At 39.6% G+C, this 72,089-nt stretch overlaps 1 protein-coding gene, 3 long non-coding RNA genes and 1 pseudogene across 5 annotated transcripts; 1 reads left to right on the top strand and 4 right to left on the bottom strand.

The window, feature by feature from the left end:
• Positions 1-2,490: 2,490 nt before the first annotated feature.
• Positions 2,491-4,998, bottom strand: LOC104422200 (NADH dehydrogenase [ubiquinone] iron-sulfur protein 1, mitochondrial). Of its 2 annotated transcripts, XR_005546794.1 has the most exons (4): positions 4,636-4,998; positions 4,354-4,595; positions 3,519-3,764; positions 2,491-2,673 (listed from the first exon to the last, which is right to left on the bottom strand). XR_005546794.1 is itself a non-coding variant. In XM_039303113.1 (3 exons), the coding sequence occupies exons 1-3, from the start codon at positions 4,761-4,763 to the stop codon at positions 3,592-3,594; spliced, it is 543 nt and encodes a 180-aa protein (XP_039159047.1). In that variant the 5' UTR covers positions 4,764-4,998; the 3' UTR covers positions 3,097-3,591. The 2 variants fall into 2 exon arrangements, 1 of the variants encoding a protein (XP_039159047.1); XM_039303113.1 differs by lacking the exon at positions 2,491-2,673 and having other exon boundaries at positions 3,097-3,764.
• Positions 4,999-12,905: 7,907 nt separating this feature from the next.
• On the bottom strand, positions 12,906-14,120 carry LOC104422199. The gene is made up of 4 exons (XR_005546768.1): positions 14,068-14,120; positions 13,352-13,959; positions 13,175-13,273; positions 12,906-13,013 (listed from the first exon to the last, which is right to left on the bottom strand). It is a non-coding gene; the product is annotated as an uncharacterized LOC104422199 (long non-coding RNA).
• A 39,680-nt stretch (positions 14,121-53,800) lies between these two features.
• Positions 53,801-56,505, top strand: LOC104422198 (annotated as a pseudogene).
• Positions 56,506-56,606: 101 nt separating this feature from the next.
• Positions 56,607-69,415, bottom strand: LOC108955725. The gene is made up of 9 exons (XR_005547148.1): positions 68,572-69,415; positions 68,333-68,486; positions 68,176-68,246; positions 60,608-60,920; positions 58,314-58,488; positions 58,116-58,228; positions 57,468-58,007; positions 57,204-57,371; positions 56,607-56,909 (listed from the first exon to the last, which is right to left on the bottom strand). It is a non-coding gene; the product is annotated as an uncharacterized LOC108955725 (long non-coding RNA).
• A 1,173-nt stretch (positions 69,416-70,588) lies between these two features.
• LOC120289034 lies at positions 70,589-71,871 on the bottom strand. The gene is made up of 3 exons (XR_005546973.1): positions 71,804-71,871; positions 70,797-70,850; positions 70,589-70,726 (listed from the first exon to the last, which is right to left on the bottom strand). It is a non-coding gene; the product is annotated as an uncharacterized LOC120289034 (long non-coding RNA).
• Between the last annotated feature and the right edge of the window lie 218 nt (positions 71,872-72,089).

Below are 72,089 nucleotides of genomic sequence, written 5' to 3'. Positions count from 1 at the left end.
TTATCTGCCTTCAGCTTTCTCAATGAGGCGCTATCTGCATTCAGCTTTCTCAATGAGGCCCTAATCATAGAGGAGCCGATTGAGACGAAAATGGCGTAGGTCTCAGAGGAGATAGATGGGCAGGGACAGGTAGAACAAACATGAGCGGGAGGCAAATAATGAGCCATGGACAGTGATGTCGAAGATGGAGGAATAAATGATCGAGACGGGGAACAAGTCACAGGAGCAAGTGGCATAGCAACCACAAAACCCACCGGAGCAAGTGGCACAGCATGCACAGGCAGAACGAGCCAAGCGAGGCAAAGAATGAGCCACGGACAGTGGTGCCAAAGATCGAAACAAGGAACGAGCCACAAATGGCACAGCAGCCACAAAACGACCTACTGGCACTGGCGGCAAAATGGCCAACGCGCCGTTCGCTTCTCGATCGGATCTAGAAATTGGATACCCGAATTGACTGGATATGGCAACGTCCGGGCCTTGTCAATAGTTTGTTTGCCAGTGTTTTGCACTCATCATTGGACTAACCAGATTAGCCACCCTTCGCTGCGATCAAGTGTGGATGGTGGAGGGACTGCTGTTCTTCGTAGCAATAGATCACTTCATTAGCTTCATCACTTTGGCTTTCACCCTGAAGATAAGGTACGTGGAGTTTGACAATTTGAAACATATGTTGGACAAGCAGTTTAAGCTAGAGTTGCAAAAACTGGCTCCCCATCATGGTCGCTTATACTGCACCTGAGTCATTATAGCCGTTATTTATGTCTTGCTTTTCTCTGCTCTTATGATTATACTTTCAATCCTTTAGCCTTGTGACCACTTGAGGAGAGCCATGGCACCCAATCTAGGGCATAATTAATGCGGGACATGTCTCTCTCTGTTTTTTTTTTTTTTTTTTTGAACAAAATGTATTGCTGCTCTGGATGGTAATTAGTGAATATCAAAAGCAAATTTTATTTTCTTTCCACAAAACCGTCTGATTGATCTTCAAGATTTATCACCTTGTGAGAGCAGAGACTATGGTTAGTCCATTGAAAAGATTGTGCTTGTGAGAGCCTATGACTATTTGACTATGCCTACACAAGCGCAGTCTTTTCAATGGACTAACCATTGCCTCTTGAGATGCTCTCACAAGGAGATGAATCTTGAAGATCAATCAGACAATTTTGTGGAAAGAAAACATCTGCTTTTGAACTTCACTAATTACCATCTAGATTAGCAACACATTTTGTTTAAAAAAAAAAAACGGAAAGAGACACGTCCCACATTAATTATGCCCTAGATTAGGTGCCATGGCCCTCCTCAAATGGTCACAAGGCCAAAGAATTGAAAGTATAATCATAAGAGTAGAGAAAAGTAAGACATAAATAACGGCCATAATGACCCAAGTGCAGTATAAGCAACCATGATCGGGAGCCATTTTTGGCAACTCTAGTTTACACTGCTTGTCTAACATATATTTTAAATTGTTAAACTCCACATACCTTCTCTTCACACATACCTTCTCTTCAGGGTGAAAGCCAGAGTGATGAAGCTAATGAAGTGACCTATTATTATGAAGAACAGCCTCCACCATCCACACTTGATCGCAAGGTGGCTAATCTAGCCAGTCCGATGATGAGTCCAGAACACTTGCAAACAAACTATTGACATGGCCTAGACGCTGCCATATCCAGTCAATTCGGGTGTCCAGTTTCTAGATCCAATCGGAAAACGAACGGTGCGCTGGCCATTTTGTCGCCAATGCCAGTGGGTCGTTTTGTGGCTGTTGTGCCACTTGTGGCTCGTTCCTGTCTCAATCATTTGTTCCTCAATCTTTGGCACCTCCTATAGCTCATGCTCGTTCTTTTGTTTTGCCTATGCATGCTGTGCCACTTGCTTCGGTGAGTTTTGTGGTTGTTGTGCTACTTGCTCCTGTGGAGCGTTCCCCGTCTCGATCATTTGTTCCTCCATCTCCGGTACCACTGTCCATGGCTCATTCTCTATTTCTCGCTCGTGCTCGTTCTTTTGTTCTACCCATCCCTTTATCTCCTCTGACACCTGCGCCATTTTCATCTCGATCGGCTCCTCGATGAACTCCTCTATGATTAGCACCTCGTTGAGAAAGCTGAAGACAGAGAAAGGAGGAGGAGGCTCACTACAAAAACAAAAAGGTGCAATGGGAGTAGGAGGGGTGTGGGGGCTCATGCACTTGTAATGAGGGAACGAATTCGGGCAAAAAGGACAGCTGGCTAAGGACGGAGGATGGGGGACGCAGTTGGGGAGGTTTGGGCGTGGTGGGGGCTGTTTTGCAGTAATTAGGGGAATTCTGTTTTTTCACTGATTAATCCAGTCTGTCTTCCCTCGTTCTATTCCTTTACAGCTTTCTTTGCCAGTTTGATATGAAGGAATGAAACCGTCTAAACTTCAAAGCACGAACAATCTTCCAATCATCTCTTGCATCACCAACCGTTGGAACTGCAAGGAGAAGGATGCGTTCTCTTGCATCACCAACCGTTGGAACTGCAGGGAGAGTCTGCTGAATGCATCCTTCAGTATTTTCACATGTACCTTCCTTTTCGCTGAAGGCAGATGCTGGAAGAATGACATTGGCACAATATACACTTTGATCTCCATGATGCCCTTGATAGACTACAAATGCATCATCGGGAATGTCCTTCAAGTTGATGTCATCTGCACCCATCAGATACACAAATTTTGCGGACTTGATGCTGTCAGAAGATTGTGAAACAAGTCCAAGATCGAGGGCCGCAGCTTGAGCAGCATGTAGAAGCAACACATTGTAACCATTCCAGTCAGGCCTCACAACATTCCCATTCTTAGTAATGGTCTCAATGGCAGAAAAAATTGCATCCGAATCCTCTCTCTCAAAGAGCCCAGCAACCACAATAGGTCATATTTGCTAATGCGGAGACTAGAAGGGGTTAGTGGCTCTCTGATTAAGTGTGAAATTATGAAACCAGATTCAGAATTTCTGAACAGATTGATGACACCATATCTGGGAATGGAAGTAGGCCAGACAGGTCTGAAGTTTCCCACCTTGTCCAGGTAGTTTCTATGTCATCATAAAGATTATCTTTCATAGGAACATCAAAATAAAACTACTTCCTTTAATCAAAAGATTCCCATAGAGATGCATTAATAATCTAAATTCTACTTTGGCAAACAGTTCAGCTGCCAAAGATATGGCATCAAGTCATAACAACAACGGATCCCAATCATCGAGTTCGAAGCCTGCCCATCCCGATCCCCATTTAAAAGAGATGATACTAATTACTGATGCTGTGCTTACAACTTGGAATTGGAAATGAGTACATGAAAGACCTCTACAAATCCCTTTCGACTCCCAAAACATAACTTTTTCATCCAAACAACAAAATGATCACACTGTGCTGTACATAAATACCAATGAAGCATTCTCCAGTTCCCAAGTAATCAATTTTGAAATAAGTGGAAGAAAAACTAAACATGGTGTGGGCAAAATCAGTGATGCTAATTAAAAAGGTGAAAATGCTAACCTTGTACACTGGATACAGCGAGTCATGACAGTCTTTACTAGAGGGCCAAGATTCTTATGGACCACTGATCTCTTCAATTCAGTGAACCGTCCTTGATCAGACCAAAAGCCATAGATTGATCCTGAAGATCACACTCACCACCTTGGTCACAAATTGGACAATCTAAGGGATGGTTCATCAATAAGAACTCCATCACCCCTTCTCGTGCTTTCTTAGCAATTGGAGGGTCCGTCTTGATCTTCATCCCTGAAAATTAAATTCTATTTATAAGAATGTCGTCCGAAAGTAACCAACAGTCTTCAACAGATGCTCTAAAGATTGGAAATTCCAATCGACATATATGACAACTGCAGGAACTAACTGGTCATCGAAATTTGCAGAGACACAACTGGTGAATATATTGCACAAAATCAGAGTATTCTATCATCTAACCTAGTATAGAACACTGTCTAATATCAATCAAAAGTATAAGCACAGCTCTCGTCTAAACAAGTATAGAACACTGTTGACTGCACGTACTTCTTGATATTAGCCACTATAACTGATTCGGTTCACAAGTGACAAGCATAAAGCCAATTACGAATTTACAGAATGTTACACCAAATGAATAACAACAAAATCAGAATACGTAGTACAGATTATAACATCATTTACTTAACCCCATGAGCACATAGTTAGATAAATCAATTCGAACTGAAGTCTGCAAAACTTCAGCAAGTTGCATTTCCCTTTCCCAACCGGAAACAACAAAATCAAACTCAAAATAAACGCATTGAAAGTTAAAAACAACATCTGTGGAAAACAACTAATCCCCCCTCCCCCCAAATCAAATTACCAGGAAGCGCGGGCATAGCGCAGGAAGCGACCGGCTTCAGGGACTTCTCGACCTTGACCAAACACATCCTATACTTGTCGGCGATCGACAGCCGGCTGTGGTAACAGAACCTCGGGGTGTCGACCCCGGCGACCTCGCACGCCTGGAGGACCGTCATGCCCTGGGGGATCTTCAAAGGGTACCCGTCCACGAACACCTCGATCGCGTTCTCCGGGTTCGGCAAGTGGAACCGGGCGCCGGCGACGGGCTTCCGGGGCGGGATCGGGCTGAGCCTGGGCGGCGGAGGCCTCGGGGCTCTGCCCCTCGGGCGTGGACCCGATCGCCCAGGCGAACCCGTGCCTCGGCGGGTCCTGGAGGAGCCGCGACGCGGCGGGCCGGAGAGCCCTCGAAGCCAGCAACCCTAGCCCCATTTCCTCCTCGCCTCTCGCGGTCTTGCCGTCCTACACCCCCGTCGGACGGAACCGGTGCTCGTCGGTCGTCGGCGGCCGGCGAGCGATCGATCGACCTCTGGCAATGGCGAGGGAGGTGGATGAGCTCGAGGATGATGGGGGTCGTCCCCGTCGGAGCTTGAATCGAAGAAGAGATTCGCACAGAGAGACGGAGAGAGAGAGCTCAGTGATTAGGGGCCTGTTCGTCCGCGTCCCTTTTTTTTTTTTCCCGGAAAATAATTTCTATTCTTTTGTTCTTAAAAAAAAAAAAAAAAAAAAACGTTTGCCTTGCATGGTAACGTTCTTCTTCTTATTTATGAACAAAAATTTTATTTTTCGTTTTCGAGAACAAACAGAAACACGTTTATTTGCATTTTTATTCAAAATTTATTTTTTTATTCCCGGAACAAAATTGGAATGGAAATGAGAAATAAAAATAAGTTATTTATTTATTTTTTGTTTTAGAAACACTTTTGAATAACATTTTTCTCTCTCCTCTTTTTTCTTCTTTTTCTTTGGTCGGCAACGCTGTCGAGGGTCGGCGACCTCGCCAAAGCGTCGCCGGATTTGGGCGAGGCCAAGCTTGCCCACCACAGGCGAGGCCGCCGACCAAAAGAAGAAAAGAAAAGGAAAAAAGGAAAAATAAAATAAAAATATTAATATTAAAAGAAATTAAAAAAATATAAATTTATCAAACGGATTTTGATTCATTTTTTATTCCTTTAACAAGTTTACCAAAGATGTTTTTTTTTGTCAAAATTATTCCCCAAACAAAATAGTTTTTTCTATTTCTATTCCTTAAAACAATTTTGAACAGAAACGTTACCAAACGCCCTTACATTTTTTCCCAAAAACAAAAAATTTATGTTTTTATTTTCGAAAATAGAAATAAGAAACAAGAAAATTTTATTTCTTGTTCTCGAGTACAATTCAAGAAACAATTTTTCTTTTTTTTTTTTTTTTATTTCTATTTCTTTTATTTTATTTTTCTTTAGTCGATCGCCCCTTGACCATGATCGGCGACTAGTTGTTGAGAGCCGGTGAGGCTTGAGGTTCGGCCTCGCTGGGGTCGGCGAGCCTCGCCGTGGTTGGGTGAGGTTGCCACCCTTGTCACCTGGTCGCCGCCTATGGCGAGGCCAAGAAATGCCACCCAAAGGATGAAAAAATAAAAAATTTAAAATTTAAAATTTTAAAATTTTAAAAAACAAAAAAATTATATAAGTTTATCAAACATGTTTCCATTTTTTTCTATTCCAAGAACATAAACTATACAAGTTTACCAACACATGTTATTCTATTAAAAAATTATTCCCTGGAATAAAAATAATTTTTTCTATTTATGTTCCATATAATAATTTTTGAATAGAAACATTACCAAATGTACCATAAGTTTGTTGGATGCTCGCTTGGCGTCTCTTCTCCACACAACTACAACTCTCTAGGTCGGGCGGGCTTGTCAAGTCGGTCTGCGGTAGACCCGTTTCATTGTGTTGGGCCGGGCCTGTAATGAGCCTCATGGCTACCATGCGAATCTTCTTCAAATATTCAAATTTCTAGGGTTACCCTTGAATCCTTGGTTTTCGATTAAGAAGTGACCTCCTCGAACGAAGGGAGCCAGTGGTCCCACGAGAGCCTTCGAAATTTGTCGGTTTGAAATATAGGGACAGCAAGCTTCATGGATGGGTCCCCCAAATTATAATTCTAGTGCCTATGTGTCTTGCACTCTTACTGTTTGTATATTTGTTTTCCTTAAGAGAAAGAGAATATCTTTTTAATGTTTTACATCCCGATAATCTTGAGATCTAAACAAGGATAAAGATGAAGTATTTCAAGGACTTATTTAGGTCTAAATTGATATGCGAAGGAAAAGTAAAATATTCCATGGAAATTGAAGGTCAAAATGACAAAGGTTGCGCTTGAATTCATGATATGTTGTGGGGGCTTGTGTTTATATTCTATAGCCAAAGCCCTTTTTTAATAAGATGCGATGCAAAAGATGAAGTATATTTGTTCCTCTCTTGTTACGTATGTTTGAGAAGAACCATGCATGCTCTTTGATTCTAATTTGCCTTCACAATCCCCATTTCAAGAAGGAGAAGTGGGATGACCACCATCAAAAGCCAACCGATGGTGGCAAGGCATATGATCAACATTTTACAAAAATGTCTTCCTTATTGAAACAAAATGAAAATGGTGACGTGACTATCCACATCACTCATTTTGAGTGACATGCCACCGGAGTGCTGTGAGAGATCAAATTTATAAATTTGAGATAATCAATGGACAAAAAAAGAAAAAAAAATCAAATATTCAATTGCAAGATAAGAAAAAATTTAGGCTGGGGGCAAATGTCATTGGACCGTGAAACTAATTTAAAATTCAACAGATTTTTCATTAAAGTACGTGATATTAATTTTAAAAAAAAACTGTCAGAATTTTTGAATCTTTTTTCACCATCCGACAAATAAAATAATATTTCTCGCGATGATTGGGGGGGTGAAATTGAAAAACACTGGACGCTCTCGTTAAAAAAACCTAACGGCTAGTTTTTTTAGCGGGCAAACGCCCGACCCCTCAAACCGCAGTCAACCGCCATTTTAAGACTGACCAAAAAAAAAAAAAACCGTCATTTGAAGCTCCTTCAACAGACTTCAAGACTCCATTTTTCAATCTGTTAAGCTCTCTCTCTCTCTCTCTCTCTCTCTCTCTCGGGGCTTGGCGGAATTCCTTCTGGTTCGAAGAAAGCACGGCGACGAGTGTTCGCAAGAGGAAGAACCCACTTCGAGATGTCGCTCCCGTTCCTCCAGGCTTGCGGGAAGAGGAAGCGGCGCCCCAAGATCTTCAACTTCGGTGACTTCTGCGATCCCGGGTGCCCGATCAAGCCGGCTGGCCCGTACCCCCTCGTCTCCCTCCTTCTGCGATCACTGCCGATCTGCAGGTAACTTGACCGATTGCAGACTTGATTCCCTGTTGTCTGTTGCTAATTCGTGGGTTAGTTCTCTGGCAAGTACGAATTTTGATGGGTTAAGCGTGAATTACCGTTTGGAAATGTTTGTCATGTAAAACGGGGGCGCGGGGGGGGTGGTGTGTAGGGGTGTGGAGGTGCAGATTTTCGGTACTTCTTTTCTCATGGATGTGTTTGATTTTTCCGGCAAGGTCTTGATTGATTGGGATGTCCTAGGAACTTGATGGGTTTTAGGTTTGATATGGGAATTTGCTTCAAAAGAATCTTAGGATTACGAATTCCTAGTGTTTTTTTCTTCTTCTTTTTTCTCATGGATGTTTTTTAATTGCCTGATCAAGGATGGGGAAACCATTATATGTCGGGACGGAGGTATCACTTGATAATCCCGAAGGATGGTTGCTGGAGTAGCCCTCTGGAGGAGTGTGACCTCGACGAGCCGAACCATCTGCTTCATGGCCTTATTCATGTTAACGGGTTCGGGCACTTAATCTGCATCAATGGCATCGAAGGGGGCTCCAAGTTTCTCTGTGGAAGGGAAATTATGGATCTCTGGGACCGCATTTGCAACAATCTACTAGTCAGGTAAGTTGAAAATGTAATTAAACTGGGGAGCACGATGTTATCTGATACCTACTAGTAATCTAATATTCCTTGTTTTAAAATCATTTTGCAGGAAAGTGACAGTTGAGGATGTCTCCAGGAAGCGGTCTATGGATCTCCGTTTGCTATATGGGGTCGCTTATGGACACACGTGGTTCGGGAGATGGAGTTACAGATTCCTCAGAGGAAGCTTTGGAGTTAAAGAGCACCATTATCACCAAGCAATGGAATTTCTTGGCTCCCTGGAGCTTGTCAAAGTCCTTGAGGATTTCAGCGGCACCGAACATTTCAAAGAGATCAAGCATATCATCTGTCATTACAAAGGTATGAGCAAAACCGATTCAGTCACCATAAAGGACCTTCTCAAGTACATGATGACTGTCAAGTCGCATTCAACTCGCGAGAGCAACCCCGCCATAGTTGCTGGGCCTCTCACCTCCTTGAAGTGGAAACTGTTGACTAGAGCGTCTCTGCAGAACAAACATCTTTCGCAGATGGCCAATAAAGTTTAGAAAATTCACAAGTGCTGTAGCAGAAATGGATAGCAGATGGCCTGCAAGGAGGATGGAGCAGGCAGCAGAAGTGATTGTGAATGCACTGCTAGAAGCGAGAGGTGAAAAGTTGGGCTGCACTGGAATGACCTGCCAAGATGTGTGAGATGCAGCCAGGTTACATGTCGGGGACACAGGCTTGTTCGACAATGTGCTGAAGATCCTCAACAATGTGATTGTCGGGGATCATGTCAGGCAATTTTTTCTTCGACGGTCTAAACATAACAGAGTCAATTCATGATCAGCCAGAGTGGTCAAAAGAAATATAAACTATATATGAAGTACGTCATAGACAATGAACAAATGAAAAAACTCGAATCTCACTCACGCCGTTGAATAGTGCCACCATACCCAGTAGCCTGACAGAATCTCCGATACAAAGGTACAGTTGCATAACTACTTCCCACCATCGCAAGGACCAGAGCTGTGAGATATAGAAGCATTTTTTGAGAATTTTTTTCTGCAGAAGAAGCATGCGAGGCATAGTGGCGATGGGTATTGAATATAGAACTGGGTTTCCTACTGTATACAGAGCCATTTGGAAACTCATAAGACTTGTTAGGCGACCAGGTACTAAATCTGCACCTTCGCAATGGGCAATGTACTTCGCTAACTGAAGGTCGGCCATATCCAGAGAGAGATCGTGCATGACAGAAACCTAGCCCAGGAATCCCATGTTTGAACCTGTACAACAATCACAATTTGCATTCAATAAGGAACAGAATGATGACGACAACAATGACGACGACGGCGATGATGATGAGCAGGGTCTTGAAGTCAGTCCTCTTTTTTCTTTACTTATGAAAAGGGTGGGAAATTTGTAACCAGAAATTATGAAAAGTTCTGAAATGTTCATCGCGCAAATGGCTGAAGTACACTCTTTCAAAATTCTACGATAGCATACACTCACTTATAACCAAGAGGTGAATGCGGTATCTTAACGAGGTTCGCTCACAGAAGAAATCTTCTACTGAGCTTTGACAATGACACATTTAGGAGAGACTAGAGCAGAACAAAAGAGGGCAATAAGTGACATATGAGAAAAGGACCCAGAAAGGAAAGGAAAAGAAGGGAGATCGTCAAAACTTAAATTCCACTGAAGTACTGCATTATCAAAGGAGAAAAAAGCATGGTATCATAAAATAGATGACCATATCTCTGTTCCTTTAGTTTCATTGCTCAACAGGTTAGTTCGACACCCCCACAACGGGTGGATATGCATGCAGGCGTTGGGAAATGACATTCGATGACCTCAAATTGAAGGATTCTACGTGTTGAAATAGACAGCTTTAGCCCATCGCATATTTATTTATTTTAAGTGGATGCCGAACCAAATGTTCGAACGATAGTCTCGCCGAGATGCCACAACAGCACGTTTTTCACCTCAAGGATGCTTCCTGATCTCAAACGATAACTACAAATAAACAAAGAAGCGAAAACATCGAAAGAAGGCGTATGGACCATGACAAAATCCAGTCACAAAAAAATTCTACCGCACAAAAGCAAGAAGAAGACAGGGAAGTAAGGAATTCCAACAAATAAGCCAAAAAAAAAAAAAAATCGCTTTTTCACTCGAACAACGAAACTTGGAAAACCAAGATCCACTGGACGAACGTAACATTCGATTCTAGAATCCACCCAATTGAGCTTTTCATTAAAAACGATAGGAAAAAAAAACCCAAAAAATATCTACTCGAATTACCTTCATCTCAATTTTCTCGACCACGAAAAAGGAAACACCAAGCAAGTCAAGAAGCTCCACCTTCCCCCCAAAAAGCAATTCAGAGAGCGAGCTCCAATCATTCAAGGAAACGCTAAATCAGAAAAGCATGCGAAGAATCAATCTCGTTGGCGAGAGGCATTCCGAAAACTTGAGCGGAAAACGGCGAATTCGCCAAATCCCTCAAAAATTCAAAAGAATATACATATCAACATTAATGTTTTTGAAGCGTACGAAACAACCTTTGACAAAAAAAGGAAAGTAAACGAAACAACTAGAAAGTCCAATTTTGGAGTTTTGTTTGCGCTTGGATTAGAATTTACCTAACTGGTCTTCTAGGACATTAAAACGAACCAAACGTCGACTTAATTATTAAATCAAACGGTTCAGCCTTAAATTTTAAGGAGTATTTTGGGAAACTTTTTTATGACTACCTTCAGCTAGGCAGAGCAAACCGTTATCAAACCATGTGCTTCGACAGACAATTTAATGTGACTTTTTAAGTAAATGAAACACTAGAAACTCCAATTTCGAGCCCACATTTATCCTTGCATTAGAATTTATGTAGCCAGTTTCTTAGTACATTGGAGAAAATAGGGGTAGTAACTCAGTTATCAAATCTCGTGGTCCGGCTGTAGATGGAGAGGGTGAATTTGGAAAATTGATTATGACTATCCAATTCAAATAAAAGAAACTTAAATTTTAAGAAAAAATTATGATTGAAGTCGAATTGATTTAAATGGATTTTAAATGTTAACATCAACGTGACTTCTGAATATTTAAGGGGATCAAACATTAAGAAGAGAATCAATCTTGAGCACTCAAATATGTTGGAGGGCAAATTAAAGAAAAAGTTCAACCCAAGGTGGATTGACTCTTATGTGCCTTCCCATATCATGGTTTTAAATAAGGATGCGATTGCCTTTCAATTTCAAATTCCCAGCTTTATCAATTCCAAAGTTTCTTTGGCGGAAAAACCACAAAAATTTCAAATTTTATTTGGATATGATCTCTACTGACAGATGTCGGTACCATTTGATAAAAGCATGCGATTTCAATGATTACACTTCAAAATTCAATAGTAGCCGGGGGTCACTAATTAATTTTTTTTTCCAATTTTAATATGGATATAACAATAAAAAAGTAATTCGTTATGAGCACATTACATTATGAGCTTAATACTATGTTATGATGACAAGTGACTTTTGTCATTCCAATTCCAATTCTAAACTCAATGTCCACTGTATTCTTTACCATAATCTACTCCTTTGCTTGGGCAATGAAACAAGAGCAATTCAATCTCCGAAAACTGGCTCGAGAGTAGTTAATCTAGATTAGGAGAAGTTTATTGCAAAGTGATTGATTTTGTTTAATACTTGTTCTGACTGCAGTCGCAGCACCATCCACTTCAGTGTTCTAATCTGCCGTGGTTTTGAAAACGCCTGCTTAGCAATCATCCTTGATCTGAACGAGACCCCTGATGTAATACTGCAGAAAGACAGATTTGGATGATTAGATGGGAGGAGAAAGACTGGTGTTGACATTTATGATACATGATACAGACTTATTTTGACCATAACTAGTCATCTCTCTCTCTCTCGTTCTCGCCAAAAAACTTCTATGTTACACTGGCAAAACCATAAACTAAAAGCTCTCAAGAAACCCTGGGAAAGACTCGCAACACGGGCAGAGCAAAATGGCTTATTTGCGACACTATGTAGAACCCACTCGAGAGGAGAAACAAAAGGTTGGATGGTGGACAACTGGGGCTGTCCCACTAATGACTAGTGTAATGAACATCGATACCGCACGCAAACTGTCATCACTTGATGGGCTTCAAGTGGTGACAGTGCTAGTGGAAGCTGTAGAGCTGATGAGTGCAACACTTGCAGGTCCAGCATTTGCTACTCAACATCCGGAATGCCGGTTCTCTGGGGATGGTCAGGGGCCTGCTCAATCTGCTAGGACAAGAACCTGGCTAAGAATTTAGCCGCTGCTCTCCGAGCAATTGTTATTGTCTAGACCCGTTCAGCATGTTTTCAAGAGAGAGATCGATCCTGTTTATTCTTGCCAAAAGCTCGTGCTTTCCAAGACCGGTCGCATTCATTTGACAATGTGAATCGAAATTTGGGAAGACCTATAAGTCTTACCTCTGTGGGTAAAAGGACCTGTCGAACAAAAAGACATTAACTGGGCTCTAGGAATCATCTCTTTTCTCAGCAACAGTACCTCTTCCTCGTCGATCATCTGCTTTTTGATAGATTCATATTAGAAATGGAAGTGCATTTCATGAAAATCTAGAACTTGTCAGATACCATCTTAATTCTCTTCTACACCTTTTGCAACTTCTCTTCATATTTCTTCTGTTGCTCCATGAGATACAGCTTGGTTGCAACCTGCTTGTGGTGGCCCATTAGAAACTTTAAGAGAACGACTAACTCATATCGTAATCTACATACTATTGATCAAGAGTACTAATCAACTTCCACTTAATAAATGCACTGTGTGCATATACATGCACATGATGTCGTGATGGATATGCATGATGAAGACTCACCGAGTAATTAAACATCGCACGTTTGATAGCTCTCTGTTGTGTGTGGAGTTTGAAATCTACAGGCTTGGTATTTTCTTTTGCAGCAGGCCTTTGGGTAGCCTAAAGAGGCATGCAACCTTGTGATTGAGAGAGAGAGAGAGAGAGAGAGAGAGTTCAAATGCAGAAAAGGCACCTTACCTTCGATTTGTCCACGGAAAGTTGCTCTTTGACTTCCTCCTTTGCCTGTGGATTTAAAGTATATTTTGATTAGTTTGTTCTCTTCTTTCAGTAAGCTGAGTGACTGAAGGCAAGAAAAGACACTTACGAAATATAACAACTCTAGAAATGGCAAAACATCAATTTTTAAAAGTAGGTGGACGCTGGACAGGCTCTGAATATCATAGAAGTACATCGTGAGGCTGACTCAACAAACATAAAAGGTGAAATTAAGCATCAAGCACTCAATTTTTTCTGTTCATGTCTGCTCACAAACTACTCGCCATTTAAAGTTGATCTCCTATGTGGATGTATCTCAAACAGATTGAAGAAATACAACTTTACATAGGGTATGTCATCCTGATATCATAAACGTGGCAGTGTCTTCTGTGACTTCTGGCAAGCAGTAAATGATCAAGCAATGAAATTGCTGTCATCACATTACAACTTAGACCAGAAGACCATGTTCGGAGTGTTGTCATGTTTTATATGCAACTAGGCTTCCCTGCTGCACATGCTTGTCGCGTGGAGTCTTGCAATGGATACTGCTGGCGTCTGTCCTGAAAGACAAAACTTGCTCTTCTAGAAATCTAGTACATTTTCACAAAGAGGAAAACCAATCAGTCTCTCAGCACCGGCTACAGAGCATTAAATAATCAGGACAATAAAAAGGGACATAATAGCAAACAGCCAGCAACCTTTAGTGCAGATTTGGCATGTGGTTTCTCCATGTGCTTAGCTTGGTGGTGACTCTAACGTGTGCTATGAGATGCGAGTGAATCAGAGGGAAATATATAGAGAAGAAGCCGAGTGGAGGAAGTTTGGAGATTGGTAACTGTCCTGGGGTTGCTCATTCATGTCTGTTGCCATATCACCAGCATTCTTGAGGAATCTGCAATGCCTTTCTTTCCGCCAAACTGTCTGATTGAATCTGCCTCTCAACATATACTCTTCTTATCAATTGCTTCAGATCTCCACTTGTCTTTTCATTGTGCTTTTTAAAGTAAAGTTTTCATAGCTAGTTGCTGAATTAAAACACGGTTTCATCGGTTTTTGGTTTCCATTTGAACAACATACTAAATGCACGATGAATGCGGACCTCTTTTCTGATTAGCCTATTTGGGGATAGATCTTTTAGTTATGTTCTCAATGCGTCTGGAACTATTTTCAAGTTGAGCACACGGGGGTGAGGCATGAGACCAAGTTATGTAGTAAGTACTATCAAGATAATCAGTCCAGTTGTCTAGGAAGTACCCCGTAGCACTCATTAGCAAATTATTTATGTTACTTTTAATGACTTGGAACTCTACCGTGCATGGGTGAACTCCAGTTAGATGATACGACATTTCACTAACCTCACAGACCAGATAACATGCGAGCCGGAGCTGGGCCAGTGGTTCAGACATAAACATTTTATGTGATTCGAATATAAAGCTCACAGGACTGCATAACCTTTTGTATACTGGCCGTGGTGACCACTTTGCAGCTCTAGCTTTACACATCCTAATGTTTTATACAATCACACCAATCAATAGAGCGCGAACACAATCTGAGTCTAGTTATTGCGACCAAGTCACTGGTCCAAAGAAGCAAAAGTTTGAACCAGAGGTCGTTAACACATCTGATTTTCAAGTTTTCTTGATGAAGCCGTCATCCAACCATGAACGCGTAAGATGACTAAGCAAAGGCCTGGTTGGGACTGTCCTTTTGGCTTTATTATGTAATGGGATAAGGAAAGGCGTGTCTATTTTTAGTTAAAACGAATCGAAAAATTAACCAACTGATATAGCGCCATGCATGCTTCTTTCTGAAGTTTGGGGAGCTCCTAGTTTTCTTTAATGAAAGATGTGAAAAGCTTAGGTAGTTTTTTATATATGATGATAATGATCAAAGACAACTGGCGTCATTCACATTGGCATTGCCAATGTTTAGTTTTCAATCTTACGCTTCTTTATCAAATTGGGAAACTTTTGGTCCTGAGAGCACCGCCAAGGTTTTCTCATTGGTGAAAAATCTTTATGCTTGATGCTTTTCCAACAAGCAACGAGGACATAAAGATATGACACTCCTTAACTTCCTGTGCAACCAGCTTTGATTGACACTCTTGTTTTTCTTCATGATCGTCAAGATCCAATATCTCATGGAAGCATCTCAAGAACTTATGTTTAGTCCATCGAAAAGTAGTTGAATAGTCATGTGTTTTTGAACAACTTCACCACGAGTAAAAGAAGTAATAGAAATAATGACTTGAGATTAGCAAAGAGCGATGTGGAACAAAACTGCAATGTCAATTGAAAAGGATGCAGCTTAATTGAGATGGGACATTCCTCACTATGAAACTATGCAAAATTACTATGGATCATTGATCCCGGCACTTCATTTTTAAATGTTCTAACATGTGATCGTGTGGTTAGTTCTTTCACAATATACTCATTTATCAATAGTATCCTAGGACAATGCTGCTGTAGAGAATTTTGTGATATCAAGATCTTCAATACATTTTGTCCACTATTGTGTTATCCTCATTGACTTTTAGATTGGAGGATAGCATCATATGGTCAGAAAGTCAAGTCCCAACACTCAACTCTATTTCTACCACTTGCCAATGATCACAGTCTAATCACAACAGAACAAGACAGAGAAAACAGTGAAAATGCATTCCAAATGTGGAAGTTAACCTTATTATTGTAACTTTTTTGCTAAGAAGAAGCTAGCGACAACAAAGGTTCCACATTAACTACACAGTGAATTCACAGATTGCTGGTGGGTGTACAACATTCACGTTATACGATAGATTATGCCTGTCCAAGCTTAAAGCAGTCTACTTGGCATTCTCTAGATCAGCTAGCTGCCTTTTGTTGAAGTAATTGCCATCCAAAATTTCATCAAGTTTTGCTGTAAGTACAAGTCAATCAATCCTCAGATACCTTGAAAAATGTATATGACAAAACCAAGTTATTAATGCCATCCATTCTAGGATCAGTTTCAAACTCAGGGTCGATGTAAAAAAATACCTGCATATATGAGAGCACATCCAGTGTTAAAAAAATTGTATTATCTCTAACGTCCATCTAAGCAAAGTATCAGAAGAAGAGGAATATCATACTTACAATTAAAAAAAAAATGGCTAATGTTCACTGACATTCAAATTGGTGGATTGTATTATCATGTTATCGTAGTATCAATTATATGTCAAACCTAAATGCGAAACCACAATTTAAAATTCCAAACATGACATAAAATTAAATATATCACGTGACATAGTAAGTTTGAGAAATTGACTCTCATATTTAAACACTTAAGAACAATTTTAAATATACACAAATTGAAGGGTGTAAAAACATATTCTATGATGCAAACAATATATTAACATACCCAATAAATGTATGCATCTGGATTTATGTTTCAATTATTCAATAGATGAAAGTAGCTGATCCGCACATATATTTATCATCCATTTCTCAACAGCTTAACCTATTTGTGATGATACAATTAAACTTAATTCTAACATATTTAACTAGGTTTCATGTAAACAACATCTTTGTTACAGGGTTGTGCCATGGATTATCAACTCATACTTTTAATGATCACTTTTGAAACTATTAAAAAATGTCCAATTCAAATTGGTTATAATTATTTGAAAAAAAAAAGAAAAAAGAAATTGGATAGACTTATATAGTTCTTATCCTTATTGTCCTACACACATTAATCATGTTGAGTAAGGATGGATTTAATTCCGTTTATAGTAGTTTAGTCCATTCTTCAATAATGTAAAAGTACATGGCATCACGGCATGATCTATCCTTCTTGTGTTTTTATGTTGTTAGACTCCTTAATTAGATTATCGTGTTAGGTACTTTCTTATTAATTCTTCTTTTTTCATGTTTAGATAAATTAATTAGGATAAGGCTATGCTCACACCTAAATTTTGGCAATCCATTGAAATATTAATTGTATAGAAAATTATAGATCAATCTCATAATAATCAAACCCATATATTTGCATATCTATTGGATCGGCGGTGAGTGGACTCAATTGAAATATTTTGAGCCTAATTGTGGAATGAGCACTTGGATTAAAAAATTCGATCAAGCCCATTCATTATTGTGGCTGAAATCTTTGCAAGTGGGTTGCTACGCATGGAAGATTATGTTATTTGGTCGAATTTGGAAGGTTTTTTGGAATATAAACATGGAGGTTCATGGTCTGGGGCTATGTAAATCAATAGCAAAGTGTATACCGTGCGGATTATGATATTTGGAATGAGGAGAGAACTTTCAAAGCAAAAATGAAATTATCACAGGCTTGATAGGAAGGAAAAATCTTGTAAAAAAGCCTATATTATTTTCCCATACATTTGGTGCATAATTCACTGTCAATGATGGAAGAACAAAGAGACGGGAAAGTGAGAGAGCACTCCCAATATAATTTTGACTGCAAATAGGCGATTGGGCACATGTGCGAAAATCTCTTTCTCGATCTGACATCCACGATTTCTTGGGCACTAGTTTCCGGCTGTTTGAGGAAATAAGTGAAAATAGGCAAGATTTGGTCTACGGAAAGTAGTAAAAGAGAAAGGAAATTGCATCTTCGGCCGTGGAATCTATGACTGGAAGGAGGAAAGAGATAATGTTTCTTTCCTTGAGGGACCCAATGACTTACGTGTAAATGGGGGCTGATAGGGACAAGAAAGGGCTTCAAGAAGCGATCTGAAAGGAGAGAGAGATTTGCATTCGTAGAGAAAAAGCCAAAAGAGATGCAAATCTCTCTCTGTCTCTCTGGTAGCCTCGCACCCATCACTCCACTCCGCTGCGCATTCTCCAGCTGTGAAGAGTACTTGGGCTATGAATTCCTTTGCTCATCCTCACATCCTCCCGCTGCTTGCCCCGACGTTCCAGTTGCTGTCCAACGAGTTCCAGCAACTCCAAAGATCTACTGAGCCAGAACAATTTACTTTGATCTCCTTCGGGTTCTCTTCTTCTTGTTTTGCAGAATCTATTGTTGAATTCGGTGACTATACAAGCGTGTTCCTGCCGTGACCAATTGATTTTCATTGCCGGTCCTTGCCTCATTGGCCGTGAGCACCCCACGGTCGAGCCCCACGATCCGCTGGCCACTGTTGTCCGTGAGCTCCGGTCCATCTCTGAAACAAAATATTCAATATCCAAACAAGATCTTCTTTAAAGGATCATGGGCATAATTAAACCCCCAAAAAACAAAAGGAAAAATCTTTGCTCTGTCATGGCTAATCCTCCTGTGAGTTACGAAAATATTATCTTGCTTAGTATCAGTAAGATTAGATTTCCAAGGCTTGTGTCATTTTATATTGCTATCTAATCTATAGAAAACATCATAATCATTTGTAAAACTACTGTGACATTTATGTGTAAATATCCTCACTCGAGTCTTTTTTATAAATTTTCTCATATTTTACCTTAAAAGTTCAAATTTACAAAATATCTTGTTTCGCTCTTTGGGCTGTGATTCTTCATTTGGCCATTGTGAAGTGTACCATCGCTATACATTCATATAATTGTTAGTTTTTTTTAGCTCAATTGAATTTCACATTTCCTTTTTGGAAATTGTGCATGGCATTTTAATAATTAATCTTAGTACAAATCGCAAAACCTAAAATAAAGGTGAAGCATATGAAACACTAGGTCTTAGTTAACTTTCGTTCCTCATAGATGTTTAATATTGTGCTAATTGATAAGATTCTGTTTTCATTATTTATCTTAAAGAGGTTAGGTTTGGGCCATTTTTTGGCAAATAAATATTGCAAGTATTATGTTCCAGTTGCCAAAATGAGTCCATCTAATTTCTTTGATGGTAAATGACGGAACTACTCTACAACTCACCCTCCAAAAGCAAATCTTTCATAGGGAAATAGCTAGATCACTTACCAAAACCATATAGAACTGAGCTAATCCAACAATAGCCTTCGGTACACCTAATTCATAAATCATAATAACCATATAGAACTGATCCAACAATAACCAATATAACTAGATCACTAATTAACAGTACCTAAGCTGTTCTGTTCCACCTAAATCCAACAATAGCCTCCGGTCCCCACGCTTGTGCTCTCGCAACCATATAGAACCGAGCGAAATTATAATAAAGAAGAGAAATTCATTGGACTCATAGAGCAAAAGAATATAGTTTTGTCGAGGGATTTTCAAATAATTAGAGATAAGAGCTCATCCACTCTTTTTAGCATAACTTAGCAATTAATATACTTGCAAGATAGGAGGCTGCAATTCTTTTACTTTAAAAATCTTTTTCGTAGATGTTAAGGGTATGACTCCATATGATTGCCGAAAATCTTTAAGTCATGGCTTATTTAAATGTCATCTCAATATGCCCAAGAAATTTCATTATGCCATGCCATTTTCCATCTAAAATAAAAATGATTAGAATTGCATGGGTCACGTTACAACGGATATATTTTAAATGAGCACAAGATATCCATCGAGATGCTTAGCTTGTGGAGGTTCATGTACACCGAAAATTGCAGAAGCACAACATAATTCTAGGAATCTGAGATTGCTTCTCTTCCTCCTTATTGTTTCGATGATGGTGCTGTTGTTATTATTTTGTCATGACGATGATGATCATGATGAGATAACGTTTGCTAAGTAGGAGTGGCCGTGGTAAGTTGCAAATGCTGTGAAGAAGAGGTTGTTGACACCTAATTTGTTTTTTTTTTTAAATACATATTTAAAAAAAAAAAGGAAAAAACGCGAGAGGGGCCGGGTCGGGCCGAATCTGACCTTGGCCCAACCCTCCCCTCCTCTCTTCCTCTCCTTCTCGCGCAGCCCGGCTCAGCTTCCCTCTCTCTTCGGCCCGGCCCGCTCCCCCTGGCTTGTCTTCTTCCTCCAAGTTGGTCTTCACGCGCAGGACCTGAAAAAAGAAGCAAAGGAACATAGCAAAAGGACAGAGGCAGAAGGGATCGCGAGGGGCAGGCGGGCGGCGTGATCCGCGGGTCGGGAGCAGTCCGGCCGGCAAGCTGGCAGCGGCAGAGGCCATGCGCGCCGGCCGGTTGCTCCCAAAAGGGGGCGGAGAGAGACAGATAGAGACAGAGAGGGAGAGAGCTTGAGGGAGCCAGAGGGGGAGAAACGGAGAGTGACCGGGAAGAGGGAGACCTGGAATCCACCTCAGCCGAGCGTCGCTTAGCCACCCCCGACGCGAGGTTGCGCCTCCTAGCCGGAACCAACAAGCCGCAGCTTCCCTTGCCTCGAGTTCAAGTTTTTCCGATCGTCTTCCATGAAGCCTTATCTCGTTGATCGTGGGTAGTGGTTGACGAGTTTTAGCGATGGCGTTTCTCCAAGAGAGATCCTGGCGATGGTGTTGCTCTCGGCAAAGAAGAGAGCGACTGAAAGCGAGGAGTTCTCGGGTCGATTGGCGCGCCTGAGTCTTGTTCAACGATCCCGATCGTTATCCTCGTCGTCCCGACCTGGTCACCCCTGTACCCAAACCTCCGGTGAGTTTCATTTTTCTGGTACGAACCTCCCTTCTCCCGAGTATCTCGCCTCGGAAACATTGTGGGGGCGGTCGGCCATTGCTTGATTCATCTCGAGCTCGCCCTCCCGCCGCCGTCTCCGAGCCGGTAAGGACCCCCACGACCAAGCGCTCGCTCCTCAAGTCTTTTGGTGCCTCACCCTGGTTTGGCCAAGCCAGGAAACCAAGACTTGTTCCTTTTGTTAGTCCGTGTGCGTGTTGGGTTTTACAGAGTTACTGCAGACCATTTATTTGACAAAATGTTTGAACCAAGATCGCACATATTTTCCTCCGATTTTTGGTCGCTGAAATGTGTAGTGATAGTTTTGTTTAATGGTGATCTTTTACTAACCTCAACACATGTTTTTTTTTTTTTTTTTTTTTTCTGTGTTCCATGTGCTTTTCCCCTTTGTCGAGTCTTGTTCGGTGCCTTTGTGGCCTTTGTGTGGTAAATGTTGGCATGTTCATAAGTGAGAGTAGATGATGGTCGGGTGGTGATGGAGTCTCGGTTATGTTGGAGTTTGGAGGTGTTATCAGCCCTTTGATTGCCCGGAGTTCACATTCAATCTTCGGCTCCTTTTTTCTTCTGCAATAACAGGAGCAAGAAGACCGTGCGAGGCTGAGTAAAGTGGCCAATAGGAGATGGTTTTGGGCTTATTTTGGTCAAATTGAAAAGGGCGTTGCTTTTGGTTAGTGTGGGCTTTGTTTTAGAAGTGATACTTTGGTGCGGAATGTTAAATGAGTCATGCTGGACGATGGGTTTAATCTGGTCTATGGAGTTTTGAGCTCCAGCGAGTCTTGATCGGTTGAGTTAGATGAGTTTAATGGGTCTGGGTTTGCTTTGGCTCTAGCGGGTTTGCGTGCAGAGGGGATGCACGAAGAAGAAGACGACCAAAAGGGAAAAGAAAAGTAAGAGGAAACGAAAAGAAAAGAAAATAAAAAGAGGTAATGAAAAGAAATGAAAAAAGACAAAAGGGAAGAAAGGACGGCAGATGGGGACCTTAGGTGAAGAACGGCCCTATTTGGTTAAGCATTTGGAATGCTCATTTGGGCTCTAAAGTCCCTTGACCAAATGCAAATGTGTTTGGTTCGGTTTTTTATGCGAAGATGCACCGTCTCCAAGTGAGGCTTTAAAAGTGCTTTAACCCAATGCAGCTTGAAGTTTTGGAAAGTTGCATCTTCTAATACAACTTCCCAGATTGCTCATCTCTCTGGTGGAGAAGTTGATCGTACCGCGAATAAAAATAAATATAAAAATAAATATGTTTATATTTTTATATAAAAATATATTTTTATATTTTATGTTTATTTTTTATATAAAAATATAAACATATCTCTTTTTTTTTAGTTTATATTTTTATATAAAAATATGTTTATATAAAAACTATAAACATATTTTTTTATTCGGGCTATTTTATATATATTTTATATAGATATAAACATATCTATTTTTTATATATATTTTATGTTTATATTTTTATATTTTTATATAAAAATATGTTTATATAAACATATAAACATATTTTTTATTCAAGCTATTTTATATATATTTTATGTTTAATAAATAAATATATATTTATAAATATAAACATATTTTTTTCTCGATTGTCTTTATATAAACATACCTATTTCTATATATATTTTATGTTTATATGTTTATATTTTTTATATAAACTATAAACATATCTATTTATATATATATATATATATTATGTTTATATTTTTATATTCTTTATATAAAAATATGTTTATATAAAAAATATAAACATATTTTTATTCAAAGGTTCAACCATCGGATTCGGCGGTCCGGTGGCCGGACTTCAAAAAAAAAAAAATATAAACATATTTTTGCTTTTTTAATTTAATAAAAGTTAATTACAAATACAAATTTTACAAACGGTATTTTGACCAAAGTTGTTTCTCAATGCAAATTTTACCAAACGACATTTGCATTTCGGAAAACCCCATTCACCCAAAGGTATTTGCAAAAATGTATTTCTCAAAAGCCGAACCAAACAGGCCCTGAGTACTATGTCGATAATAAATAGTGAACAAAAAAAAAAAATCATGAAAGAACCTCTTGAGACATGTTGCATGTTTTGCTGCTATGTAGGCGGTAAATTATAGAAAAAAAATGCCCCAGTAATTGATAGAGAAAAGGATAGGACAGGATAGAGCCTGTAATCGAGTTACCTCTCTCCTGCTCCTTCCTCCTCCTTCACCTCTCTCACTTCCAGACTCGCTCACTAGCTGGCCCCTTCCTCCCTCCACCTTAAAACCTCACCTCTCTCCCTCCTCTGTAACTGCACCTCTCTCCCTCTCTTTTCTGTTCAGCTCTCTCCCTCCTCCATCGCCTCTCTCCGTCCTCGTTCAGTCATCCTCCTCTCCAGCTCCTTTCTCATGGCATCGTCCCAGATTGTGATTAAAAGCCTTGAGAATGATATTACCAAACTGAACAACGGGATGGATGACGAATGGCACAGGGGCGAGATGATGTTGGGAATCTTCATCTTCGCGGTGGGACTCATTCTCAGTCACGTCCGCCCCAAAGGGCTCCAATGTCACCACTTTTGGATGCCACTCGTACTCTTGGTTGTCGTTGCAACGTCGTTTGTTTTGATGTTCCTAAAGAGGATCAACCGAATCACCAGGCTGAAAGCAAAACTTGGGCACAAGAAGGAGTGGTTGTAGTATTTCAAGCAAGTGGAGTCATCGGCGTCGCTAGGACCGGTGCCGGCGCTGGAACAACACAGGCAGGAAGAGGAAGCGTTCGAGGCGGTGCTAGAGGCAAAGTGCATGATCTGCACTAGGAGGCCAGCGGGACGGTATTTTATTTTTTTGCTTTTCATAGGGGTGATAGGTTTAACATCCTTTGGTTTGGCCTGTGGCTTCAAGTATGTGAAGTAGGAAATATCGGGTGTTTCTTTATTTCCGTTTCGTTTCTGCTTAGCTGGTTTTGTGTTTCTATGAGGGTTTGTATTTCCATTTCGTTTCTGCTTGGCTGGTTTGTGTTTCTGTGAGAACTTTCTGTGTTTAACATCTATATGTAAGGTTTCTGTGTTTCTGTGTTTCTGTGAGAACTCTCTCTTGGGATCCTTGACCTGATGAAATATTAGTTTCTCCAAGGACCGGAATCTCTGTTTGTTTAGAATTCAGGTAGAACAGTGCAGCTTAGGAAACGTTTGGGTTTTGGCGAGTGTTCTAGCCGTTTCCCATTTGTGAAAGATTTGCTTTTTGTTTTGTGAGCTATATACAGTGGTTCTGTCATTTATCGTTAAAGAAATTACAACGCTTCCCATCAGCTTATATGTTGTTTTAGCCATTGCTTGTCCAAAACTTTGTGGTAAAAATGGCATATACCCCCACCGGCATAAAGTCTAGATGAACCTTTTCTGTGTTTCTATGAGAACTCTCTTTTGGGATTCCTTGCAGTTAACGAACCAGAAAGCTACCCTGTTGTGTTAAGCACTTGTTCTGATGAGCCTAGCCTTGTCAAAGCATATTACAATTGCAACTTACCCGCCGCCAGTCACACTTAGCAAAGGTTCCTTTGGACTTTATGCCGGTGGGGGTATATGCCATTTTTACCACAAAGTTCTGGACAAGCAATGGCTAAAACAGCATATAAGCTTATGGGAAGCGCTATAATTTCTTTAACGGTAAATGACAGAACCACTGTATATAGCTCACAAAGCAAATCTTTCACAAATGGGAAACAGCTAGAACACTCGCCAAAACCCAAACGTTTCCTAAGCTGCACTGTTCTACTTGAATTCTAAACAAACAGAGATTCCGGTCCCTGGAGAAACTAATATTTCATCAGGTCAAGGATCCCAAGAGAGAGTTATCACAGAAACACAGAAACCTTACATATATATGTTAAACACAGAAAGTTCTCATAGAAACACAAACCAGCCAAGCAGAAACGAAACGGAAATACAAACCCTCACAGAAACACAAAACCAGCTAAGCAGAAACGAAACATAAATAAAGAAACACCAGATGTCGCGACCTAAATTTTTCAGGAGCAATCCTAAAGTTTAGGTTAATGGATTACTAAGTCCTAAGACTTGGCTCGGACCCTCCCAAGTCCTACCAATCGCGACTTGAAATTAATCTATTTAAACATGCAATTCTATTCAATTTGGAGCCGCCACTAATCAATTAGGGTTGATTAGAAACCCAAATAAAGTATGGGAGAATACTTTATTTTTACGAACCAGAGATTCAATAGGTCCGGGGACATGGTTACGCTAGATTAGTCTAACGCCCTTTCGGTACCTTTTATTTTAATTTTAAAAAAAAAAAATATTTTGCAGGCAATGTTGATTAATTTAAACCTAAGTTACTAACATGCAAATGGTGGTCATGCGGGTGCGCAATCAATAAAATAACATTCAAATAAAAATGCTAATAAAAATGCATGTCCTAAACATGATTTCTAAATGACATGACACCTAATTTTTTCTTTTTTTCCTTTTAAAAAATTAATTATATGCAATCTTAATCTAAATTTAATATGCATGGATTTTACTTTAATGATATGTGAGATGCAATTCATATGGTATGACTTAAACTTATTACTATATGTATGCAATCTAATTTTTATAATCCTAAATATGCGTATGCTACATGATATGGGATGAATGACATGATATTTCTACATGCATGCTCTTTTTTATGATTTTTTTTTTTTTTTATGATGATTCATTTTTTAATGCATATATGCAACCTATGCTAAATAATGATGATATGAGATTAATTATGAATTAACCTATTAACTAACCAAGGAAATGACTTTTGTGTTTTCTTCTTCTTTTTTAATATGACTTAATAATTCTTATTTAAAAAATAATATAACGATGGAATACTAATCTTTGTTTTTTTATTAAAAAATTACACAACGAGAATATTAAAACATTAACCTACGACCCACTAACTAAGGTGCAACATATGGTATGGACATTATGAAATCTATATAACCTAAATAACAATTTTTTTTTTTGTTTTATTTTATATTTTTTTTACGTTTTGGTTTTATTAAAGGAAAATCATCCTAATTCTACATGAATCTAAAAAATGCAAAGCTTTGAATATAAAATGCATATGGACCTAAGTACTTAAATTCTAGATATGCATAATATGTGAGGAGCAAATAATGATGACGCACCAAAATATAATTCATCAATGTATATCAATGACATATTTTAACGCAAGTCAATAATGCAAAGCAAACCATAAATTTGTCATAAAAAGTTGAAATAATCAAAAATCTAACCCGCTGTCTCGCGGTTCAATATTTTTGATTATCATGGCTTAATATGGCAAATTTCCTAATCAGATAATAAATCAAAATAAATCAAGTTAGAATAAAAACAAAACATGAAATCAAATATCTAGAAAATCACCTAGTCCAACTCACGGTTGGCTTGAGGAATGGCGAGGAGCAACTGGTGGTTCGGTGATGGGTTGCCGTTCGAACAAGGGCTGTCCGTTGGAGCTCCGGCGAGGTTCGGCAAAGAACTGCACTGCGCAAAAAAACGAAGAGGCAGCAGATGGCTCTGTTCGGGCGCGCAACAAAGAAGCGAGAGGAGCAAAGAACGTCGGGTACGGGGACGTCGGGCTACTGGGACTGATTCAGGTTGAGGCAGAGCACCGGTGGAGAGCTCCCGAGGTACGGTGATGGTCCGGCAGAGGTGGCGTCTCACGGGTGTGTGGCAGCTCGGTTCCGACGTCGCGGGTCAGCAATGGAACTCGGAGCGGAGCGGCGGGCTTCGAGCTCCGGCCGCGCCCAGGCAGCGGCAGTCGCGATGGCCGGCGCGGGTTCGTGGTGCTCGCCGACGGCAAAGGGGAATCGTCGGGCACCGGGTCGAGCAAAGGTGACGCGGCGTCGGGCGAGCAGCGCGGAGGTCCAGGGCGCCGCAGAGGCGGGCGGAGTGGTGCGAGATCTGGTTCGAGCCGCTGCGGTCGGGAGCGGCACGGCTTCAGCAAGCGTCGGCGAGGGGCCGGGTAGATCACGAACAGAGAGGTCGTCGGGCGATGGTGGCTCGGGATAGGGAGCAATGGCGGAGCTATCACCGGCGGCGGACGGAAAGCGGGGAGGACGTCGGTGCCGCAGCCGGCGCGTCACGGGAGGAGACTTGCGGCAAAGTGGTCGTTGCGAAGCGTCGAGACGAGCTCGCTGGTGCAAGAGGTGCGGTCGTCGGGCGTCGAGCACCGGGTGGTCGCGGACGCAGCAAGAAGCGGAGGTGTGGGCCGGTTCGGAATCGGCAGTGTCGCGGGTTGCGGCGCGGTGGTGTCGCTGGGCGTCGGCACTTGGGTCGTCGTGAGTCGGCGCGACGATGGCTGGTGGAGACCGGCGATGCGAGCGCAGCGCGGTGAAGAGAAACTCACGATTGGGCAGCAAATGTGGGGAAGAAGATGAACAAAATGTCCCATCACTTCTTCCCCTCTCGCTTTGGCTTTTTCCTTTCCTTTTCACTTTTTCCTCTGCAGCTGCACACTCTCCTCTGCTTTCGTACTCTCTCTTTCTCCTCTTTTTTATTTTCTTCACTTTTCAATTTTTGACGAAAAATAACCTTCGCTCCCCCGAAAGGTGAAGAAGAACCCCTCTATTTATAAAGCGAAAATTCGAGTTTGTTTCGCCGGTAGAGATTTTTGCTCAACCTCTCGCGGTGGAGATTTTCGCTCAATTTCTCCAACAAAGAAATGGCTCCAAAATCCGATGAAATTATTTTGAATTCAAAATTTCTTTTCAAAATTTCCCTCTAATCTTTTATTTTCTAAAAATTAATCTAAATTAGGTGTCAACAGCTGCCCCTCTTTGAAGGGAAGCTCGTAGAGGTTTCCTTCAAAGATAAATGACACCTAAATTTAAACCATGCAAAATGAATATGCAAATGCTAATTGTAATGATCCTTTTTTTTTTTTTTTTTATAAAGAAATGGACTCAAATAAATGCAATGTCATGCAATAAAGAATGCCATGTAAATGCAATGATTTGGTCAAGAACATATATTTCAATGTGCCTATGCTTAATGAATGCAAAATGAATATGTGATGTATATGCAAATGTTAATGACCTCTTTTTCAAATAAATTTAATTCTTTTTGAAATGCAAGGTCATGCAATAATGAAATGATTTGGTCAAGAATGTAGATCTCAATGTGTCTATGCTCAATGAAATGCAAATGCAAAATGAATGCAAAATGAATATGAAATGCATATGCAAATGTTAATGACCTCTTTTTCAAATAAATTTAATTCTTTTTTAAATGCAAGGTCATGCAATGTAAATGCAATGATTTTATCGAGAGCATATATTTCTATGTCTCAATGCTTAATGAAATGCAAATGCAAAGAAGAACACGTACCTGTCATACTTATCTGGAGATTCAGAAAAGTATTATTAGGTGTGAAATGATTCCTATAAGACCTGACAAACATTTGGAAATCTCTTTAGATAATTGAAAGGCTCAAAGTCTTTAGAGATCTGGAACTCTCATCAGATCCCAAGCACCTAGAATAACCTACCTTCAAGAAGGATAGAGTAGTTCTAGGCAGTCGGTGTTACATGTTCAGGACCCGTACCATTCTACGGTCGCCTAAAATAGTAACATAACTTTACAAAGAAACTGTTTTCCCAGGACCCGTACCATTCTACGGTCGCCCAGTATGACAGTATTTGGTTGTGTCTAGGACTCGTACTATTCTACGGTCGCCTAAACGGGGATTTACCTTCCAGGACCCGTACCATTCTACGGTCGCCTAAACGGGATTCACTTTCTAGGACCCGTACCATTCTACGGTCGCCTAAAATAGGGAATAGGTGTTGTCGAGGACCCGTACCACTCTACGGTCGCCTTGACGGAGAATTGATTTTTCAGGACCCGTACCATTCTACGGTCGCCTGAATGGGGAAACTGCTTTTCCAGGGCCCATACCATTCTATGGTCGCCTGTTAGAGCAATAAATGTTGTTTTAGGACCCGTACCATTCTACGGTCGCCTAAATTAAACTGAATATGAAGAAAAATCTTTGGGGGATTTGGGACTCTCATCAAATCCTAAGCACCTGAAATTGCATCAAGTACTTAAAAATTCAAAACATCCGGAAATCACATCGACGCTCGAAAAGACAAATACTTGGAAGTCACATCAAGCATTTTAAAGGTTCAAATATCTCGATGTCACACTAGACATTTGAAAATATTTTACCAATGGGTACTTGAAATTCTCATCAAGCACCACGATGATTGAACAAACTCAGGGTTTCAAAGACAATTTTTTGGTCTTTGAGGAAAAATTCAATGATGGCTTTATCAAGCTTCTACTGGAAAAATTGTCACAGGGACAATTTTCAGTTATAGTGTGAATCTCTTGAACATGCTAAATGAGACGCTTTTGGTGTGAAAAGGCTTTTTCACTCGCTCTCATTTAGGAGGGGTTATTTGTCCCGACCATTGATGCGGGAATATATCACTCAATCTTATCATCATCTTGTCGACAAGAGTTTGAATTTTCTTGCAATCAGTACGACCTTACCAATCTGAGAGGTCTTTGACAAGGATTGTAATGTGGGCTTGGTCAATGGCTTAACAAAGGGATTCTTTGAGTCAAAGCAATTGAAAGAACAATTCTGTAATCATCTCCGGGTTTACAAGTCAAGAACCCTGCAAAATGAGAAAGAAATAATCTTGCTCGCACTTCTTCGAGCAATGCTTAAAACATATGAATTCCTATGTTAATTCAAGTGCCATAATCTGAAGAGACTTTATAAGGGACGTAACATAGGCTTGGCTCTTGGGTTTGAGAAACGAAAGGATCGTTAGGCTCAAAGATGTATGTAATGGGTAAGAGTTGGTGATCATCTTGACATTACCACTAGTTTTCTTCGCCACTGATTGTCTTCTTGACAAATTTCTTTATTGGCTCAAGAGTTTATCATTGATGCCAATGATTGTTTAACTGGAGATCTTTTCTCAAAATCATTTTCTTTGATGATAGGCATCGATCGGCACACTGCTCTTTTTCATGCCCCCCAATTCATCAGTCATTTCTCTCTTCTTTTCACGGGCATTGGCCTTGCTTTTACCAGCACACTGCTTTTTTTCTTGCCCCTTATTTTTTGCATTTATTTTCTCTGACTCACACAGTTTTCTTTCATCAGCATTTTAGACCATGCTATTCGAATGATTGTCTTTCATCTTGCCCCAAAGTGTAGGGGATGATCACCAACTGGTTTGACATGAAATGAATTCATAGGCTCAAGTGGGCTATGCAAAGGATATAAGTGTGTAGGATAAAGAAAGAACTGCTCTTCGTCATCCTAAGGCACTTAAATTATCACATGAATTCAATGTAATAGCACAACTTGAAGATTGATTCAAGTGAAAGCAAGAAAATTTCAACTCATTTTCCTTCTCCTTCAATGTCAACTTACCTCCATTTGCCCCAATGTGGGGTGGTTCTTGACAGGGGTAGTATGAAAGAAATTCTTCAAGTATTTGGGCTCAAAGAGGGGTTAAACAAGGGTTCATTGATAGAGAAATGAACTGCCCCTCGTCATTTTAGTTGTCGTACTTTTCGCAAGAAAACTCTTCACCTTGAAGTACAAGACGTTTTCATACTCACCTCACAATGTATAAACAAGGGACTGTGTATGGGATAAAGCTTGCCTTTCACACCTCATTTAGCATGTTCAAGTAATTCGACATCTTTCACTGAATTATCCATTTTGATAAATTTCAAGTGGAATTGACAAATTGCACAATATCATGTGGAAGCATTCTATAATGACAAAAAGGCCATGCTCTATCAAATCATAAAGTCAAAGCTGTTAAGTGTCTATGTCTTGCCCCTCTTTGCAAAGGAGCTCATAGAGATTCCTTAAATGTGCGCAAAGCTGCACCTGAAACATAAAGCAAATTATTAAATGAAACAAACGGGGTAAATTAGATGCATGCTGGAAGATGATTTTATTTTGAAATTTTTTTCAAGGGAACATGAAGAAGCCTAGCCTTCAGAATTAGCTCCTTGCTGTTTTCTTTTTGGTAGGATTTCATCACAGGGCTAGTTTGGTATACTTCAACATGCCCTTAAAACATGAAAATCTCAATGTATTTTATTGGATGAAAAGCAAATTACATTATTGAAATAAGGGAAATGCTAGAATTGAAAATGCAAATATGCAAATATGGAAAGCAATAAAGACTCCTGCGCAGAGGAGTGTGCAAATAATTAACATTTTCCTACTCTCGAGCTTTGTCGATGACAAACACTAAATTCTCTTTGAATAGTTTAGTCATTCCCTTGAGTGCATCATCAGAGCTCTCAATCTTTGGAGGTGCGGGATCATTTATGCCACCCCATCCATCTGGGATGATATCCCGTGGGTCGAAGTAGGAGCTGGGAGGAGCTGAATACTTTACATAATAATCGAATTTGCCACTTGGTTGCCCTGTGGTGTCCATCACTTCTTTATCTCTCAAATCGGCCACAGGAGTATGTTGTGGTAACACCACTTCAACTTGCGGAGCTTGTGGGGCAATGTTTGCTTGGAGAGAGTCGATTTGCTTAGAGAGCTGCTCAAGAACATTCAGGACTTGCTTCATCTCGATTCAAGAGCAACACGAGCTTGTTCAGAACACGTGTTTGTTCGGTGTTGCCAGCCATTGTTGTCCTAGAACGAGTAAGGATTGGTGATCTTGGATTAGCCGTGTTGTCACCTGTCAATGTAAAAATAATACAGTAAGTATCATAACAAATGAGATTGGTCCATGACAACGGTCAATCGCTTATTTTATTAAGTGAAATCAAATTCCAAAGACATCAACTTAAAATGCTAACATAACTCCCTAGGAAATTAAATTCCTAAAACATCAATCATAAAGCTCGAATTAAACTCTTAAATCTAGCGACTCTTTTCTATATACAATTGGGAGATCACAGTCTTTCGAAGCTTCTTGTTCTGTCGAACCAACTCAGAAATACGAGCTTCTTTCCTTTCCACCGTTTCTTCAAGATTTTCAATTTGTGCTTTACGAGTGGGCTTCATGGTCACTTCGGGTATCACGGGAAGTAGAGCTTGAGGGATCTCGTGATGATGGATATAATAATCCGAGGCATGAAAAATCTTCTCATTTCCTTTCAATCTTCTAGGCACCACTATCTTTTCCGGATGGCATTCCTTCCATGCATTTTCAAGATGCTCGATCTCGTCGAGGTATTTGTGATCCTTGTGCACGAAGTGGGCTTGAAACAGATCCACTCGGAGAGGAGGTGGGATATCTTGAAGCACTCGATACTGGCGGGCCACTCTATAAGGATAGTAAGATGTTGCACCAATAATTCCCATCAGTGGAATTGGATTATCTGTCTTGTGAGAGAAACGAGCCACGCTAACATGGAACCATTTAGCATACCATAGGAAGCCCTTGAGATCTGGATTTTTAAGAAAAGTCACCCAATCGGAAAATGATTTTCCGGTATACTTTTTTTCGAAGATTGAAAATCTCTTTATTGGGTAACTAGAATCATCAATTTCACCTCGACGCATGAAATGACCAAACTCCTTCATGTGAGAAAGAAACCAAATCTGTAAAAGCTCAGAGAGGCATTCATGACCTTTTCTCCATTTTGTTTAAAACGGTTGAGGGATAAAAATGTCTCAGCTAAGATCATGTTTATAAAATTCATGCCAGCACATGCTTGTCTGACCACCCATGCAATCGAAGGATTAATAGCATTTCTTCGATGAGGAAATATTATAAGTCCAAAGAATGCTAAGATGAATATCCTACCCTTTTGGCGCATTGAAGACTGATTTAAAAATGATTAGCCAAAAAGGAGAAAGGGCATGCATTACAATTAGCTTTCAAAACTTTCTTAACCTTATCAGTTTTAATTCTTAAAAATTGAGATAAAATTGATGTGGGTTCCATACCAAGAGGTGGCCTAACAAGTTCAGTCTCAAGGGGCATTCCTATGATGACGCTATACTCTTCCAATGTTGGAGTTAGCTCATTCTTACCGAAAATAAATGTAGCCGTCTCGAGACACCAAAAGTGCGATATAGCTTGCAAAACACCACTATGGACTCCGATATCCAAAAGGGGGATGAGCCGTCCCAAAGATCGACTCCACATAATCTTGACCTTTTTACTTAAATTGTTCCACCACCCTTTGAGCTCAATCTTGGGAGTTGGAATGAATTGAACATCGGATCTCCCCATTGCATATAAAATAAGACCGACGACGAAACCTAGTGTCATGGACCAACGAAATTGCAAGTAAGTAAATTGCAATAGCGAGAATTTAAACAACTTACTTTTTACCGGGAAGAGATGACAATCACATAGACACACGCATGAGACCCGAGGCTCGATTTCTATCTAGATGGCTTAACAAAATGGAGCTAAGAGGATGATCTGACCGTTGCGCCTCGCATTAACGTGTCGTCCTCCTAACCCGGCTCGCCGAATGAAATGTCTAATATCACGCAGTCTCGCGGATATGGACAAACACATTCGACACCATGAAGAACTTTCGGGAAGAGAAGGTCAACCTCTATATAACGGTCTCGCTTTAGAGGAAGTATCATTCTCAACACCATCCTAAGAATCTATCGCAGCCCAGGTTCGGCAGCAGGTTGTGTGTGCTATAGTGTAGTGATAAAAACAATAAAACATGCACAACAGTTTAATTGCAAACAACACTTCTATAGTTCAACCATTCATCCTTAACTCCAACCTGCAAAACAAGGGTTAGCAAAGACTACTCCCCTTATACCTCCAATCTGCAAAAACATTTAACACTTTATGTTAGGAGCGTACCTTGTTTCCATGCTGCCAAACAAAATATTTTTCTTAAAAAAATAAAACAGGCCTATGTCCACTATGAGTTTTAACTCGTCCCAAATAGTCGCCAAGCTGTCGCGACCTAAATTTTCAGGGGCAATCCTAAAGTTTAGGTTAATGGATTACTAAGTCCTAAGACTTGGCTCGGACCCTCCTAAGTCTTACCAATCGCGACTTGAAATTAATCTATTTAAACATGCAATTCTATTCAATTTGGAGCCGCCACTAATCAATTAGGGTTGATTAGAAACCCAAATAAAGTATGGGAGAATACTTTATTTTTACGAACCAGAGATTCAATAGGTCCGGGGACATGGTTACGCTAGATTAGTCTAACGCCCTTTCGGTACCTTTTATTTTAATTTAAAAAAAAAATATTTTGCAGGCAATGTTGATTAATTTAAACCTAAGTTACTAACATGCAAATGGTGGTCATGCGGGTGCGCAATCAATAAAATAACATTCAAATAAAAATGCTAATAAAAATGCATGTCCTAAACATGATTTCTAAATGACATGACACCTAATTTTTTCTTTTTCTTTTTAAAAAAAAATTAATTATATGCAATCTTAATCTAAATTTAATATGCATGGATTTTACTTTAATGATATGTGAGATGCAATTCATATGGTATGACTTAAACTTATTACTATATGTATGCAATCTAATTTTTATAATCCTAAATATGCGTATGCTACATGATATGGGATGAATGACATGATATTTCTACATGCATGCTCTTTTTTATGATTTTTTTTTTTATGATGATTCATTTTTTAATGCATATATGCAACCTATGCTAAATAATGATGATATGAGATTAATTATGAATTAACCTATTAACTAACCAAGGAAATGACTTTTGTGTTTTCTTCTTCTTTTTTAATATGACTTAATAATTCTTATTTAAAAAATAATATAACGATGGAATACTAATCTTTGTTTTTTTATTAAAAATTACACAACGAGAATATTAAAACATTAACCTACGACCCACTAACTAAGGTGCAACATATGGTATGGACATTATGAAATCTATATAACCTAAATAACAATTTTTTTTTTGTTTTATTTTATATTTTTTTTACGTTTTGGTTTTATTAAAGGAAAATCATCCTAATTCTACATGAATCTAAAAAATGCAAAGCTTTGAATATAAAATGCATATGGACCTAAGTACTTAAATTCTAGATATGCATAATATGTGAGGAGCAAATAATGATGACGCACCAAAATATAATTCATCAATGTATATCAATGACATATTTTAACGCAAGTCAATAATGCAAAGCAAACCATAAATTTGTCATAAAAAGTTGAAATAATCAAAAATCTAACCCGCTGTCTCGCGGTTCAATATTTTTGATTATCATGGCTTAATATGGCAAATTTCCTAATCAGATAATAAATCAAAATAAATCAAGTTAGAATAAAAACAAAACATGAAATCAAATATCTAGAAAATCACCTAGTCCAACTCACGGTTGGCTTGAGGAATGGCGAGGAGCAGCTGGTGGTTCGGTGATGGGTTGCCGTTCGGAACAAGGGCTGTCCGTTGGAGCTCCGGCGAGGTTCGGCAAGAACTGCACTGCAAAACAAAGAGGCAGCGAGATGGCTCTGTTCGGGCGCGCAACAAAGAAGCGAGGAGCAGCAACGTCGGGTACAGGGACGTCGGGCTACTGGGACTGATTTAGGTTGAGGCGAGCACCGGTGGAGAGCTCCCGGAGGTACGGTGATGGTCCGGCAGAGGTGGCGTCTCACGGGTGTGTGGCAGCTCGGTTCCGACGTCGCGGGTCAGCAATGGAACTCGGAGCAGAGCGGCGGGCTTCGAGCTCCGGCGTCGCGCCGGGCAGCAGCAGGTTGCGATGGCCGGCGCGGGTTCTGTGGTGCTCGCGACGGCAAAGGGGAATCGTCGGGCACCGGGTCGAGCAAAGGTGACGCGGCGTCGGGCGGGCGAGCGCGGGAGGTCCGGGCGCCGCAGAGGCGGGCGCAGTGGTGCAGATCTGGTTCGAGCCGCCGCGGTCGGGAGCGGCACAGCCTCAGCAAGCGTCGGCGAGGGGCCGGGTAGATCACGAACGAGAGGTCGTCGGGCGATGGTGGCTCGGGATAGGGAGCAATGGCGGAGCTATCACCGGCGGCAAACGGAAAGCGGGGGAGGACGTCGGTGCTGCCGCAGCCGGCGTCACGGGAGGAGACTTGCGGCGGTGGTCGTTGCAGCGGCGTCGGGACGAGCTCGCTGGGTGCAGGGTGCGGTCGTCGGGCGTCGAGCACCGGGTGGTCGCGGACGCAGCAACAGCGGAGGTGTGGGCCGGTTCGAATCGGCAATGTCGCGGGTTGCGTGCGCGGTGGTGTCGCCGGGCGTCGGCACTTGGGTCGTCGTGAGTCGGCGCGACGATGGCTGGTGGAGACCGGCGATGCGAGCGCAGCGCGGTGAAGAGAAACTCACGATTGGGCAGCAAATGTGGGGAAGAAGATGAACAGAAATGTCCCATCACTTCTTCCCCTCTCGCTTTGGCTTTTTCCTTTCCTTTTCACTTTTTCCTCTCGCATTTGCACACTCTCCTCTCGCTTTCGTACTCTCTCTTTCTCCTCTTTTTTTTATTTTCTTCACTTTTCAATTTTTGACGAAAAATAACCTTCGCTCCCCCGAAAGGTGAAGAAGAACCCCTCTATTTATAAAGCGAAAATTCGAGTTTGTTTCGCCGGTAGAGATTTTTGCTCAACCTCTCGCCGGTGGAGATTTTCGCTCAATTTCTCCAACAAAGAAATGGCTCCAAAATCCGACTGTTGAATTATTTTGAATTCAAAATTTCTTTTCAAAATTTCCCTCTAATCTTTTATTTTCTAAAAATTAATCTAAATTAGGTGTCAACACCAGATATTTCCTACTTCACATACTTGAAGCCACAGGCCAAACCAAAGGATGTTAAACCTATCACCTCTATGAAGAGCAAAAAAAATAAAATACCGTCCCGCTGGCCTCCCAGGTACAGATCATGCACTTTGCCTCCAGCACCACCTCGAACGCTTCCTCTTCCTGCCCGTGTTGTTCCAGCGCCGGCGACGTCGATGACTCCATTTGCTTGACATGCTGCAACCACTGCTTCTTGTGCCCAAGTTTCGCTTTTAGCCTGGTGATTCGGTAGACCCTCTTCAGGAACATCAAACCAAATGGTGTTGCAACCACGACCGTGAGTACGAGTGGCATCCAAAAGTGGCGGCATTCGAGCCCTTTGGGGTGGACGTGACCAAGAATGAGTCCCACCGCGGAGATGAAGATTCCCAACATCATCTCGCCCCGGTGCCATTCGTCATCCATCGCTTTGTTCAGTTCGGTAATATCATTCTTAAGGCTTTTAATCACAGTCTAGGACGATGCCATGAGGAAGGAGCTGGAGAGGAGGATGACTGAACGAGGACGGAGAGAGGCGATGGAGGAGGGAGGAGGCGAAGGAGGAGGGAGAGAGCTGAACAGAAAAGAGAGGGAGAGGGGTGCGGTTACGGAGGAGGGAGAGAGGTGAGGTTAAGGTGGAGGGAGGAAGGGGCCAGCTAGCGAGCGAGTCTGGAAGTGAGAGAGGTGAAGGAGGAGGGAGGAGCAGGAGAGAGGTAACTCGATTACATGTGCTCTATTCTCGTCCCGTCCTTTCCTCCATCAATTATTGGAGCATTTTTTTTCTATAATTTATTGCCTACATAGCAGCAGAACATGCAACATGTCTCAAGAAAATCTTTCATTGATTTTTTTTTTTTTTTTTGTTGTTCGCTATTTATTATCGATGTAGTGCTCATGGCCCGTTTGGTTCAGCTTTTGGGGAATGTATTTCTACAAATACCTTTGGGTGAATGGGGTTTTCCAAAGGCAAATGTCGTTTGGTAAAATTTGCATTGACAAACAACTTTGGCCAAAATACCGTTTGGTAAAATTTGCATTTGTAATTAATTTTTATTAAATTAAAAAAGCAAAAATGTATTTATATTTTTTTGAAGTCCGGCCACCGGACCGCCGAATCCGACGGTCGAACCGCCCGAATAAAAAATATGTTTATATTTTTTATATAAACATATTTTTATTTAAAGAATATAAAAATATAAACATAAAATATATTTATTAAACATAAACTATATATAAAAATAGATATGTTTATATAAATATATATTTATATAAAGACAATCGGAGAAAAAATATATATGTTTATATTTATAAATATATATTTATTTATTAAACATAAAATATATTTATATAAAAAATAGATATAAATAGCCTGAATAAAAATATGTTTATATTTTTTATATAAACATATTTTTATATAAAAATATAAACATAAAATATATAAAAATAGATATATTTATATTTATAAATATATATTTATTTATTAAACATAAAATATATTTATATAAAAAATAGATATGTTTATATCTATATAAAATATATATAAAATAGCCTGAATAAAAAATATGTTTATATTTTTTATATAAACATATTTTTATATAAAAATATAAACGAAAAATATAAAAAAATAGATATGTTTATATTTTTATATAAAAATAAACATAAAATATAAAAATATATTTTTACATAAAAATATAAACATAGTTATTTTTATATTTATTTTTATTCAGGCGGCCAATCAACTTCTCCACCAGAGAGATAAAGAACAATACCGGAAGTTGCATTCCAAAGATGCAACTTTCCAAAGGACCTCAAGAGCTGCATTGGGCTAAAGGCCCTTAGAGCCACTTGGAGATGCAATTGCATCTCGCCAAAGTCGCGTAAAAAAATGAACCAAACACTTTTGCATTTGGTCAAGAGACTTTAGAGCCCAAATGAGTATTCCAAATGCTGAACCAAATAGGGTCCCCGGTCAAAATTGAGTAAAATTTACATACAAGTAAATAAAAATTTAAAACATTATCTTTCAAAAAAAAGGGGGGGCTACCGAGGGATCCGTAATTGTCAAATAAATGAAATTTTAAATGATAATCTTTTGAGGGTGAGGGTGAACTCTCTACATATTTAGATAAATTAAAAGATACAAATGCATGAGAGACTAATAGCCAATAAAGAATTTACGCGTGGCCTACTTTAGGAGAGGACTACCGGGTAAAAATGCTTTTTGTTCCGGAGTCTTTTAAATATTTGCAATCGCAAATGCATCATCAATGACATAAAATAATTTTTGCATCAAAAGAAAAAAAAACAACATAAGGTAATTTTCTCATACTAAATTAGTTGTCACACAAATAAAACGTTAAATTGGCCATTTTATGAGGGATGAATTCTTTTCTTTTTGTTTTCGAAATTGTTTACACATACTCATTTGGAATTTAGATCCCTTTGAATTTTTTAATTTGTGGCTTCTGATAAAACGAATCCCGATAAGAATCTTATTTCGAAAAATTAGAATCAAGAATTGAACCGAATATTCCTAAAATTGACCTAGAATCAACCTAAATGATTTTGTAAAATCATATCAATGAGCTTCATTCTCTCAAATTTCAATGAACTAGTGAGTGTGACTAAATCAAATGGGATGAATGGAGCCAGTTGCTCGACCTTATCGAAACCACGTACTCCTTCGATTTTAGATGTCGTGAGACTTAAATAATCTATGACATCAAAGTGAGTAATATCAGTAATCTTTAGTCCTTCGATTTCCATTACTAATGCCATGGCTGTTGGAGAAAAGAATTAGGCTTAGAGAAGGAGCACCAGAACAAACACCATATCATCCCTATTTTTAAAACGCCTGTTGTTTGTTGTTTGTTCGCTCCATTCAGAGGCTCGGTTGACAGGGCGCGGTCATCGTTCTCGTACAAATTCTCAGGGGTATGCTCTGCTCTGCGCCTACTCTCTGCTCTGTCCGGTCCGTCAGTCCTTGCGTACGGTGCAGGGAAGAAGAAGGGAGAGAAGGGAGAGAGGGGGCCTTAGTGGGGAAAGGGGAATAGGCGAAAGGGAAAAGAGAAAGAAGAAAAGGGGCTGTACCCCTTTTCCCTTTCGATCATTATTTTTTTAAATTATTTTATTAAAATTTTATTTATCTAAAATAAAGTAAAATAAAGGCAAATGAAATAAAACATAGTCAATGCAGATAATACCAACGTAAGATGCCATTTCATGACAATATTGTTATCATGATGAAAAGAATGACTATTTAATGATAATCGTGCCACATAAAATGCTTGACATTTACTTTAGCAATTTTAAGCCAAAATTGTTTGAAAGTTTTTCTTAGTAATGAGCCAAACACCTCCCTCCTACCTTCCGATGCAGATAACGAGCCCCTTGATATCATATTCTTTCCTCATTGCAACCTCACTTGGCTTGTAGGTATGTTTGCCTAGATGTGTTTGCTATTTACAAAAAAGTACTTAAAAAGAGCAATCGTTTGTCATACGACAATTGTGTGAATGACCTTCGAAAGTTATAAATGTTAAAAAGCATGAAACTAGACGATGTCTTCTAAGCAAAATTATTATGGAGATACGAGCAACCCAATAAGTATAGATGGAGAACTTACTGCATGCATGATAAATCTTCTATCAAAGTCGTTGATTAGCACTTATGTTATCGCCTTAATAAGACGAGGGACCGTCTAAGGCATCATTCACGGACGTGCAAAGAAGAAAATCAACCATCAAGGCAAGAAAGAACAAATCAAAGTAAAGAGCGAAGAGGACAGAGATAGTCCAATTAAACATGAACGTAACCTTGTCCCGTGACAAGGAAAAGCATCGACACAGGTTCCTCTCAGGAACCCGAGCAAAAGCACCAACGTACCAGAAAGGCAACCTGAGCAAAAGCAACCTGGAAAAATACATCAGACAAATGATATTTTGCATAAAACAAATCCGCATCATGCCCATTTGCTACCACGCAATGAAATACAAAGACAGGTAAAGTCTGAAATTTCTAACTTTTCAAGAGAATGCAATTAATTAAAATGGGTATAAGCAGGGATAACTTCAATCTATGTACATGAAGGTGGATATAAAAACCAAATAACGGGTCAGATTCTGGAATCTGAGGAAAACAGACACAGGGTTTTTGGATTCTGCATTAATGTACTAGTTAGGATACTTTTGCTTTTTAATCTAAAAGCCATGTCCACTGCCATTTGTGCTGTGGAAATAGCTGGGGGCTTCATTGCTTGTTGCATTCCTAAATTGAATCTCCTAGATTGGTCAGGGACAGCAACCTGTGTAATCTTGCCTTGTCCGAGCACCTAGGAGCGTGGGTCACCTCGTCTTAATGCTGTAGCTATGTGCGTGCGTGCACGTGTGTGTTTTGACGATAAGTTTCTTGAATGTGTAGTTTGATGATTTAGAATATATGGAGAAGATGGGAATAGATCCAACAAAATTTTGTTGTCTTCCCTCATCAGCAACTAGTTATAGCTTTGTTAACTCGCATTTGTCTCCAAATGCTTAAAGTTAAGGACACCCAGTAATAATGTCAATTTTGTGTGAGATTTCAACTGATCTGAAAGCATAGTGCTGAGGGTTCAATCATTCAATAATATATAGGTTTGACCTTTATTACTTTTAGCAGTTTAAAACTGTAGAATGGATTTTATTATGCAAAAGAGAGACAGAGAAAGGGACTAGATTTTTTTTCTTTTTTTTTTCAATTTGCTGTGACAAAGAAGGACATTATAGAAATGTAGACTGAGATGCAACTGAGGGAAATTAGTTATTCTCAACTATTGCCATAACAACACTTGTGACTTACTTTTTCATCAACCATATCGAGTTATACCTTTAATATCAACATCTGTGAAATTGGTCCCAACATCAGATCAACTCGAAACTGTTAATATACAAGCATTGCAATCTGCTAGTGTTGCACTTGTATATTAATTTCTAAGTTATGCTTACATCAAAGAAAGATTGTATTATATCAAATTAACTGTGAATCCCCTGACAAAACCTCTCTGTTTTTTTTATTGTGAATCTGATGGTTTTCTCTTGATTATGATAGTTTGCTTAGTTATGCCTTTAATGTTGAAAGAATACTGGTGGAAGTCTTTGCTGAAATGATATTTGTTCATGGGTTCGTGCATGGAGATCTCACCCCGGTAATATATTAGTTTCTCCAGAGGACAAATCTGGATTTTCTTTAGGTCAGGGCTAATATAGATTTTTATCTCTTTAATACATTTCCCATTGAAGTTTTCACAAGCGAATCTTTGAATACACGAAGCCACTCAAGTATTTTCTCCTACACAGTTATTCTTGATCATGGGATCTACAAACGACTGGATGAGCAATTTAGAATGGACTATTGTCAACTCTGGAAAGCTCTGATTCTTTCAGATTCAGCTAGAGTACAGCAGCTTAGTGAACATTTTGGTGTTGGCAACTATTTTAGATATTATTTCCCTCTCATTTTAACTGGAAGAACCATTGACAGGTGTTTTTTTTTAAATCCTACTCCTGTGAAAGAGTTACTTTTGTACTATGAGTTATATAGTGGTTCAATTACTTATCATTAGAAAAATTAGAGTGCTTCCAATAGCTTATGCTATTTTTGAGCAACACTTTCCTAGGACTTAAAGTCAGTTTGTCATGTACTTCTAAACTTTGCGGTTTGCCCACACTAACTAGAAGTCAGCATTCGACCTAAAATTTCAGCTGAACCATATTGCATTTGCAGAGGATATAGCATTCTATTGCAATATTTTTAGGTCAAAGATGGATCAATTTGTGACCAATTCTCCATAACAAGAGAGGAGGCAACTGAGTATTGTGTTGAGAAGAAATAAAGACTATATTTAATTGAGAAATATAAAGTCACAGTTTGACTATGGCGAAAGGAAGTCAAATTTGATAGCCCGTCAAAAGACTATTGCAACTTATTAATAGAGAAATTAACAAGGACGAGAATCTCAAATCTTAACAAGAGCACGGATACTTAAATCAATGAACAATTGCTTTTATCACCGTGCCCTTTTAATTGCGTGACACGTCACCTTGCCCTTCCAATTGAGTGACACTTCACGTGACCCATACACGCACCAAGAGCTGACGAATCCTGCCACATCCACAGCCTTGACTCCATTGGGATAGACAATTTCGTCTTCGCCGAATCTATACATATCAAAAGGAAACTCTCCTGCTATCTTCGGGTAAACATGGATACGCTCGTAGACAAGATTGCTCCATATGGGAAAACATGGCACGTCAATATAATCTCTGGGCATTAACTCATGGCCGACTATCCATCTACTAATTTTCTTTTTTGTGTCGAGGAGCCTCCAATGTTGTTTCACGCCATAATTATGACCTCTCGGATGAGTGTAATCGTACTGATGAAATTTCGCTACACACGTAAAAGGAACACTTGAGACGTTCTTGATCCGACATGTATGGCCCAAGAATACCCTATCTAATGCATAAAGGTACCAGCTTGTAAATCTTCGAAAGCCTGCACGATTGGCTAGGGTTACAACTTTCTCTAGAAAAGTCCCGCAAAAGGCAATTATTTTCTCACCACAAAGTTGACCTGTAGATTTTCCTAACATGGGGTTATGTATAAATTAATTGGTAAAGTGGACCATGCTAATTTGAATTGACAAAAAAAGGAAGTACTATTACAAAGAGGGCAGTATGAAAAGCAAAATAATAAGCCTAATTTTAAAAACTGTTCACCTTGTGCGGTCAGTTGCTTGGCCCGTGTTATAGTAGCCCTAAGATGGCTAAGATCCATCTTCCTGACACGATTTTTGTTGTTCTTGGTGTTGTGCTTGTGCTTGAGGCAAAACTCAACAAAGTCAACAACTTCGCAAAAGGCAAACGCCCAACAGAAGACCCAGATTTATCAACTCATTAAAGCAGACCAGTACTTCGACCCAAAAAAGAAAAGCAGACCAGTATAAAGAAAGAGCCAAAAAGGTATACCTTGAAGCGTTTTGATGAACAGAACAAAAAGTGGAAACGAGAAGGAAAAACGATGCATAGAGAAAAAAGTATTCTTATTCAATGAATGCTTGCTTTACATCAAAGAGCTTAACTACTTAATTGCTCTTTCCTCATCAGTTTTTATATCAACTGAAGAATTACAACCGAATGAAAACAACTAGCTAACAGAACAACTAAGGCTGCGTTTGTTTGTATTCTTTTTTTTGTTTTTAAACACTTTTTCTGTTTTTTTTTGTTCCGGGAACAAAAAAGGAACAAACGCGTTTGGGTGCGTTTCTGTTCCTTTTTGTTCTTTTGTTCCTGAACAAAAAAAAACAAAACAAGAAACACAAATTTTGTGTTTCTTGTTTCAAAACACTTTTGAGAAATACTTTTTTTTTCTTTTTCTCTTATTTTCTTGTTCTTTTTTCTTTTGGCCGGTCGCCGGCCTCGGCCATGGCCGGCGACCAGCCGACGAGGGCCGGCGGCCTCGCCTAGCCACGGCGAGGGCTCGCCGCCCCCCGAGGCCGAGGCTCGCCGTCCCCGGCGAGGCCGAGGCTCGCCGTAGCCGGGCGAGGGTTGGCCTCGCCATGGCCGGGCGAGCTCGAGCTCGCCCGATCCGGCGAGGCCGACCTCGCCCGCCCGGGCGAGCTCGATCTCGCCCAGATCCGGCGAGGCCGAGCTCGCCCGGCCGCGAGCCTCGGCCTCGCCCGGCGGTGGCCCGGCGAGGCCGCGCCGCCGGCCGCGAGCCGGCCTCGCCGGATCAAGGCGAGGCCGACCTCGCGCCGGGCGAGCTCGATCTCGCCGGATCCGGCGAGGCCGAGCCGCCAAGCCACCTCGCGCCTCTCGTCGGATGGGCGAGTCGGCGTCGCCCGGGCGGTGGCCCGGCGAGGCCGCGCCTCGCCCGCCGCTGGGCGAGCTCGGCCTCGCCGGCCGGTCGCCGGCCAAGGCCTTGGCCGGCGACCGGCCAAAAGAAGAAAAAAGAAAAAATGAAAAAGAAAAAAGAAAAAAAGGAAAAATAAGAAAAAATAAAAGAAATAAAAAAATTATCCAAATTTACCAAACATGTTTCTATTTATTTTTTGTTCTCGGAATAAGTTTACCAAACGCGTTTTTTTTGTTCAGAATTGTTCCCGTGAACAAATACTTTTTCTATTTCTGCCCTCGAACAATTTTTAAACAAAACGTTACCAAACGCGCCCTAACTAACTAAAGCAAAAGAACAAAAGTTTGACTTTACAAACTTAAAACCGAATACCGATTTCTCAATGGTAAATCAGTTTTACACGTGCTGTAATCTCTGTTGTTGCCTTCTTTCTTTCCTCTGTTTTCGTCAACTTTCTTTTCTCTCGTTATTGACATCACTTTCGCCTTCTTTCTTTCCTCTCGTTCTCGAAGTCTTCTTTCTTCTTTCCTCTGTTTTCGCGCCTTTCTTTTCTCGTTCTTATCATCACTAGTACTATACAAAGTACTCTTAACATCCCCCCTCAAATTGGGAAGGGGTAACAGGCCCATACCCAATTTGATCCGTAGAGTAGAATGTGTGAGCCGTGATAAAGCTTTAGTGAAAATGTCAGCAAGTTGACATACGCTCGGAACATACTGAACTCGAAGAGAACCAGAAGAAACTTTCTCCCGAACAAAGTGAAAGTTGACTTCAATATGTTTTGTGCGAGCATGGAGAACAGGATTCGCTGTAAGTGAAATAGCAGACTGGTTATCACAAAAGAGGAGAGTTGGAGAGTGCAAAGGTTGTCCAATATCACGGAGAACAAAACTAATCCAAGTGAGATCAGCTGTAGCAGAAGCAAGTGCTCTGTATTCGGCTTCAGTGGAGGAGAGGGAGACAGTAGATTGTTTCTTAGCTGCCCATGAAATGAGATTCGAGCCAAGATAAGTACAGAAACCAGTTGTTGAACATCTGGTCTCAACACAGCCAGCCCAGTCTGCATCAGAGAAACCATATAAGTGCATAGAGCTATGGGAACGAATGAAGAAGCCAAGATGAACTGTGCCTTTGACATATCGAAGTACCCTTTTCAACTTATGAAGATCGCCTACAGTAGGCTGTTGCATTTTCTGGCATAACAAATTTGTGGCAAAAGCAAGGTCAGGACGTGTGATGGTCAGATATTGCAAGCCACCAACTAAACTTTGATATTCAACTGGATTGGAGAGAAGAGTGTCATAAGATTTCAAGATGACTGGTCGCAGGGACAAAGGGGTTGAGATGGGTTTGCAATCAGCCATGTGTGCTCGTGTGAGTAAATCAAAAGCATATTTAGTTTGACATAAAAATAGCTCAGTAGAGGTACGTTTTGCTTCAATTCCTAAGAAATAGTGAAGATGGCCAAGGTCTTTCATATGAAATTGAAGGCTAAGAGAATGAATCAGAGTATGAAGTAACGTATCTGAGCTGCCAGTCAAGATAATGTCGTCAACATATAATAGCAGAAGGACTGTTTCTTGGCCATTTCGCAATATAAAAAGAGATGGATCTGTGGTACTACAGAAAACACCAACTTCAAGTAGGAAATTGCTGAATTTATCGAACCAAGCATGCGGTGCTTGGCGAAGACCATAAAGGGACTTCTTAAGAAGACAGACATATTGGGATTTATGTGGATGTACAAAGCCAGGAGGCTGCTCCATGTATACTGTTTCATTTAAGTTGCCATGAAGAAATGCATTTTTAACATCGAGTTGATGGATCGACCAGTTCTGTACCATTGCCATAGAAAGCACAATGCGGATAGTGGCATGCTTGACAACAGGGCTAAATGTTTATGTAAAGTCCACTCCTTCTTCCTGATGAAAGCCCTTGGCTACTAACCGAGCCTTTAGGCGATCAAGACTGCCATCTGGTGCAAGTTTTGTCTTGAATACCCACTTGCAGCCGATAACATTTATTTGACTAGTGCGAGGAACTAAGATCCAAGTCTGATTTTCATCTAATGCATCCATTTCATCTTTCATGGCTTTATACCAGCCTTGATCTGCTAGAGCATATTTAAGTGATCGTGGCTCAGGAGGCACCTGATATTCAGCTAGGCAAGCATATCGAGGATTGATCTTTATAATGCCAGATTTAGATCTAGTTTGCATAGGATGAGTAGATGATATACCTGGTGAGATAATTGGAGAAGAAGAAGAAGTTTGAGCAATAGTGGAGTCACCTGGTGATTCAGTGGTGGAGATAGGAACTCCTGTCTCTGCAGAATTGGTAGGGGACAGATGTACCAAAGGTGAGGTTGAGGAGGATGCTGAACTCAAAGAACCAGCAGATGACATGTGTAACGAAGATGAATGTGAGGGTGAAGATGAGGTTGAAGATGATTCTGAACTAGGAGAGTCTTGTAAATGAGCTACAGTGATGATGCTGGTGTCTTGTAAATGACCTGTATGTTCAGATAATGTGGATTGTTTGCATTCTTCATTTGGTGAATTGAAGAATTGGACTTCCTTTGTCCACAGCTGGTAGAGTTTTGTATAATGGGGATAGTCTGTTGTCAATTTCTGAGTAAAAGGAAAGAAGCTTTCATCAAATATAACATGACGACTTATGTATACATGACCAGTGGTGGGAACAAGGCATCGATATCCCTTATGACGATTGTTGTAACCCAGAAATACACAGGTAAGGGATCTTGGATCAAACTTGTTTTGTGCATAGGGTATGAGACATGGATAGCACACACAACCAAAGATCCTGAGATTTTCATAACTCGGCTGTTGCTGATATAGCATATTGTAGGGCGACAGCATTTGTAACTTTGGAGTGGGAAGAAGATTGACAATGTAATTAGCTGTTATAAATGCATCAACCCAACATTTTAAAGGAAGTCTTGCATGATAAAGCATAGCCAGTCCAAACTCAACAATGTGTCAATGTTTCCTTTCGGGTATGCCATTCTGTTCAGGTGTGTAAGGACAAGACACACGCTGTTGAATCCCACAGTTCTGTAAATGAGACTTGAATTTGTGGCTGATGAATTCTCCTCCACCATCACATTGGAAGATCTTGATTTTACAATCAAACTGATTTTCTACTAACTTCTAGAACGTGAGAAAGACATTATAGAAATCTGACTTCAGTTTCAGTGGATAGATCCAGCTAAATCGAGAGAAGTTGTCCACAAAAATCACATAATACTTGAAGTTCTGAAATGAATTAACTGGAGAAGGTCCCCAGATGTCACAATGAATCTGTTCTAAAGGTCTAGAAGCTACAGAGTCTGATAATGAGAAGGGTAAAGCAGTGCTCTTAGCTATTTTACAACTCCTACATATAGACTGTAGCTTTGTATTGCAGTGAATCAACTACTGAGTCTCCATATACTTCAAGATTTTTCGGGTTTGTGTGAGCTAATCGTTGATGCCACACATCTTCTCCAATTGTCTTGTGTTTTTGAGTAAGAAAGACTTCTGTAACATGAGGATCTACTCGGTAGAGTCCTTTAACTTTCCTTCCGAGCATCTTGGTTTTGTTGGAGAAGTGGTCCTTTATATACACACCAGTTTTGTCAAAGACAAATGAACATGGATAATCATCTGTTAGTTTCGAAACTGACAGAAGATTTTTCTTAATTTTTGGAACAATTAACACATCATTCAAAGGTAAAGTATCCACTGCAATATGTAGTAATGCATCACCAATATGTGTAATAGGTAAGCATAAGCCATTACCAATCATAATTGTATCATTGCCAATGTGTTTAGAGAAGTTACGAAGAATACCAGCATTAGCAGTGATATGAGCAGTCGCGCCAGCGTTTGGATACCACTCATTGCCATTTGATTCTTCAAGATGCATTGCTGCTAGTGCTGTTGGTATTTCCTCAGCTTGATAAGAGTTGTCGAATCTATACCAACAGTGAAGTGCATCGTGTCCAGGGCATTTGCAGATCTGACACTCTAAACGAGTGTTGTCTGTTGTTTTATTTTCCTGCAGATTTTTGTGAAGAGTTAGATTCGATGAGTTAGAAGGATATGATTTGATATCTGGATTCCTTTGTGAGGAGCCAGCATATGGTCTAAAGCCTTGACCAGAACCAATGCCAGAGAAAGTATTGAATTGCTTGAACTCTGTTGTTCTCCCTGATCATGACTTGAATTATTTGGTCTGTAGCTTATATTTCTTCCAGAATATCCATAGTTGCGATATCGACTATTGAAGGGACGTCCTCTTCCATAACTTCTGCCTCCACGATTGTATCCTCTTGGTCCTCCAAAACTGACATTTTGTTGTGCAGGTTCTTTGTCAAGATCTTCCCTCTGTAGGACTTCAGTTTTCCTTTGACCATAGTAGGCTAGATTAGAACTGAACTGATTTGAAGAATAGCTCTATAATCTTGCTTCGAATCTCTCTAAGTGTGATATCACCTCATCATACTCTGGTTGTGGTTTCAAGCAGTATATTGTGGTTTTAAAGCTCTCATATTCAGATCCTAAACCCTCCAAAACTCCGAACAACTTTGTTATCTCATCTACAGATTTCCCTATTGCCTTGAGTTGATCACAGATTGACTTATATTCTCTGAGATATACAGCCAAAGCTCGATCACGCTTTTGACATGCTTGCAGCTTTCCTCTCAACTCAAATTCTCTAGCCACAAATTTTTGCGTGAATCGATTAATTAAAGTTTGCCATACCTCATATGCAGTATCCAAGCCAATTATCAAACTGAGTATGTTTTCTGAAACAGCACAACTAATCCAAGACGACACAAGTTGATCTGTCTTGATCCAATCATTATAATAAGGGTTTATAACTTCAGTACCCTGTTCTTCTGGTGGACTTTCTCCATTAACGAAACCGAACATATCTTGGCTTCTCAGAAATCTATGAAACTGAGCTTGCCAAAGAAGAAAATTATCTTCGGCTAATTTGATGGTAACAAAGTTAGAAATGTTGAATACTTCTGCATTCTTACTGTCATTTTCACACTCAGATCCTAGGAGATGCTCTATTACTGAAAACAATCCCCTACCGATTTTGCAGTACAAAGTTGTGAATCTATTAGTGATGATGATGAGAACTCGATTGAGGAATAAAAACAACTCACAGTTCTTGTTCAGTGTTGTAAAAGATTCACAGATCTTAAAGATCACATACCACCATTAACAGCAGAAGACAACGATCGATGAGGCTTGAATATGACTTCAATCTGCTGCAGATTCATCATCTTCTCATAAAGAAGAAAGTTGATTTGTACTCTCAGGAAAATGGCTCTGATACCATGAAGAGTTTTGATGAACAGAACAAAAAGTGGAAACGAGAAGGAAAAACGATGCATAGAGAAAAAAGTATTCTTATTCAATGAATGCTTGCTTTACATCAAAGAGCTTAACTACTTAATTGCTCTTTCCTCATTAGTTTTTATATCTGAAGAATTACAACCGAATGAAAACAACTAGCTAACAGAACAACTAACTAACTGAAGCAAAAGAACAGAAAGTTTGACTTTACAAACTTAAAACTGAATACTGATTTCTCAATGGTAAATCAGTTTTACACGTGTTGTAATCTCTGTTGTTGCCTTCTTTCTTTCCTCTGTTTTCGTCAGCTTTCTTTTCTCTGTTATTGACATCACTTTCGCCTTCTTTCTTTCCTCTGTTCTCGAAGTCTTCTTTCTTCTTTCCTCTGTTTTCGTCAGCTTTCTTTTCTCTGTTCTTATCATCACTAGTACTATACAAAGTACTCTTAACATACCCATCCATTCATCTCGTTGATGGCAGGGCCATTGAAAATAACATGGTCTTTCCATTCTTCCCTCAGCAAAGGCAAAGTCAATTTCACCTGTTGCATATGAAGATAATAATCAATGGATGTGTTCAGAAACAAAACCTGAAACCTAAACAGCAACCAAGTCGACTCGCAAACCTCCACAGCGTCGTTTTCTGGATCGAAGAAGCGAAACATGTTGCAGACCACCACTGAGCTATCCTTCTCCGCGTCGTAGAGCGTCTTCTCCTTCTTCTCTGCCATATATATCTCTTGTAGTGCCTTAGAGATAAGAAACATTTAGAAGATATATCGAATCTGGAATCTAGATCCTAGATCGGGTCGGTTATTAGGGACTTTGTTCCAATTTTGAAAAAAAGAGAGTAAAATTTGTGATCACAATAAATAGGCTAAGCAGTAAGTCCTATTCTAAAATCTGCACGGCCTTCTTGTTTAATTATTTTAATTAACAATTAAATAGTAACTTTCCAACTTAAAGAAAAAAATTAGATGCATGCCCGATTTTCTTTCTTCTTTTTTTTTTTTATAGAAAAAAACAAACAAAGCTGATCTGAACTCAGCTCCATGGCTCACTAAGTAAGAAGTGGCATATGACTCGCTCAACCGACATAATAAATTACATAATTCATGGCATACCATCTATTGATATCCTTTATATTGATATTGATATAGGTGTTAACACCAAATAATGAAAATTAACAACACTAAATGTTAGTCATCATAACCAAATGTAGATAGAATTATTAGATGGTGATAAGATAATTATATATCTCATCTACTTGCTGGAGAAAAACCTGGAGCCAGGCCCTAAACCTACACTGGCGAGGCTGCCGCACGATGTAGGAGACTGAGGGAACGAAATAAAGGGGCTGCGAGGGTCGCAGCTCACTCGGGCCGTGAGACTGCGAGCTCCGGCCTGCTGTACCCAAATTGGAGCAATGAAGGTCGCCGGACGGATCGACGCGAGGCCAGAGCTTCTCTTCAAGCGTCCCGGAGTCTTCTTCTTCGGTTTTTTTGGCTCTCCCTTTTCCGCAGCCCTCTTTCTCCTTCCTCCACTCTTGCGGTTTGCGTGACGCACACCCTCCCACGCTCACGCACCTCTCGCTCCTCCCTCTCGCCACTCAACATCAATGGAAATCCCCATCGGTAAAATGAATAATTATTATTATGTGACGCCGTTCAATGATAAACTTAGTTTTTTTGAAATGGTATAAAGCAAGTTAGATGTGATTTTCTTCTCTCTTCCCTTCATATCATAAATCGGAAGTAATTTACAGTCCCACGTGCTTGACATTAAAAAAAAAAAAAAAAAAAAAGACATCTAGGTCCACACCTTAATATCATGCGATACCGCATAACCAACAAACCTGTACATTTCAAACACGTACCTCACTTTTGTATAGAAGTCAGTTTGTCATGCTTTAAGCTTTGCAATCTGACCTTATGAAAACTTTTTTTTATTCTAGATCCGTCCATGAGCCGAGCGATGGAGCATTATGATATGATCCAAGATATCATCAGCATTTGCAGAGAGTAGAGGATTCTACTGGAATATTTTAGGTCAAACGCATATCACAAAGGTATGTGGAAGAGAATTAGGCTAAGAATCGTAAAAAAAAAGTTAATATTCATTTACTCATACAATGACACCTATTTCTGTAAATAATTCTTTAACATCATTTATTCATCAAAAATCGGTTAATAATTGTGCACAATTGCGGAGCATAACTTCTTATCATGGAAAAAATTTACGGGGCTAAGATCAAATCAATCTCTATAATTTGCAGGAATTTTCGCCTGCTTGGCAAGAAAGAATGCCAATGTGGACTTTTTTGTACGTGCCGTTGATTTTTTGAATTAATTTATGGGGCTTTTGTGTCGTCGACTTTTATTGGATCTTATTGAATTTCATAAGGTTGAATTCCTTCGCTTTTAAATTGGTTCTATCGTACTATAGTTTCGGTGGAGTCACGGACTTATATTTGATGTTCAATAATTTGATTCGTCCCTTTATTATATATATAAATTCGTGATTGTACGACACCCATTTGAACTCTTATGCAATCCCTTAAATCTCTCACATGTTTTTCAATTCAAATTTATATTCCTAAAAAAGTGACTTGAAGTTCGCCCGATTTCATTCCTTCATGTCAAACCGGCGAAAAATGCTGCAAAAGAAAGAACGGGGAAAACAGAGGTGGGAGTGGGACTAATGTCGTTTGAGGAAATTAAATCAATTTTTTTAGCAACGCATTTTCAAGATTCATCTGATAGAAATTTTATTTTTTTAAAAACCCGATTTTACCGAATTTTTTGGTATTAATTGTGGGACTTAAATATGTTTTAAGTTAATTTGTAAAGTGAAAAAAATCCCTATCGTAGTTTGATTTCATTAAAATAATGTAAATATTTATGTTTGATTAGACTTCATTCAACTTAAAACTTAGGTATGAAATTCACCAAGGGTTTTGAATTTGTGGACATGTAACAATGCACAAGATAAATGATAACTTGAAGGAGGGTTGGAAGCATCAGGCATAAAATGTTCACGTTATGAAGAACGAAACTCTTTATACACCAAGAGAACATGTGAGTTTTTGCCCGTTGTTTGTTCTCTCCATCCAGAGGTCGTCGTCCAACTGCTCCACGCCTGCTCTACTTTGCGCCTACTCTCTGTCTGCTCTGTCCCGTCGGTCCTCGCGTGAGGCGCAAGGGAAGAAAGAAGGGAGAGAAGGGACCGGGGGCCGGGGGCCGGAGAAAATTGTCACGAAGCATTATGATTCACATTGCATTTATAGTATTCGGGACTGCTTCACAGGCATCGAGCATATTCAGAGTCCAGAAAGTGGTGTCGTAATAACCGAAATTGACAAAATTTGGTAGAAATATTGGGCTGTGCTCCTTCGTGGTTTGGCCAAAGCAGTAAACTCATTGCAAATTGAGAGCATCATTTAAATACGAAATAGAAAATGATATTGCGGTGGGTTTCATGAGAGATAAGCTAGAAGAGATTGAGATTTCTGGATTAAAAGTAAAAGGTCAATTGCGGAATTTTATCTGACAAAAAAGAGAAGCCAAAGAAAGTGATAAAGAGAAAAATTGGAGCGTACGAGCTCTCTCTTATTCACTTGTTTGCACACAAATTCGGTTTGTTAGAAGATGAAGTCTGTGGAGGATTTGATTTTTGAAGCAGAACTCTATCTCTTCATATGCCTGAACCATCAAGCTCAACCTCCACCGCCGTGCAACACTTTACCTAGATGATTACTTTTATTACTACCCAAATATTGCATCAATAGTAAAGTATAATGAAAGTTACCTCACTTCTTGCATTTTAGAAGTACAGGAACCAATTTTTTTTTTTTTTTGACAAAACAGGAACCCAAAATTTACGCAGAGGATTCGAAGTCGTGAAGAGAGGGACTGGGTAAAATGTTCACGAACGGGAAGATATGGAGTCCCCAGGCTGCAGTACCTCCAGGTCTCATTCCTGATCAAGATCGCGCCTTTCCCCCTTTTTCTGCTGCCTTCGTCTCCTTCGATTCGTGGGTTTTTGGTATTCCGTCGGCCCGACTTCGATTTTCGTGGGGCTTTTGGGGTTTGATCCTCACTATGTCCTGCCGAACTGACTGTGATTTCGGGACCTTGAATTGGTGCTGCTTTCCCTGGAAAATGGTATTCACGCCTGGTCTCGCTCGAGCTGCCGAGAGGATTGGATATAGGATCGGTTCCTTTCTTCTGTTTTCTCGTTTCTTGAATTCGAAAGGCGGGCGGGCGACTCACTTCCTCGTGCGAGCTCCCGTATCTGTTTTTCATTTTCTGATGGAGTGTACAGTCGACCCTTTTGTGATTGATGTCTTTTCCTTGGTTTTGTTCCAGGATTTGGTGAGCCTGTTCCAGGATGTTACGACTGAAGGTAGTACTGGATCTTTGTGCATTGTCTGTTTTGGTTGAAATTGACTTTTTCTCACTGAGTGATCGCGTTGTTCACCCGCCACTTGGGATGAGGAAGGTCAGGCCCAGCTGTAGATAAAACTAAATTCTGTGTTGTAGCTACGCACGTTGATGATTTGTTGGGGGTGGTGATTAGGGAAAAATGGCACAGGATTATCTACTTAGTGAGGAACTTTTAAAGGGCCTGGTTCTCTGGATGAATTTCAGCTTAGAAATTTGAACGTGCTTTTGATTCTCCTGTGGCTAAGTTAATCTTCTCTGTTCTTTTTATTAAAGGTTTCTTCATTAGGTTTCCCTTCCCGTAGTCTTGAAATATCGTGACTGGTATCGTGTTAATGTTTTGTGGCGATACAGTTTTTTGCATTTATGGATGGAGCAAACCTTTAATGCGAATGGTTTCATTGTGACCAGTTGTTTCCTTGCTTCCAGAAATGAAAGAAAAAATCGCTGCCAATCTGGCGAATTTTGCTTATGATCACTACTAGTATACATTCTTGCGCCACGTCTAGAACCTTCATGCTCTGATTACTTGAAAGGATAATGTCTTGATCTGGTGTATGATATTCAACTAATTCGAACCTTACCCTGAAACAGCTCGATGTTTTGGAGCTTTTTCTGGACTGCATGACTGAACCGAATGAGAGACTTATTGAATTTGGAATTGGAGGAAAATGAAATTCATGTGCAGGTAAATTCAGAAACTACTTGACCAAAAAAATTCGGACACTCTAAGTTGTAGATGATAGATAAATTCGGACACTCTAAGTTGATCATTGTCTTCTATAAAATGCATGGCTAATTTTTTATCTACTTAACAATTGTTTAGTCTTTTTTTTCTATACAGAGCCAGCAAATGCTGGAATCATCACTCAGAGTGGTGGGATCCCTCTCATTATTCAATGTCTGTCAAGCCCTGTGAGGAATACTGTGAGTGGAGAGCCTGCCTTTTTGTGAATGCTTCAACTCTTCAGCTACAACAGAGTAAATGCCAATTTTAAATTCAGCTTGAGATGGAGTCCCTAAGTACGTGCATACTACAGCGCAATGTAGTGACAAGCTTTAGCATATTCTGCAAACAGAGTAAAGTCGCAGGCATCTTTATTACGTTATGCTGAAGCGAAAATGCGATTTTTTCGACTGCCTCATTTATATTTGCCCCTGTACTGCACCAGACCCAAAAAATGAAAAAAGAAACTGCTTCACTTGCATGGAGAAGGAATGCAAACAGTTAGTGGAGATAATAGTATATAGTTGGTTCATTGGTATGAGCGTGCTTTTTTGAAGTTGCCTAGTGATTTGCAGGTAATGTATGCCCTCGGATCTCTTTACTGCTCGTCCAATGCATCTAACATAGAAGAAATTTTGAAGCCAGAAGTAATTGATTTGATCAAGAAGTATGCTGCCGCTGGGGACGTTAACATCAACTTCAGCAATCTGGCTAATGCATTCCTGGAGAAGCACGTCTCAGGAAACAAATGAGATTGGTAATGGCTACTGTCATGGTTGACATGTGAGATCGCATTTTGAACATGCCTCGTCTTTCTCGCGTCCTTGCCGCGAGTAATTGATACCTCCTGCCAAAGGTCATAACTTCCATTCACTATGCTGCTGTGACAAAATTTTGGTACAAAGTACTAGCTAGTAAACCTTTATAGGGTCAGGCAAATCATCGCCTTCTGAAGTAACAAGATCTCCTCGTGCAAATATAATTTTAAAAGGTTCGGCAGTTCATTTGCCTTTTGCATTTTGCAGATATAACTTCTGTATGGTGTTACTGAACCGCTGTATCCCCATCTTCTAATGAATCTGGTTTAGGTTATCAAAACGTCATTCGATTGGTTTCTTGTCCCCTTCGTATGATGAATTAATCGGACTGATTAGCAGATTGGACAGACAATCAATATGAGCTGAGGTCTGAAGTTTGTGCTGGCCTTTCACAGTGGAGCAGATTCAGAACTATTTTGATCCACGGGATTTTAGGGATTTTTTATAGATGCAACCATCATGTCTATTGAGAAGTGTATGTCATATACAAGTTTGCCAGATGAGCTGGCTAGGAATACTATATCTTGTTGGTGTAACTATATTATTACTCTGTATTCTCCCTCGTACTATGAGGAAGTTGGTAATATTATCCCTGTATCTCAGACGGAATTGCTGAATAAACCATTGTTACGAGGTAACTTTCCGAAGGGGTGACATGATGACGTCTTTATAACTTGATCGTTCCATTTTAACAAGTGAACAAAATTTGTAAAAATCACAATCCGTTGAGGGAGTGCCTTCCATTTTTCATGAATCATCGATGCACGATTATTGCCAAAACTGTGAAGTTACAGATGAGTTGAAGTGCCTCTGTATATTTACAGTACAATGATGGATCAAGTTGATGTCCAACATCAATGCCATGCATGAAGAACAATAAACTTGGTATTGAGTGCTTGACTAGAAAACTTTTGAAAGGATAACAGTTATGGAATTTGACCACATGCTTGAATTGAGAGAACAGATTGATAACGCAATCATCCACCTAGAGCTTTAGCTTAAATCACCAGCCCTTTGGTCGCCAAAGCCATCATATGCATCCCTGCTTCATCGTTAAGAGTGCAATTAAATGAGAGAGAGTAACACATCTCCAGACACCGTGCTCTACATCCTTTTCTCGCGCTGCATTTTCTTTTTTCTTTTTGGAAATGGGTCTTCTGATTTAGTTGGTGCATTGAACCAATCAAAGCTTACTTTCCTGTTCGTAATACTCATTGTCCAATTTCTAACCATGCCATAATACTTAGTCAACACGCACGCACGCACGCACAGAGAGAGAGAGAGATAGAGAGAGAGAGAGAGAGAGAGAGAGAGAGAGGACGACAGATAATGTTACCTTCATTGCATCTGTCTCAAAATTTTAAGCTGTCTATGCAACGAGATCTACGATGCAGGAGTTAAATAATGTCCTTTAACAGACTGCCCTGCGGCCACATACTGATGGTTTATCATCTCAAATAGCAAGCGCCTTGCCCTTTCCATCCAGGAAAGCAACTCCAGCGCCCTTGAATTCAGAAAATAAATAAAGAAATTGAAGTAGTGAGGACGAATTTTTATTTAATTTTACCATTAAAAATTTTTGCCAGTAGAATATACATACCAATGACAACTCTCACTCGAAGGTAACTAAGTTTCCCCTGAGCTTGGAGAAGAGTATTGCAACCGCAGAACCTGAAAGCACTAGAAACATAGTGTTAGATAGTGTCTTCTGCAACAAGAAAATGCACCCAGGCGATTTTTATGCTCTAACTAATCGCCCAGTTAAGAACCATCCACCTCGATCCTCCTGCTCCGCAACACAAATTATAAGCCACTTTGACAATACTATGAAATTAATCCTTTCTCATTGCTTCTTCCTTCCCTCTCTCTCTACCCCACAACCCCCCTGCGATTCCAGCCTGCATCCGGGAATGCACACACTTGGTAAGCACGCAAGGAGCACTGCTGCTTAATGTATGCTTTCTACATGTAGGTGCTCATGGCCCATTTCAAGGAACTCCACCATTTAAGACCTCACCTCGTTGGACAGTACTGCACCATTGCTGTCGATTATCTAGTTTAAAAAATTAGGGCATGTTTTGATCCTTCTCCTGGACCTGTCTGTTATAGGATGAATCGATTCTAGGCCATATAGACTTGCCTGCAAAGCAACACCAATAACACAAGCTCCAAAGTTCACTCAAGCCCAATCCAAGAGCGGGATCACATCAATGAGGAGTGAGTTACTGCATAATTCAAGTAGTTTTACCAGATTGAGCAGTTGTCTCTTGGAAAAGACCGTATGGTGCAAATCTTGCATAAGTTAACAGCCTCACTCTTTGAGAAGCGCGAAACTTGCGAATGATTGCCCTCAGTAGCCCACTGGAGTAGGAAACCAAAATAATAAGACTAAGAAATGTACAAACTTGACTCACATGGTAAAAAAAGTTTTAGTTCTTTTACGTACTCTGCACGTAGTACTATTGAGAAGTCTGGAGGCAGGGCTTCCATAAATGATGACACATCCTCCATTCGTAAGGATTTGAGGTCTTTCTTTAACTTCCTTTTCTCCTCAACTGACATAGCCTCCCCAAGAGCAGATTTACGGTCCATAGCATTGTGAAGTACAATTATTATTATACCTTTTAGCATGAAAAAGATAGGCTGTTTCATTGGGGAGAAAGTTAACACCAATGACCAAAAGTACTGCTACAGATATGATTATAAATGCAGGGAACTCCTTCAAAAACTAACTTGAATGAAAAATACCAGAAATCTATATAATATTTTTTTGGATTGGTGGCCATTCCAGATTTTAAATTCTTCAGGTAGACCGCATATCAACACGACCCTTGACAACTACAAGGACATCCTTAGGAAGAATTTCGGTTTTACAGTTTGCAAAGCCTTCTGGCAGTTCACGACCCTTGACAACTTGCCCCTACCATTTAGGATTATTTGATTAGAGAAGCGTCATCCGTTTACTCTATAAGCAGTGTTAAAAACTCATGTTCATTTAGGATTTTGCTCCTCTATACCATTATTTTGTGACATATCACATAATATTGTTGAAAAAGTTCCTCTGGGTTCTTGCTATCTATTACCTACTAAGTCCTAGGAAAGTGTTGCTCAAAAATAGCATAAGCTATTGGAAGCACTCTAATTTTTCTAATGATAAGTAATTGAACCACTATATAACTCATAGTACAAAAGTAACTCTTTCACAGGAGTAGGATTTAAAAAAACACCTGTCAATGGTTCTTCCAGTTAAAATGAGAAGGAAATAATATCTAAAATAGTTGCCAACACCAAAATGTTCACTAAGCTGCTGTACTCTAGCTGAATCTGAAAGAATCAGAGCTTTCCAGAGTTGACAATAGTCCATTCTAAATTGCTCATCCAGTCGTTTGTAGATCCCATGATCAAGAATAACTGTGTAGGAGAAAATACTTGAGTGGCTTCGTGTATTTAAAGATTCGCTTGTGAAAACTTCAATGGGAAATGTATTAAAGAGATAAAAATCTATATTAGCCCTGACCTAAAGAAAATCCAGATGAGTCCTCTGGAGAAACTAATATATTACCGGGGTAAGGATCTCCATGCACGAACCCATGAACAAATATCATTTCAGCAAAGACTTCCACCAGTATTCTTTCAACATTAAAGGCATAACTAAGCAAACTATCATAATCAAGAGAAAACCATCAGATTCACAATAAAAAAAACGGAGAGGTTTTGTCAGGGGATTCACAGTTAATTTGATATAATACAATCTTTCTTTGATGTAAGCATAACTTAGAAATTATTATACAAGTGCAACACTAGCAGATTGCAATGCTTGTATATTAACAGTTTTCAGTTGATCTGATGTTGGGACCAATTTCACAGATGTTGATATTAAAGGTATAACTCGATATGGTTGATGAAAAAGTAAGTCACAAGTGTTGTTATGGCAATAGTTGAGAATAACTAATTTCCCTCAGTTGCATCTCAGTCTCTACATTTCTATAATGTCCTTCTTTGTCACAGCAAATTAAAAAAAAAAAAAAAAAATCTAGTCCCTTTCTCTGTCTCTCTTTTGCATAAAATCCATTCTGCAGCTTTAAACTGCTAAAAGTAATAAAGGTCAAACCTATATATTATTGAATGATTGAACCCTCAGCACTATGCTTTCAGATCAGTTGAAATCTCACACAAAATTGACATTATTACTGGGTGTCCTTAACTTTAAGCATTTGGAGACAAATGCGAGTTAACAAAGCTATAACTAGTTGCTGATGAGGGAAGACAACAAAATTTTGTTGGATCTATTCCCATCTTCTCCATATATTCTAAATCATCAAACTATACATTCAAGAAACTTATTGTCAAAACACACACGTGCACGCACGCACATAGCTACAGCATTAAGACGAGGTGACCCACGCTCCTAGGTGCTCAGACAAGGCAAGATTACACAGGTTGCTGTCCCTGACCAATCTAGGAGATTCAATTTAGCAATGCAACAAGCAATGAAGGCCCCAGCTATTTCCACAGTACAAATGGCAGTGGACATGGCTTTTAGATTAAAAAGCAAAAGTATCCTAACTAGTACATTAATGCAGAATCCAAAACCCTGTGTCTGTTTTCCTCAGATTCCAGAATCTGACCCGTTATTTGGTTTTTATATCCACCTTCATGTACATAGATTGAAGTTATCCCTGCTTATACCCATTTTAATTAATTGCATTCTCTTGAAAAGTTGGAAATTTCAGACTTTACCTGTCTCTGTACTTCATTGCGTGGTAGCAAATGGGCATGATGCGGATTTGTTTTATGCAGAATATCATTTGTCTGATGCATATTTTCAGGTTGCTTTTGCTCAGGTTGTCTTTCTGGTACGTTGGTGCTTTTGCTCGGGTTCCTGAGAGGAACCTGTGTCGATGCTTTTCCTTGTCGCGGGACAAGGTTACGTTCATGTTTAATTGGACTATCTCTGTCCTCTTCGCTCGTTACTTTGATTTGTTCTTTCTTGCCTTGATGGTTGATTTTCTTCTTTGCACGTCCATGAATGATGCCTTAGACGGTCCCTCGTCTTATTAAGGCGATAACATAAGTGCTAATCAACGACTTTGATAGAAGATTTATTATCATGCATGCAATAAGTTCTCCATCTATACTTATTGGGTTGCTTGTATCTCCATAATAATTTTGCTTAGAAGACATTGTCTAGTTTCATGCTTTTTAACATTTATAACTTTCGAAGGTCATTCACACAATTGTCGTATGACAAACGATTGCTCTTTTCAAGTACTTTTTTGTTAATAGCAAACACATCTAGGCAAACATACCTAAAAGCCAAGTGAGGTTGCAATGAGGAAAGAATATGATATCAAGGGGCTCGTTATCTGTATCGGGAGGTAGGAGGGAGGTGTTTGGCTCATTACTAAGAAAAACTTTCAAACAATTTTCGCTTAAAATTGCTAAAGTAAATGTCAAGCATTTTATGTGGCACGATTATCATTAAATAGTCATTCTTTTCATCATGATAACAATATTGTCATGAAATGGCATCTTACGGTGGTATTATCTACATTGACTAAGTTTTATTTCATTTGTCTTTATTTTACTTTATTTTAGATAAATAAAATTTTTAAAAAATAATTTAAAAAAATAATGATTGAAAGGGAAAAGGGGTACAGCCCCCTTTTCTTCTTTCTCTTTAGCCCTTTCGCCTATTCCCCCTTTCCCCACTAACTTTCTCTGGCCCCGGCCCCTTCTCTCCCTTCTTCTTCCTTGCGCCGTATGCAAGGACCGACGGACGGGACAGAGCGAGAGTAGGCGCAGAGCAGAGCATACCCCTGAGAATTTGTACGAGAACGATGACCGCGCCCTATTAATCGAGCCTCTGAATGGAGCGAACAAACAACGGGCGTTTTAAAAATAGGGATGATATGGTGTTTGTTCTGGTGCTCCTTCTCTGGTTTTTTAAGCCTAATTCTTTTCTCGTCAACAGCCATGGCATTAGTAATGGAAATCGAATGACTAAAGATTACTGATATTACTCACTTTGATGTCATAGATTATTTAAGTCTCACGACATCTAAAATCGAAGGAGTACGTGGTTTCGATAAGGTTGAGCAACTGGATCCATTCATCCCATTTGAATTAGTCACACTCACTAGTTCATTGAAATTTGGGAGAATGAAACTCATTGATATGATTTTACAAAATCATCTAGGTTGATTCTAAGTCAATTTCAGGAATACTCGGTTCAATTCTTGATTCTAATTTTTCGAAACAAGATTCTTATCGAGATTCGTTTTATCATAAGCCACAAATCAAAAAAATCAAAGGGATCTAAATTCCAAATGAGTATGTGTAAATAATTTCGAAAAACAAAAAGAAAAGAATTCATCCCTCATAAAATGACCAATTTAACGTTTTATTTGTGTGACAACTAATTTAGTATGAGAAAATTACCTTATGTTGTTTTTTTTTGTCTTTTGATGCAAAAATTACCTTATATCAGTGATGATGCATTTGCGATTGCAAATATTTAAAAGACTCCAGAACAAAAAGCCTTTTTACCCGGTAGTCCTCTCCTAAAGTAGGCCATGCGTAAATTCTTTATTGGCTATTAGTCCCTCATATATTTGTACCTTTTAATTTATCTAAATATGTAGAGAGTTCACCCTTACCCCCAAAAGATTATCATTTAAAATTTCATTTATTTGACAATCGCGGATCCCTCGATAGCCCCTTTGTTTTTTAAAGATAATGTTTTAAATTTTTATTTACTTGTGTGTAAATTTTATTCAATTTTGACCGATGGCCTTGTTTAGTTCAGCATTTGGAATGCTCATTTGGCCTCTAAAGTCCATTGGCCAAATGCAAAGGTATTTGGTTCGTTTTTTTACGCGACTCTGGCAAGGCGCAATTGCATCTCTAAGTGGCTCTAAGGGTCTTTAGCCTAATGCAGCTCTTGAGGTCTTTTGGAAAGTTGCATTTTCGAAATGCAACTTCCGATATTATTTATCTCTCTGGTAGAGAAGTTGATCGACCGCCCGAATAAAAATAAAAATAAAAATAAATATGTTTATATTTTTATGTAAAAATACATTTTTATATTTATGTTTATATAAAAAATATAAACATATCTATTTTTTTTTTATATTTTACGTTTACATTTTTATATAAAAATGTTTATATAAAAAACATAAACGGGCAATTTTATATAGATATAAACATATATTTTTTTTATATGAATATATTTTATGTTTAATAAATAAATATATATTTATAAATATAAATATATCTATTATATATATATATTTTATGTTTATATAAAAATATGCTTATATAACATTTTTTATTCAAGCTATTTATATCTATTTTTTATATAAATATATTTTATGTTTAATAAATAAATATATATTTATAAATATAAACATATATTTTTTTTCTCTGATTGTCTTTATATAAATTATTTAAAAACATATCTATTTTTATATATAGTTTATGTTTATATTCTTTATATAAAAATATGTTTATATAAAAAATATAAACATATTTTTTATTCAAAGGTTCGACGGTCGATTCGATGGTCCGGTGGCCGAACTTAAAAAAAAAAATATAAAATATTTTTGCTTTTTTAATTTAATAAAAGTTAATTACAAATGCAAATTTTACCAAACGGTATTTTGACTAAAGTTGTTTCTCAATGCAAATTTTACCAAACGACATTTGCATTTTGGAAAACCCCATTCACCCAAAGGTATTTGCAGAAATACATTCGCCAAAAGCCGAACCAAACGGACTCAACACTACGTCGATAATAAATAACGAACAAAAAAGAAAAAAAAAAAACAATGAAAGAACCTCCTCTTGAGACATGTTGCATGTTCTGCTGCTATGTAGAATCGAGTTTTTTTTTTTTTTTATCTTTTCTTTTTCTTAATGATCAAAGGCAAAAGATTGCTTCAATCTCTTATAAGGATAACTTTTCTGTCTTGTTTTGCCACTCATTTTTTATCATTACATTAGGTTTTGAATTTATGATCGGTAGATCACAATATTCTTTATAAATCTCTCTCCATTTTTCCTAAAGACATGTTGCATGTTCTACTGCTATGTAGGCGGTAAATTATAAAAAAATAAAAAATGCCCAAGTAATTGATGGAGGAAAGGATAGAGCCTGTAATCAAGTTAGCTCTCTCCTGCTCCTCCCTCCTATTTCACCTCTCTCACTTCCGGACTTGCTCGCTAGCTGGCCCCTTCCTCCCTCCACCTTAAAACCTCACCTCTCCCCCTCCTCCATAACCGCACCCCTCTCCCTCTCATTTCTGTTTAGCTCTCTCCCTCCTCCATCGCCTCTCTGTCCTCGTTCAGTCATCCTCCTCTCTAGCTCCTTCCTCATGGCATCGTCCCAGACTGTGATTAAAAGCCTTGAGAATGATATTACCGAACTGAACAACGGGATAGATGACGAATGGCACCGGGGTGAGATGATGTTGGGAATCTTTATCTCCACGGTGGGACTCATTCTCGATCACGTCCGCCCCAAAGGCTCGAATGCCGCCACTTCTGGATGCCACTCGTACTCACGGTCGTGGTTGCAACACCATTTGGTTTGATGTTCCTGAAGAGGGTCTACCAAATCACCAGGCTGAAAGCGAAACTTGGGCACAAGAAGGAGCGGTTGCAGCATGTCAAGCAAATGGAGTCATCGGCGTTGCCAGCTGGAACAACACGGGCAGGAAGAGGAAGCATTCGAGGCGGTGCTGGAGGCAAAGTGCATGATCTGCACTTGGGAGGCCAGCGGGACGGTATTTTATTTTTTTACTCTTCATAGGAGTGATAAGTTTAACATCCTATGGTTTGGCCTGTGGCTTCAAGTATGTCAAGTAGGAAATATCGGGTGTTTCTTTATTTTCATTTCTGCTTAACTGGTTTTGTGTTTCTGTGAGAGTTTGTATTTCCGTTTCGTTTCTGCTTAGCTAGTTTTGTGTTTCTATGAGGGTTTGTATTTTCGTTTCGTTTCTGCTTTGCTGGTTTGTGTTTCTGTGAGAACTTTCTGTGTTTAACATCTATATGTAAGGTTTCTGTGTTTCTGTGACCTTACATATAGATGTTAAACACAAAAAAGAAACCTTACATATAGATGTTAAACACAGAAAGTTCTCACAGAAACACAAACCAGCCAAACAGAAACAAAACGGAAATACAAACCGTCACAGAAACACAAAACCAGCTAAGTAGAAACGAAACGAAAATAAAGAAACTCCCGATATTTCCTACTTCGCATACTTGAAGTCACAGGCCAAACCATAGGATGTTAAACCTATCATCCCTATGAAGAGCAAAACATAAAAATACCGTCTCGCTGGCCTCCCAGGTGCAGATCATGCACTTTGCCTTCAGCACCGCCTCGAACGCTTCCTCTTCTTGCCTGTGTTGTTCCAGTGCAGGCACCTGCGCCGACGACGCTGGTGACTCCACTTGCTTGAAATGCTACAACCGCTCCTTCTTGTGCCCAAGTTTCGCTTTCAGCCTGGTGATTCGATCGACCCTCTTCAGGAACATCAAAACAAACAGCATTGCAACGACGATCGAGAGTACGAGTGGCATCCAAAAGTGGTGACATTGGAGCCTTTTGGGGGGGACGTGACCGAGAATGAGTCCCACCGCAGAGATGAAGATTCCCAACATCATCTCGCCCCTGTGCCATTCGCCATCTATCTTGTTGTTTAGTTCGGCAATATCATTCTCAAGGCTTTTGATCACAGTCTGGGACGATGCCATGTGGAAGGAGCTGGAGAGGAGGATGATTGAACGAGGACGGAGAGAGGCGATGGAGGAGGGAGAGAGCTAAACATAAAAGAGAGGGAGAGAGGTAAGGTTTTAAGGTGGAGGAAGGAAGGGGTCAGCTAGCGAGCAAGTCCGAAAGTGAGAGAGGTGAAGGAGGAGGGAGGAGCAGGAGAGAGGTAACTCGATTACAGACTCTATCCTATCCTGTCCTTTCTTCCATCAATTACTGGGGCATTTTATTTTTATTTTTATAATTTATCGCCTACATAACAGCAGAGAACATGCAACATGTCTCAAGAGAAGGTTCTTTCATTGATTTTTTTTTTCTTTTTTGTTGTTCGCTATTTATTATCGACGTAGTACTCAGGGCCCGTTTGGTTCGACTTTTGGGGAATATATTTCTGCAAATACCTTTGAGTGAATGGGGTTTTCCGAAATGCAAATATCGTTTGGTAAAATTTGCATTTGTAATTAACTTTTATTAAATTAAAAAAGCAAAAATATGTTTATATTTTTTTAATTCCGGTCACCGGACCGTCGAATCCGACGGTCGAACCGCTTGAATAAAAAATGTGTATATTTTTATATAAACATATTTTTATATAAAGAATATAAAAATATAAACATAAAATATATATAAAAATAAACATGTTAAAGACAATCGGAGAAAAAAAAATAGATATGTTTATATTTATAAATATATATTTATTTATTAAACATAAAATATATTTATATAAAAATATATATATGTTTATATCTATATAAAATAGCCTGAATAAAAATATGTTTATATTTTTTATATAAAAATAAACATAAAATATAAAAATATATTTTTATATAAAAATATAAACATATTTATTTTTATATTTATTTTTATTCAGAGCAGCCGATCAACTCTTCTCCACCAGAGAAATGAACAATACCGGAAGTTGCATTCCGAATATGCAACTTTCCAAATGACTCGAGAGCTGCATTGAGCTAAAGACCCTTAAAGCCACTTGGAGATGCAAGGAGTCGCGTAAAAAACGAACCAAACACCTTTGTATTTGGCCAAGGGATTTAGAGCCCAAATGAGCATTCCAAATGCTGAATCAAACAGGGCCCCTGGTCAAAATTGACTAAAATTTACATATAAGTAAATAAAAATTTAAAACATTATCTTTCAAAAAAAAAAGGGGGCTACCGAGGGATCCGCAATTGTCAAATAAATGAAATTTTAAATGATAATCTTTTGAGGGTGAGGGTAAACTCTCTACATATTTAGATAAATTAAAAGATACAAATGCATGAGAGACTAATAGCCAATAAAGAATTTACGCGTGGCTTACTTTAAGAGAGGACTACCGAGTAAAAATGTTTTTTGTTCCGGAGTCTTTTAAATATTTGCAATCGCAAATGCATCATCAACGACATAAGGTAATTTTCTCATACTAAATTAGTTGTCACACAAATAAAACGTTAAATTGGCCATTTTAGGAGGGATGAATTCTTTTTTTTTTGTTTTTCGAAATTGTTTATACATACTCATTTGGAATTTCGATCCCTTTGAATTTTTTGATTTGCGACTTCTAATACAACGAATCCCGATAAGAATCTTGTTTCGAAAAATTAAAATCAAGAATTGAACCGAATATTCTTGAAATTTACCTAGAATCAACCTAGATGATTTTGTAAAATCATATCAATGAGCTTCATTCTCCAAAATTTCAATGAACTAGTGAGTGTGACTAATTCAAATGGGATGAATTGATCCAGTTGCTCGACCTTAACGGAACTATTACTCCTTCGATTTTAGATGTCGTGAGACTTAAATAATCTATGACATCAAAGTGAGTAATATTAGTATTCTTTACTCCTTCGATTTCCATTACTAATGCCATGGCTATTAAGGGTGAGCGGTTCCAGGTTTCGATTCGATTCCCATCTGGAACCTGGAACCTACCCTCAGGTACAGGTTCCAAAAAATTTGGAACCTGGAACCTACCCGTCAGAACCAAGAACCCGAAACCTACCTTGTCACAGGTTTCAAGTCGATTTCAAGTTCCAACAGGTTCTTTTTTATTTTATTTTTTCATTTTCAGATTTGAACTATAACGAAGAAGGATACCTCAACAGGACAAGTTTATACACACATTTAACAATGTTCCATACTTTAAATTGAATATCCTTTTACACATTTACACATGAAAAACTATTCCTTGAATATGTTGTGTGTCGTGTTAGTTCCATACACGCGCTTAATAGACGTGATGCATCTGCGTAGGACAAAATTCTGGTTTACATAATTGGCACATCTAGGAAAGAAGAAACATAAAAGCACAACTAGCTACCAACGGGATGGTCAAAAGTTCTCATAAGCAACTGAATATGTTCTGAATATGTTCTCCAAGCATGACAGGCTTGAGGTAAAAAGATCATTTGAGAACAAGCAATGATAGCGTAGGTAGCAACAATTGAATGCAGAAGAAGAATCAGGTAAATATACCAGCATGATATAGAATTTTTGAACTTGGCACACAACTTGTGTAGATAAAGCTCACCAAAGTCAAGAGCCCTTGCACGCACACATGCTTTTGTGACTTCTCAACAAAGGTCGAAAATTTGACAATCCCTGCGATGAAAGAAAAGACAGTTGAATTTATCAACTACTCAAAAATTAAAACTTCAATTCTCAAATGGGGCAAGAAGTCAACTGACAAATCTGTGTAGGTTCTGCAAGATATTAAAGAGAAGCTTAATATCCTCTCAATTCTTGCAATTTTCAATCATCGATCACGCCCATGCGTTTGGAGCCATTGTTCTTTTCGTGTTAACAGACTCAAGAATTTGTCATACAACTCCTTCACGGTCTCTGCATAATATGACAAGAACCAAATATCAGAGAAAGAACTACACAATATGTCAAGACACAAATTAGATGGGAAAAAGGAAAAAACCTGTGGGTTCCTCCTTTTCGGCACTTGCTTCGGAAGAATACTGTAAACTCAAAATTATCAAATAAGAGGCTGCAGGCAATCTATTACCATGAACCGGCCCTGTGAATTCCAACGACAATCACATCAAAACCTTTCACTGCCAAGAGAAATGCAGCTCCGGTTTGTATCAACAAACTAATTCAACTTGGAACCGACATTTAAGAACATGAAGCAACTCGACTCGAAGAAACAATTCAACGTGATTAATCCTATTACAGAATCACGTCTCCACATCAAATCCACAAAAGCAAACACGATGAACGCAATAAAAATACGAAATCTCAATTAAACAAGCACAATCCTGACAGCATAATCATCCCTCCGCTTCAACTTGACTAAACCAGGTGCACATCCCTCGAATGAGTTACTCAGAATTCTTCATCAATCATCCCCCCAACCCACCATATCCAGACATCAAACTCAACCTAAGAAAAGCCCCCGCTAACAAAGAACCATCGCTTCGGCATCTATACATTCCACGTCGAGATCCCTCGTTTCGCAGGTAGCGCGCTTCTCGTCCGCTAACAAAGAACCATCGCTCAGCGAGCGGCGTCGAGGGCAGCTGGGGCTTCGGTGGAGGCTCGGCGAGGGGCGTCGGGGGTGATTGGGTGAGCGGCGTCGAGGGCGGCTGGGCGAGCGCCTTCGGGGACAACTGGAGTCCAGCGGCGGGACGACCAGCGTCTGGCGGCGGCTGAGCAGCGAGGCGAGCGAGGGGTGACGGTGTCGAGGGAGGCAAGGGCGAGGCGAGCGCAGGGCGACTGGCGTCCAGCGGCGTCGAGGGTTAGCGGCTTCCGGCGGCGGCGTCCGGCGGCGGCGTCCGACGGCGGCGTCGACGGCAAGCGTCGACGGCGAGCAACGTCCGGCGGCGTCGAGGAGGGCGAGCAGCGTCGGCGATGGACGAGGCAGAGAACGGGAGAGAAGTGAAGTAGGGTAATTGATTTGGGGCTTAAAACCCTAAATGATTCCGCGACCGGAACCGGGATCGCCGGTTCCCGGAAAAAGCGCTCACCCCTGATGGCTATTGACGAGAAAAGAAAAAAGCTTAAAAAAACACCATGTCATCCCTATTTTTAAAACGCCCGTCGTTTGTTCGCTCGAGGCGCGGTCGTACAAATTCTCGCTCTGCTCTGCCCTTCTGTCCTGTCAATCCTTGCGTACGGCGCAGGGGAAGCAGGAAAAGAAGAAGGGAAAGAAGGGAGAGAGGGAGAAAATATTGGGTACGTGCAACGCGGCAAATGGGAAGGCACTGGGAAAGCGACACGCGTCCTCACGTGGGACCCACAAGCAGTTTATCCCTGTGGTAGTGAATGTTTCCCCTTGAAAAGAAGTTTTACTGAAATGTGCACTGAGAAATAGTCTCGACAGCGTTGCTCAGCTCGGATTACTCTCCAGAAAATTTTCATAACGGGAATTGATTTATCTAACATTTTACAGGTAGTCGTGATAAGGCACTAACAATTCTGAAAGTAGCACGAGAAACACGCTAAATGGTGCTTGCAATGATCAGCCAAAGATACTGGGGGTTGTCATCTAGAGACGGCGACCATGGATGAGGGAGGCGGTGGTGGTTAATAGCAGTGACCAATCAACCGAGGCAACAAATCTAAGACAAGGGCTGAAAGCCGGGACAGCAGAAATATTTTTCAACCAAGACAGAAGTTACCCCTCCGAATTTATACGGAGAAAAGCATCAATTTCTTCCCTCTAAAACAACTAATAAGCAGTGCCAACACCGGAAAATGCAATTTTTCAAGCAATAATTTATCTGCAATGGAGTTCTCATCTATTCCTTTACAATATCATAAGCAAACAGGCAGCAAGTTAAAATTACAAACATAAACAGACCTAAACAAACAGATAAACATAGAGATCTTTTCCAATTTAGAAATACTCTATTTTTTTTTTTTAAGAATGTTGAAATTGTCAGTATAACTCTCATGCAGTAACAACCAACAATTAATTAAAATTTAAGGTCGCACAATCCCACAATTTCTCTTGCAAAGAGCGCAAAAATATGTATGCCAACCTCCTTTAGAGAATTGATAGAACTCCATTTTACACTATCTTCACCTTCGCAGGGGACCAATACGTTGCTTGGATATCCTCTGAAATGTACCTGCAGACGATTGATGTTTGGTGAGATGGATATGACAAGATCTATTCAAATTGCATCTATGAGTCCCTACCCAATTCTACCAATAGGTCCACTGCTTGGCCATAGCGCCATTAATCTAGAGTACCTTAAGAGCAAGAAACACATGTGAAGAATGATGATTAATTGGTCATAAACTAGCTTTGACCAGCAATTAATGTTGAGGACCGCGGTGGAAACAGTATACATAAGACGCACACGTGCAATGCAGCACGGAAGAGGAAAAAGCACCGAACATTGTACAGTGAAGAAGAACACAGAAAATAACAAGGTGAACCAACTAGTTTTTGTTTCTAGTGCCAAAGAAGAATTCTCGTGAATTAGCTTTGTTTTTCTTCGACAAAAGCAAACCATCAGATATAGTGGTATTCCAATTCATTTTAGTGCAAGGATGTAAAAAATAAATTAGAAAATTTAGTCAGATAAATACCAGAAACTAACACGCAACGGGGAAGAAGAAGTACTCACGTAATAAGAATGGAGATGGCATCACCCATAGAGGGCTCTGGCGTGAAGAAGAGAAGAAGAGATGGAGATGTCATGGCTGACCAGTGGAGAAGCATATATAGCAAAGAAGGGAAAAAGAAGAAAGAACAAGATAATAGAGATGGATCTGTTCCAGAAATCGCTATCTCATTTTTCATAAGTCGAACTTGTAAATGGCGACTGAATTATTATCTCTATCGTATCCCCCTCCAATGGATCACTTCCCACAAATGATGCCATGGTGCAACAATGACGACGACTACATGGCTTTCCACCACTGCCAGCATATAATACTTCTTGCACTGGTGGAGGATGGAGCAAAGCTCTTGAAACCGATCCATCAAAACTCAAATCGAATATCTCCATTTCTTTCAACATGTACGAATCGAAATTCCGTTTCAAACATACGGCACGCAATTACCCTCACACATCTCTTGACACTCCGTAGCACGCCATACATTGTCCATTAAATCCTAGGCACAAACCGCAAACCCCAACATCTCAATCATAAATTCCTAGTTACTGAAGGCAAGCAATGAGAGAAGAAGTCGATACCGTCAAATTCCGAGATCTCTTCAGTTCGGGGCATAAAAGATCGAAAAGGACTCCCGTCAGAATGAACCTGCGAAGCAATCCAGGCAATTCGATCAGTTCCAACCAAACGATGCACAGACACGCGGACAGATTCGATGTCCGCCCAGTCGAACCATCACACTGCGACAGCATCGTCGAATCAGCGAAACCGGCAACAATCCGGCGATGGCTGGAAAAAAAAAAAAAAAAAAAAAAAAGAGCCGTTAAATCTCCAAAATCGCTGAACTTTTTCTTATTGCTATATTCA

Source organism: Eucalyptus grandis, chromosome 10 (genome assembly GCF_016545825.1).
Source record: "Eucalyptus grandis isolate ANBG69807.140 chromosome 10, ASM1654582v1, whole genome shotgun sequence".
NCBI classification, from domain to species: domain Eukaryota; kingdom Viridiplantae; phylum Streptophyta; class Magnoliopsida; order Myrtales; family Myrtaceae; genus Eucalyptus; species Eucalyptus grandis.
This window is presented reverse-complemented; position numbering and strand designations above follow the sequence as displayed.

Bases quoted from the DNA above. Each gene is read 5' to 3' on its own strand.
- LOC104422200 (XM_039303113.1), bottom strand. From the start codon at position 4,763: ATGGGGCTAGGGTTGCTGGCTTCGAGGGCTCTCCGGCCCGCCGCGTCG. The intron at 4,596-4,635 runs CGCCGCCCAGGC...CCGGAAGCCCGT, and splicing joins GGGCAGAGCCCCGAGGCCTC to CGCCGGCGCCCGGTTCCACT. The intron at 3,765-4,353 runs GTAATTTGATTT...TTTAATTTTCAG, and splicing joins CGCTATGCCCGCGCTTCCTG to GGATGAAGATCAAGACGGAC.